General features: G+C 35.0%; 6 protein-coding genes across 13 annotated transcripts; 3 read left to right on the forward strand and 3 right to left on the reverse strand.

The window, feature by feature from the left end:
• The first annotated feature begins 7903 nt into the window (after positions 1-7903).
• LOC112038576 (uncharacterized) lies at positions 7904-9838 on the forward strand. Of its 2 annotated transcripts, none has more exons than XM_024071395.2 (3): positions 7904-8310; positions 8431-8626; positions 9204-9838. In XM_024071395.2, the coding sequence occupies exons 1-3, from the start codon at positions 8176-8178 to the stop codon at positions 9671-9673; spliced, it is 801 nt and encodes a 266-aa protein (XP_023927163.1). In that variant the 5' UTR covers positions 7904-8175; the 3' UTR covers positions 9674-9838. The 2 variants fall into 2 exon arrangements, with proteins under 2 accessions (XP_023927163.1, XP_023927164.1); XM_024071396.2 differs by having other exon boundaries at positions 8431-8620.
• Positions 9839-30084: 20246 nt separating this feature from the next.
• Positions 30085-34694, forward strand: LOC112008670 (uncharacterized). 2 transcript variants are annotated; one of them, XM_024040996.2, is made up of 6 exons: positions 30085-30241; positions 30339-30393; positions 30665-30728; positions 32281-32356; positions 32430-32507; positions 34236-34694. In XM_024040996.2, the coding sequence occupies exons 1-6, from the start codon at positions 30186-30188 to the stop codon at positions 34381-34383; spliced, it is 477 nt and encodes a 158-aa protein (XP_023896764.1). In that variant the 5' UTR covers positions 30085-30185; the 3' UTR covers positions 34384-34694. The 2 variants fall into 2 exon arrangements, with proteins under 2 accessions (XP_023896764.1, XP_023896763.1); XM_024040995.2 differs by having other exon boundaries at positions 30088-30241; positions 30665-30715; positions 32265-32356.
• A 3823-nt stretch (positions 34695-38517) lies between these two features.
• LOC112008671 (UDP-glucuronate:xylan alpha-glucuronosyltransferase 1) lies at positions 38518-43991 on the forward strand. Of its 6 annotated transcripts, none has more exons than XM_065764982.1 (5): positions 38518-38712; positions 38968-39068; positions 40850-41047; positions 41423-42051; positions 42661-43991. In XM_065764982.1, the coding sequence occupies exons 2-5, from the start codon at positions 39004-39006 to the stop codon at positions 43716-43718; spliced, it is 1950 nt and encodes a 649-aa protein (XP_065621054.1). In that variant the 5' UTR covers positions 38518-38712; positions 38968-39003; the 3' UTR covers positions 43719-43991. The 6 variants fall into 6 exon arrangements, with proteins under 6 accessions (XP_065621054.1, XP_065621056.1, XP_065621055.1 ...); XM_065764984.1 differs by having other exon boundaries at positions 38972-39068; XM_065764983.1 differs by having other exon boundaries at positions 38518-38645.
• Positions 43992-48062: 4071 nt separating this feature from the next.
• LOC112008683 (probable pectinesterase/pectinesterase inhibitor 51) lies at positions 48063-50021 on the reverse strand. Its single transcript, XM_024041017.2, has 2 exons — positions 49026-50021; positions 48063-48934 (listed from the first exon to the last, which is right to left on the reverse strand). The coding sequence occupies exons 1-2, from the start codon at positions 49972-49974 to the stop codon at positions 48234-48236; spliced, it is 1650 nt and encodes a 549-aa protein (XP_023896785.2). The 5' UTR covers positions 49975-50021; the 3' UTR covers positions 48063-48233.
• A 1835-nt stretch (positions 50022-51856) lies between these two features.
• On the reverse strand, positions 51857-52465 carry LOC136063933 (uncharacterized). Its single transcript, XM_065764981.1, has one exon. The coding sequence runs from the start codon at positions 52463-52465 to the stop codon at positions 51857-51859; it is 609 nt and encodes a 202-aa protein (XP_065621053.1).
• A 12725-nt stretch (positions 52466-65190) lies between these two features.
• LOC112008681 (probable pectinesterase/pectinesterase inhibitor 51) lies at positions 65191-68008 on the reverse strand. Its single transcript, XM_024041015.2, has 2 exons — positions 66975-68008; positions 65191-66001 (listed from the first exon to the last, which is right to left on the reverse strand). Exons 1-2 carry the CDS (start codon positions 67924-67926, stop codon positions 65316-65318), a joined length of 1638 nt encoding a protein of 545 aa, XP_023896783.2. The 5' UTR covers positions 67927-68008; the 3' UTR covers positions 65191-65315.
• Between the last annotated feature and the right edge of the window lie 1643 nt (positions 68009-69651).

Here is a 69651-nt window from a genome sequence, read left to right on the forward strand (position 1 = left end):
CATGTTAATTTTTTTTTTTTTTTGGAGATATATAACTATGATAATTACTCTTTATTATGAAACAAAAATCCAATTAATATTTTGAGCAAACAAAACTTAATCATTCATATTAGGATTATAGATTTTACCATTTAAACTAACTAGAACCGTTCTATAAATGTAATAATAAAAAAGATGAATATCTTTTCTAATTTATTTTTAGAGAGAAAAAAAAAGGAGAGAAAATTTTGAGAGAGAGAGAGAGAGAGAGGCTAGGGCCATGAATTGAATTCCATAAAGAACAAGTTTAACTACAAAATTGGTTGTAATTTAAGATTACAAACTTACTCAATAAAATAAATATTACAACATATTTTGAAAATCTAATCGTTGAATTATATGTTCTTTATGCTCTTAATATACATGTTAAATTTTGTGTCAATCGGATATTATTTATTATATGGTTTATAGGCCAAAATGGGCAAAATCCTTTTCATGTAAACAAAGTGGCATTTTGCTCTCTTTCCTAAACTAATTAGGAAAATGCCCTTCTTTTGTAACTTGAATTTCTAAAAATCGAGTTAAAAAAAAAATTATAGCTTTATAGTGGCATTTTTAAGGAGTCTATAGTGACGTTTTAAGGACCTATAATGACGTTTTGTAACTCGAACTCCATGAACTCGAGTTATAGGCAATTATTATTGTTTATTATTATTATTATTATTTTACTTTTACCTATAACTTGAGTTAATAGAGCTCGAGTTACAAAACACCACCATAGATCTTTAAAATGTCACTATAGACTCCTTAAAAATGCCACTATAGGGGTTAACTCGATTTTGAGAAAATCAATTTTCAAAAGAGGGATATTTTCCTAATTAGTTTGGGAAAGGAGGCAAAATGCTGCTTTATTTGTCCGAAAAGGGCATTTGCCCATTTTCTCCATGATTTGTAAGATTATATTTTGTGCATAATTTTAAATTTCAAAAACTTGAAATTTAAAAAATTTATTGATGACATAACTATTGATCTTTAATTTTCTTGAAATTTTGCAAGTATGGAGGATATAAGAAGAAGATATAACCCAATGGTGGATTTGTCAAAATTCACTTCCAATAAAAAGATATTAAGTAAATTTGCAACATAAGGTTATAACTAAATTTTGTCCTCTCATAAATCCATATGACCTCTTCAAGAGGTATCGATCTATTATCCACATTCATTCAATTAATTCCTTAATCATTCATAACAAAGTCCACTGATTACACACAGAATTATATAAATATGTAAACAGGTTACTTATTCAAGCATCAAAACAAATACCGACAGCGATCAAGTCGTTGGAAAAAAAATCTGCAGCGTGGTGAGTGCTGAGAGTGAGATCATCCGACATAAAAAAGGAGTCGTGCTGACCATACAACAAATCTTTGGCGCAGACAGATAGTCATAGTGCTTCATCCTTTTTAAAACGATCGATCAGGGCGTTAAGCGCAAGAACGTAGGGTACGCAAAGGAATTGATTGAAGCCCTTATTAAGGGTCTATGACAAGGACCATCTACCCTTATATATTAAGTAGTTAAAAGTAAAAGTCTCAAGAGGAAAGTATCATTTGCGGTCAAAAAAGAAGAAGAGGAAAGTATCATTTGATTATCATTTAAAATCCATGGGTCAATTTTTTCTCTCTAGACTTCGGTGAAGTCTAGAGGTGAAACTTCTTTGCCTTCTGGCAACTCTTTCTCCGTTCTTGCAGTGGAACTTTGTATTTATGCAAGAATGGAAGCAATCACAAACAAGTGGGCGAACTTTAAACTTTCGGAAAAGGAAGGAAGCGAAGTAGATTTAGCCTTACCTGGGATAGAACAAGGCTTGGTGCTGGCTGGGAAGTTCTGTACCAAACGGAGAGTGAACCTAGAAGCTATAGGGAGAGCTCTAAGATCAGTGTGGAGAACTAAGAGAGACTTTGAGGTTAGTGACATGGGAGAAAGTAGAGTGCTACTATTGTTTAAGGAGAAGGAAGATTTGGACAGGGTGTTTCTGCAAGGACCGTGGTCCTTAGACAAGTACATCCTCTTGCTGCATAAGCTGGAGGTGGGCGAGTCAATAACTACTCTAACCTTCCATGAAGCTGCTTTTTGGGTTCAGATTCATGGCTTACCAACATTGAGCTAGACAAGAGAGGCGGGATTACGTATTGGAGGAAGTTTGGGCAAGGTAGAAAAGGTGGACATAGGGGATAATGGATTTAGCCTGGGCTGTTATCTGAGGATTAGAGTAACATTAGATATCTTGCAAACGTTAAGCCGGGGAAGGATAGTGCGCTTGGGTGATTCGAACTCTCGATGGGTCGAGTTTAAGTACGAATGTCTACCTATTTTTTGCTACCTGTGTGGAAGATTGGACCATGATGAGAAGGAGTGCTTAGTTTGGCTTTGCAGTGCAGGGTCGATTAACACCGAGGACAAGCAATATGGTCCTTGGCTGCGCGCTACCCATGACAGGCTACAGAAAGCGCATGTGGTGTTTGGGTAGCGAAACGGGGAAAGCGCTTGCCCACGGCAGTTGGGGTTGAGGCTGATGCAACGAGACCTGCAACCGAGATAGCCATCAGTTGTCTCCGATGAGCACTGCCAACCCCATGAAGCAGCAGAGTTTGACCATGAAAGAGATGTCGTGCAAAGTGGGGAAATGGAAGGTGAGGGAATCATGGAAAAGTTGACTGGGGAAAAGCGAAACTCAGACTTCGAGGAGCAGCTGAGAGAGCTTGATGCAGAAATTGCAGGCAAAGCTGACACAGGATGTAACATGGAAAAGGTTTTCAAGACACGGGTTCTGGAATCCGAGGTAAAAGAGTCAGCAAAACAGAAGGAAGAAAAAGGTGGTAAAGTTGCCTTAGGATGTAACGTGGAGAAGCTTCTCCAGGAAAGGGGTATGGTACCCGAGGTGAAGGTGTCAGAGAACAAAAAGGAAGAAAAGGAAGGTGAAGACTTAATGTTAGGCCTTGGGAGTGGGCCAAGTTGTTGTGGGCCGAATGGTGACTTGGGCCGAACTGAAGCCAATTATGGACCTGCAGAACTTAAAAACCCACGTGCTCAAGTGCTGGAGCCAAAAGTTTTCCAAGTTGGGCCTAAGTTACCAGGTATAACTGAAATCGAAAATACAAAAAAAAGAAAAAAAGAGCCCAAGGCAGAAAAAGACTCATGCACATGCAGGTAGAAGCGGGAAAGATAATGTGGGGGTGGGTACGTCCGAGCTACCGAAAGTGAATGCCATGAAGGAGATAACCCATATGGAGGTGGAGGAGGTAAATGCAGGTCCAAAACGAAAGTCACGGGTGCCATTGGAAGAAATTATGGAGATTGCTGAGGTTGGGAAAAGACTCAAACTAGAAGCGGAAGTGGTTGCTTTTGGTAAGTTGTTGGCCATACAAATGAGATCGGCGGTGGCGGCTGCGGTGTAGCCTTGCCGGGAACAATGAGTGCTTTAGTTTGGAACTGTCGAGGGCTTGGGAACCCTCGGACAGTTGGCACTCTCCAAAAAGCAGTTTTGGAGGAAGATCCCACTTTGGTTTTTCTCATGGAAACCAAATTTAATGTAGAGGAAATGGTGAGCATTAAGCGTAAATTGGAGAGAAGACAAGGCATGATAGTTCCTAGTATTCGTCGGAGTGGGGGTCTGGCCCTTTTATGGAAAGATTTGATGGTTGTGGATGTGTAAACTTTCTCTCCTAGGCACATAGATGCTATTATTATGGAGGAAGGAGGGAATAAGAAATGGCATTTTACGGGGTTTTATGGCCACCCTGAGACTAGCAAAAGAGATGAGTCTTGGGCGTTACTAGTGAATTTGAGTACAAGGAGTGTGCTTCCTTGGGTCTGCATGGGAGACTTTAATGAAATATGCCACAGGGGGGAAAAAGAAGGAGGAGGGGAGAGACCGGAATGGTAGATGAGAGCTTTCTCTTTAGCTATCAACAAAAACAATCTTAGAGATATGGGCTTTGTGGGGCCATAATTCACCTGGAGTAGGCGGTTAGGGGCACGTGGGTGGGTCTGTGAGAGATTAGACCGGGCTTTGGTCTCAACAAATTGGTCCTCATCGTTCCCTCGGGTAAGGCTTTAAAATGTGGCCACTTGTTCCTCAGACCACAATATGCTGATACTTAAAGCTCTCCCTCCAACGAGCAGGAATAAAAGAAGGTAGTGGTTGTTCAGGTTTGAGGCCATGTGGATTAAGGAGGAAGAATGTGATGGGGTAGTTAAAGAGGCTTGGGAGAGAGGCCGAAATCTGGGAAGCCAAAACCAATTTGGACAGTGTATGAATGAATGTCGTTCCTCTTTGTAAAGCTGGAATAGTACTAACTTTGGACATGTAGGCTGAAAAATAGCCTCTCTTAACAAGAAGCTTCAATGGCTTGAATGCTTACCAGGGGGTGGGGACAACATGGAAGAGAGTCATGCGACAAAAATGGAGCTAAACAGACTGTTCTCTGCAGAGGAAGTGATGTGGAAGCAGCGATCTAGGAATTGCTGGTTATAGTCAGGGGATTGCAACACTTCCTTCTTTCATGAGAAAGCCTCTAAAAGGCATCAACGAAACACCATTATTAGGCTTCTGGATTCTTGTGGTATCTGGCAGGAGGAGGAAGAGGTGATGGGTCATATTCTGGTAGAGTATTTCCAAGAACTATTTACTTCTTCTTGTCCAACGATTAGTGAAGAATTGGTGGAAGCCATACACCCTAAAGTTACTAACAGAATGAATGAGGTTCTAGTGCAGGATTTTCGGGCGGCTGAGGTTGAGAAAGCTCTCAAGAAGATGCACCTGCTAAAGGCGCTAGGTCCTGATGGTATGCCTCCTTTATTTTTTCAACATTATTGGCCTACTATAAATTCTGTTGTCATACAAACGGTAGTTAACTTTCTCAATCATGGTATTGCCCCCCCTAAGTTTCATGAAACCCACATTGTGCTTATTCCTAAGACAAAAAATCCCTTTAGAGTTACTGACTATAGGCCTATTAGTTTGTGTAATGTGGCTTATAAGATTGCTTACAAGGTGGTGGCCAACCGAATGAAGGTTGTCTTAAAGGATATAGTATGTGAAAACCAGAGCGCATTTGTGTTAAAGTGGCTCATCACAGACAATGTGCTAGTGGCCCATAAATTAATGAATCATATTAATAAGAAAAGGAAGGGTAAGTATGGTGAAATGGCCTTAAAGTTGGACATGAGCAAGGCTTATAACAGGGTGGAATGAGGGTGTTTGCAAAAAATTATGGAGAGGTTGGGGTTTCATGAGCGGTGGATTTGTATAGTAATGGCATGTGTGTCTTCTGTTACATGTGCTATTAGACTCAATGGCCAATCCTATGGGATGATCACACCAACCCGTGGCCTTCGACAAGGAGACCCTCTCTTTCCATATCTCTTTATTCTTTGCGCGGAGGGCTTGTCGGCTCTGTTACACAAGGCATCTCGGAGAAATGAATTGAAAGGAGTGGCTGCCTCGGCTAGGGGACCACGAATTTCATACTTATTTTTTGCAGATGATAGCTTGATTTTTTGTAAGGCAATGGAGAAGGAAGGGGCTGAAGTTCAGAGAATTTTGCAAGTCTATGAGTCCTCTTCGGGTCAACAATTGAATAGAAATAAGACGGCTCTCTTCTTTAGCCGAAATACTCCCACTCGCACACAGGCTGCCATTAAGTCCAAGTTTGGTGCCCAGGTTATCAAACCCTATGAATCCTATCTTGGACTACCCTTGTTGATTGGTAGGTTAAAGAAGAACACATTTGCTCAGTTGAAACATAAACTTGCATCCAAACTTGCGGGTTGGAAGGAAAAGCTTTTGTCGAATGTGGGAAAGGACGTTTTGATTAAGGCAGTCGCCCAGGCCATTCCTTCGTATACCATGAGCTGCTTCAAGCTTCCTAACGGACTCTGTGAGGAGATGGCGGGAATGGTGAGACAATTTTGGTGGGGACAGGTGCAAAACGAGAAAAAGGTGGCTTGGATGAGTTGGGAACGAATGTGCCTTCCAAAAGAAAAATGGGGGTTGGGTTTTAGAGACTTGAAGTCCTTTAATCTGGCTCTATTAGCTAAATAGGGATAGCGACTCCAAACTAATTCCTCTTCCCTTTTCTTGCGGGTTTATAAGGCTAAATACTTCCCTAATGGTGATTTTATGGATGCTGAGATAGGGAAGAAAGCGTCCTTTGCCTGGAGGAGCATAATGGCTGCACAACATTTGGTCAAATGGGGGTTGAGATGGCAGGTAGGCGACGATCGAAGCATAAAGATATGGAAGGACCAGTGGCTCACTACCAGGAGCACGTATAGGGTAGTCACTAGGGAGAGGCCTGGAAATCAAATTAAAATGGTTAGGGACTTGTTGCATGAGGAAGGATTGGAGTGGGATAGTGAACTGGTAAGGGGTCTTTTTTTACCCCAGGACGCAGAGGCAATCCTCAGTATCCCCATTAGTGAATCGGTTGCAAAGGATAGAATGGTATGGGCTGAAGATAAAAAAGGCAATTTTATAGTTAGGAGTGCATATAAGTTGGCTCGGGACATTGAGGCAGAGGGGAGTAATATAGGTTGCTCGGACCCGTCGACAATGTAAGGAATTTGGAGGGGGGTGTGGAGCATGAATTTGCCAAACAAAATTAAACACTTTGTTTGGAAGGCTTGCAACGGTATCTTGCCCACCAAAGAATCTCTTTTCCGTAGAAAGATCACGGACACCAATATATGTGAGGGATGTGGGAGACAGATAGAAACAGCCATGCACATGCTCTATTTTTGTAGTCATGGAACAAAGGTTTGGAGTGCATGCAAACTCTCTCTGCCTTGCATGGTTCTTAAGTCATGGAGTTTTATGGACACGTTTTGTAGACTCTGAACTAGCTGGGAAGCCTAGCCGAGACAGTTGGAGAGGTAGGTCTCGATTTGTTGGGGCATCTGGAAGAGCAGAAATGAGGTCTGGCATGGAGGGAAGAGGCGACCTGGCCCGGTAATTGTGAGGTGCTCGCTAAAATTGCTGGAGGATTTTCAGTCAGCTAATGAGAGGCCGTGCAAACCGAGAATTGAAGACCAACCCAGCGTCGCTTGGAAGCCACCACCACTGGGTTCTTTCAAGGTCAACATTAATGGGGCTCTATTCTCAAAAACAAAACAGTCTGGCGTGGGAGTCATGGTGTGTGACGAGAAGGGTAATGTGATCGCTGCCATGTCTAGAAAGTTGGACTTACCCCTCGGAGCACTAGAAACGAAGGCGAAGGCACTGGAGATTGGGGTGAAATTTGCCAAGGAGGTAGGGCTTAGGGACGTCGTTTTTGAAGGTAATTCACAGCTAATTATCAATGCCGTCCAAGGTATCGGTGAGGCTGCTGCTTCGGTGCAAAACATCATCCACGGTGTGCTTCAGAAGGCCTAGTGTTTTAGAACTTTTGACTTTTTATATATTAAAAGGTAAGGGAATACCCCTGTCCACTTGTTAGCTCAGCATGCCTAATATGTTGAGAATGTGGTGGTTTGGCTGGAGGACTGTCCTAGTCAAGTGGCACATGTGTGTGCATGATGTATTTGTTTTTCCACTGAATGAAGTTTAAGCATTTCCCAAAATTAAAAAAAAAAAAAAAAAAATCCAGTTAAAAGTGAAAAAATTGGAATAATCTTTGTAGTAGCTTCTGGATCAGATACCAAATTACCAATACCATGCCACCTTTTTTTTTGTGTCATTTTCACCTTATATATTTTTATACATATGGAATATTCTCCATTAATATTCCCTAGCTACTAGAGCTACCCACATACATTTTTACTCTCTTTTAATTTATGGATTATATTTACCATTTCTTCTATTTTTATTTACTATGTCTATTATATATATATATATATATATACATGCAATATGAAAGTGCTCCATCTCTTTTCATGACCTCATCTGTCAACATATCAATATGGATGTAATTTCCACCGCCCTATGCCCCAGTCTGAGTCTGCCATATATATATAAAGAAACAATTGAACACCATCTTCAAGAACCCCACAATAAAACCATATATGTTCTACTTATTAGTCTTCTACAACACCCAACAACTTATCAAACTTTATCTCTACTTTCTTTTTTCTAGTCCCCAATATTAAAGAATACATCAATCAAAGCTCCATCTGCACACAGAGAGAGAGACAGAGATGAGCAGCTCAGAAGAGGAAAGACTGGTTCAGATGATAGAGGATTTTATAGAATCAGAATCACCATCTCCCATTTTTTCTGCTTCCTCAACCTGCCTTCCTCTTAAGTATCATACCCAATATCTCACTTTACAGGTATACGTGTTTTTTCTTGTATTTATTTTATGTTTGTTTTGTTGGTTTTCTTTGTGCGTGTGAGAGAGAGAGAGAGAGAGAGAGAGATCATATATTTTGCTGATTTTTGTGTGGTTTCAGGAGATTGTTGGGAGTGGGACACAGGCTGAGGCTGAGGTCCTAGAGTGTGTGTTGAGGCACATGAGAAACAAAAGGGACGCTAAGAAAACGACTAGTCTGAAAAAGTGGCTTGTAATGAAGCACAAAATAGATGGCTATAATGCTTCTCTATGTCAAACATCTTGGCTCACTTCCTTGGGATGCCCTGCTGGTGTGTGTGTGTGTCTCTCTCTCTCTCTCTCTATATATATATATATATATCCCTCTTTTGTGGCTCACTCAATTTGTCAATTTCTTATTTTTTGCATCAAATTCCTTATATATGTCCCTTCTATTCCACAACCCTAATAATAATGTTTCCACTTTGGTTAAAAGAAATTAGAGTTGTATTCGATTTTGGCACAAACAAAACATTTTTGTATAATAAGTACTATAATACGGCTTATGGAAGTTGATATGCAATTTGTCATTTATGGTTCAGTTCCCAAAAAGAGGAAAATGCCCAGAAAGACATCATGAAGTTTTTTTTAAAAAAAAAAACTTTTATATGGTAAACCTCTGAAAAGAATAGTTGTTCTTGAGAATATGTATATGTCTCACTACATGCATATCTGTTCGAACGTCCTTATCTACCTGAGGAAATTCTAATAAGTTGTTACCAAGTGCACCTTTGAATCGTTTTAGTCACCCAAATTTGAAGCGCGTGGGTGATACGCGCTTGAGTTCAGGTGTTTTTGGTGTGGATCCCACTTGGGTTAACTTAACACTCTTGTTGGGTTTTTTATTTTTAACAGGTGATTATGACTACATTGATATCACAATGAAAAATGAAAATGGTGATCCAATGAGGCTTATAGTAGATATAGACTTCAGGTCACAGTTTGAGCTAGCAAGGCCCACACCAACCTACAAGGAGCTCACAAATATACTCCCACACATCTTTGTAGGGACTGAGGACAAGCTCAACAAGATAATCTCAATTCTATGCTCAGCTGCCAAACAGTCCCTTAGAGAGAGAGGCCTCCACATACCCCCTTGGAGGACTATCACTTACATGCAGTCTAAATGGCTCTCTGCCTGTCACAAAGTCCCTAATGCAGTAGGATCATCAGAGAACAGTAATAGAGAAACAAAAGGTGATGCACAAAATTACAGCAAGTGGGCACCTTCACCTCCAATGGTGAACAAGTCCAAGAGAAGCAATTTGGCTGGTGGCTCTGGCTTGTCTAGTCAGTTTTCTAACATGAGCATAAATTGTTGCTGATTTTTATTTTTGGTTCTTGGGTTCTAATTTTGGCATGCGCCAGGGATGCCCAATTTTGGTCCTTTTTTTTTTTTTTTGGTCTTTTTGTCCAAGTATTTGGGTATTACTTAGATCCTTTTTGTACCGAGGCATGAGAGCAATTCAATTTGTCTGCCATTTCTTTTCTTTCTCTCTCATTTTTGTTACGTTTATTTTTATCTATTTGTCAAAATTCTAGGTTCTTGGGTCCATTTTTTGCTGAGATATGAGAAATGGCACCAACATCTCAATTCTCAATCATGGTTCTTTGCTTTGGATTAGTTAGTTATTTAATGTATTTATTATCATTTTTGTTTCAATTAAAAGGGATAATTTCTAAAAACTCACAGAAAAAAAATGATCTAATCTAGTTTGTCCCTTGCACCATGGAGACCTGCCTCACTTCACTTATGCAGGCGCATGGTAACGGCATTATTACACATTTACAACACGTATAGCCTAATTCCTTAGGCGTGCATCACTGTCATAAAAGGCTCCAGTGTGACTTTTGGATACAGAAATTTGAAACCAAAATGAATATGATTTGGCCACAGAATCTCTCCTTTGAATGATATTTTCAAAGTTTTTATTTTTATTTTTTAAAATGCCTGTAAAAAATAATTTGGATACGCTTTTATTTTCAAATCTTAATTGTTTGATGACATTCATGGATGGGCTCTAAGCTTTGCATTTTGTGCTGGAGAGGTCATGAGTCATGACAATAAACGAGGGTGACCTAACAGGAAATTTTCATTTCCTAGCTAGTTTGGTTGTATAGTCACGTTTTGACATTTAAGGTACTACCCATATTAATGTGAATTCCAGTAGTATGGCTTAAAGCTTAAATTTCCAATAGGTAAGAGAGAGAGGGAGAGAGAGAAAAAGAAAGATTTGTTTTGAATGATTACCTCAAAAGAATAGTTTGGGATTTGAGTAAAGCTTTTCTAGGATTCCAAAATTTATATTATTATAAAGGTTGATGATAAGGAAGTCGATTAGCCTTATCCCATGGTTTTGATCCTTTCATTGAATTTCTTAGTCCATTTCATGTACTATCGTTGATAGGATAATACAAGTATACAGTCTTCTAGAAACATGTAATTGAAGTTATCAACAAAAGAGTAGGCAATAATTATACAAAAAGTTTTTTTTTTTTTTTGGTTAAATTGGATTTCATTCAAAGACTAACAGAGTTCCAATATTACAAACGCCTCACAAAACAAGTCAAAGTTGTCTAAAAATAACAAAAGCAATAAGATGGGGGGTTATCAAAAGTTACAAAGTCATATTACAACCAACAAAGTTCCCCTCCTTGCTAAAATATAAGTACAACGGTTAGCTTCATTGTAAGAAAACATTCCCAAACAACATCCTACATTCATCAATATTCAAACAATATCTTACATTCATCAAGCTCTACTACTAGATTCTGAATATTCAAATAAACACTCAATATTAACCCATCTTTAACTCTAAGAACCCACAGTTAAGCATCTACATTTTTTTTTTAAAACCCAACAGCTCTAGAATACCTCTAAATCTAAATCTAATAATTGAAGGGGAGTGGATCAAGGGGTATTTTAGAGTTGTTGGGTTTGTAACCAGTGTAGCTACTTAATTGCAAGTTTTTTTTACTTCACATAATGCATGAGAGGGTAATAATAAAAAGTCTAACACTTCATTTTCACCTCAATTTAAATAAATAATAAAAAAACTTCATTCATTTTATATATATTAATAAATTTTTAAGACAAAATAAATCATTAAAATTTTACCAAAACACACTCTAATTATATTAAAATTTTATAAATTGAGAAATGATATGTTCACAACATTTTTACAACAAATCTTAAGTGGCAAGTTGTTACTGGTTGTTATTATTGGGGCAAAAAAGTAATCTTAGTGTTAAGTTCAAATTTGAACCAGTAACAACTAACCACTTATGATTTGTTGTGAAAATATTGTAAAAATGTTGTGGACATAGCATCTCTCTTATAAATTTGATCACTTTTATGATTTGCTTAAATATGTATATTATTATATTTATTTTTTATAATTTAATAATAAGGATAGAAGATTTAAATCCTAACTGTCTCCATTAAGTTGAACTACAAAAACTGTCGCAATAGTATAATATTTATAGATAACTGCATCCCTATTTGGCACGAAAAGGAGATTAGGAGAGGAGCCTAAAAGCATCTATGAACTGATTTTTCCACTCTTACTAAATTTATATTTATGTGAAATACAGGATATTTAAAAATCACATAAACGAATTTATTTTGTTTGTGGACTTGCAATTAAATGCTTAAAAGGTACCCTTTCATGCAGTATGTAGACTTGCATGATTTTTTTTATAGAAAATAATTTTTGCATTAGTTTCTCATAATTAAAGTGACAAAGACAATATTTTTTTTATATTATATTTTGAAAAAAAAAAAATAGCCATTTGTTATATGATACATGTAGAATTACTATTTAAAATCTTATACCGATCCATTGGTCACCATAATTTTTCATGATTTGACGAGAAGGATTGTTAATAATGAACAATTATTTATACATGGAATAACTATTTTTTTTTCTACCTATAAATTGACAAAAATTATGTTCCTAACCTTTTTTGATAGTACTTTCTTCCATGCATGGGATAAATTAAAAAATTTCAACATTTCTTTTAACTTGATTCATTTAGAAGAAGTGCTTGCCGAAAGCACCTCTCTGAAATCAAATAACACTCTGAGATTATAACAGTGCGAGATTTTGTCATTATAGTAATGATTCCTTTCTTTTATATTAATTGTTTTTTAGACTTTAGCTAAAAATAATAATAATAATTGTATATTTTAGACCCCTTCTTAATTATAAATATAATGGTTCATAAACATATTCCACCAGTTCCTATATTTCATTCTTTATTTCTCAAAAAAAAAAAAAAAAATCGTTCTTTGATTTAAAAACGCAACTCTTCCTGATGTTGCTAGCCGCAATTTCATGTCTTGTCTTGTCTTGTCCCCAACCCATTAATTAATATAATTTTTTTTCCCTTCCAATTGACACTTCTCATGTGTGCCACAAACGTTTTTTCATTTATTTTATTTTATTTTATGAAAAGTGTGTTACAAATGTTGAAATGACAACAAATTAGGGCGGCTCATTTTAACCCAAAAATTGGAATAGCTCTATTATTATTATTTTGGGATGGATAATGACCTCTATAAGTTATAAATTATTTTCCTTCTCCCAAAAATAAAAAGCTATTAGTATTAGTGATTAATTTTCTATAATTATTATTTTTCCTTTTTTATATAGTTTATAAAAGGTTGTATTAAGTACACAAAATTTATACTATTTGTAAGTTTTGAGAGAGATTATAGTAAGTAACCTTTTACTCTTAATTTATTTTGGAGAGTTTGATTTTTGGACTTAAACTTGCAAACCATCACTTTTAATGAAAGACACTTGCTATCTTGTGGACCTCTCTTTTACTTAGTATATAGAAAAATAATAAATTTCTCTTAGTGATTTACTTTCTATATAATTTTTTTTTTTGTTGCTAAATTACTTTCTATATAATATGATCTAAAGTACCGGATGCAATAGCATCTTAGCTGAGATATATACTGATTGATGTTTTCCTTTACAAGAAGAGAAATGCTAACGAGTATCCTTAAAATATTGGTTAAAAATTTATTTAAAGAAAGTTTTTATGAGAAATAAAAATAATTAATATTTTGACAATTTTTTTTATTTTTCATAAAGATAATATAAAATTTTTTTTAAAATAAATTATTAATAAGTGTACACTTGTTAACATAACCCTTAAAAGAAAAAAGGATAGTGGTCGATGAGCAGTTCAAGGTAGATTCTTTGTCTGATCGAGAGAGAGAGAGAGAGAGAGAGAGAGAAATAAATTAAGAAAGAACAAATGATAATGTCATGGTTAATATGTTTGAACCCCATCCTTATCCAAAAATGACGTAGGGCTAAAAGCAACAAGTCAAAAAAACCGAGACGTGAAATAGAATTTTGAAGAAGAATTGAGGAAACCACTGGCACTTCGAAAACAAGTGGCACAAAACAATGGGGGAAGCGAGGGGTCTCTACTGGTACAATTAGTAAAACAACCATGCCTTTGTCGGATCAGATGCATGTATTTGTTCTCTTTTCCCACCTTTCCTGAGTGAAACTACTCCTCGTATTTCCATACCCTGCTATTTTATTCTTTCTTACGAAGAACATGATAGCATACATCCAGAAACCGAACCAAGCAGAAAGCAATTCAATTGATCATTTATTCAATCCAGAAAAAGATGCAATTTATTTATTGATTAGAGTTTGTTTATGTTAGCTCAATTGGTAAAGTTTATTTTGCTCTTAAGCAAGAGATCTAGGTTTCAAAAAATTAATTAGTGTCTTAGTCTAGTAATAAAGAGCAGTAATCATAGTGTGAACATCATAAATTGAATATATATTCTACAGTCTAGACTCTAGTGTCTACGAATCTGCTAGCCGGTTTGCATCAAATTGTATTGATTATTAAATATTGAATTGAACTCAATTTTTCTTTTTGAGAAAGCATGCTCTTATCCTTTAAAATTATTCCAATTGCAATGCTAAAAAGTTAAATCACTCTAAAAATATTCACATCACATTTGCAAGATATGATTGATCTAATATCACTTTTATATGAATCTATTGCTAATACTGTTTTCATTATTTTACATCAATCACAATATGTCAATTCAATAAATGTGAAATTTTTAATAACTAAGTGCTTTCACAAAAAATCACTTCATTTTTGATAATATCTTGGTAGCTTTTGAATCTCCTCACAGTATACAGAGATATAATCTGGCAAAAGATAGTTTTATGGTCTTCAAGGTAGATATAAGTAAAGCCTATGATAGAGTTGATTGGTCTTTTTTGGAGGCAATCATGCATAAATTGGGATTTAATGAGAAGTGGATTGCCTTGATGATGCTATGTGTTTCCACTATTTCTTATTCAATTTTTGTCAATGGTAAACCGAAAGGCTTGATTAATCCAACCAGAAGTATTAGGCAAGTAAATCAATTATCTCCTTTCCTCTCTCTTTAATGCACAGAAGGTCTCCATGGTCATATTACAACAAGGCTTCCCTCCTTGCTAAAATATAAGTACAACGGTTAGCTTCAATTCCCTGTAAGAAAACATTCCCAAAAGCATCCTACATTCATCAATATTCAAAAAACATCCTACATTCATCGAGCTCTACTACTAGATTCTGAATATTCAAATAAATACTCAATATTAACCCATTTCTAAGTACCCACAGTTAAATAACTACATTGTTCTTAAAGCCAGCAGCTTCAGAATACCTCTAAATCTAAATCTAATGAGTGAAGGGGTGTGGATTTGGGGGTATTTTAGATTTGGGGGTATTTTAGAGTTAATGGGTTTGTAACCAGTGTAGCTATTCAATTGCAAAATTTTTTTACTTTACATAATGCATGAGATGGTAATAATAGAAAGTCCAACACTTCATTTTCACCTCAATTTTTTTAAAAACTTCATTCATTTTATATATATTAATAACTTTTATAAGACAGAATAATTCATTAAAAGTTTACCAAAACACACTAATTATATTAAAATATTATAAATTTGATCACTTTTATGATTTGCATAAGTATGGATATTATTAAATTTATTTTTTATAATTTAATAATAAGGATGGAGGATTTGAATCCTAAATACTTTCGTTAAGTTGAACCACAAATCCTCTCACAATAGTATTATATTTATAGATATTTAATTGCATCCATGTTTGGCATGAAATGAATTTTCCACTCTTAATAAATTTATATTTTGGTGAATTAAAGGATATTTTAAAATCACATAAATGAGTTTATTTTGTTTGTAGACTTGCAATTAAATGTTCAGAAGCTACCCTTTCATGCAGTATAAAAAGTCACTTAACTTGATTGCACTTGATTGCACTTGATTGCATTTTTGTTGTAAGGGCATGTTTTGCTCCCAGAGCCCAAATGAAATGGTCTAAGGCCCAAAGAGCCCAAAACAATGAATTTGTAGAGAGTGAGCTTGAAACTAAACTTTCAATGAATTAGGTTGACAATAATCACAGTAGGCTAAGTGTTACTAGAAAGCATAAACAAGTGATTTTGGGCAAGGAAAGTCCTCCACGGCAAAGTCTGAGGAAGGTTGTTCTTATGTATTTCTCTTAGACTTAACCACAATTACAATTCTTGAGTGTATAGTGATTTTTCTACAGATTATCTGATGTTCCCACTATAGTGGGTAAAAACTTCATTCATTTTATATATATTAATAACTTTTATAAGACAGAATAATTCATTAAAAGTTTACCAAAACACACTAATTATATTAAAATATTATAAATTTGATCACTTTTATGATTTGCATAAGTATGGATATTATTAAATTTATTTTTTATAATTTAATAATAAGGATGGAGGATTTGAATCCTAAATACTTTCGTTAAGTTGAACCACAAATCCTCTCACAATAGTATTATATTTATAGATATTTAATTGCATCCATGTTTGGCATGAAATGAATTTTCCACTCTTAATAAATTTATATTTTGGTGAATTAAAGGATATTTTAAAATCACATAAATGAGTTTATTTTGTTTGTAGACTTGCAATTAAATGTTCAGAAGCTACCCTTTCATGCAGTATAAAAAGTCACTTAACTTGATTGCACTTGATTGCACTTGATTGCATTTTTGTTGTAAGGGCATGTTTTGCTCCCAGAGCCCAAATGAAATGGTCTAAGGCCCAAAGAGCCCAAAACAATGAATTTGTAGAGAGTGAGCTTGAAACTAAACTTTCAATGAATTAGGTTGACAATAATCACAGTAGGCTAAGTGTTACTAGAAAGCATAAACAAGTGATTTTGGGCAAGAAAAGTCCTCCACGGCAAAGTCTGAGGAAGGTTGTTCTTATGTATTTCTCTTAGACTTAACCACAATTACAATTCTTGAGTGTATAGTGATTTTTCTACAGATTATCTGATGTTCCCACTATAGTGGGGTTTTTCTTCTTTATATTCCCCTTCCTTACTTAATCTTAGTCCTCCATGTGTAGATCAGATTGCTGGCTTTAATACTTGTTCCATCATCACTTTTCTGAAGTTTTTGTGGGTAGCTGTAAGGCTGAAGATTACTATTCAGGTATCACCTCCACTTAATACAACCAAAGGGGTAGCTACAGAGCATTTAATGCGGTGGTAGCAGCTTTCTTCTCAGATATTTCCCAACTCTCTTTTGTCTTATCCTTATTTGACGTTTACCCTTGCTAGCATGATTGCCCGTTGCCTGGTTCTTGACGTAAGGTCGGACCTATGACCTCTACTTTACTTAGCCGAGGAGGTACTTCTCCTTAGATAACACTTCTAGTCCCTCATGATCAGACTTCTTCCACGGACCCTTAATTTGTAGGCTTCCAATAGAATTTACTTGTCCTCGAACTATTTGATGCCCTTGGACATGGCCCACGACCCAATACCCATACTCGGGCCCTTCATCCCTACAATCGTTTTGTAGAAAAATCATTTTTACATTAGTTTCTCATAAATAAAGAGACAAAGACAATATTTTTACATTATATTTTTTCTTAAAAAAGTCATTTTTTTTTATATGAAACATATAGAATTACTATTTATAATCGTATACCTATCCATTGGTCACAAATTTTTTACTCATGATTTGATGAGAAGGATTGTTAGTGATGAACAATCATTTAATCATTTATACATGGATTTATTACTTTTCCTCCGCATATAAATTGACAAAAATTGTGTTCCTAGACTTTTTTTGGTAATATTTTCTTGCATGCATGGGGTAAATTAAAAAATTGCAACATTTCTTTAAATTAATTCATTTAGAAGAGCTTACGGAAAGCACCTGTGAAATCAAATAACAGTTTGAGACTTTGTTATTATACTAACTAGCTTGTAACTTATGTTTACGTACAGAAATGATGATAATAATAATAATAATAATAATAATAATAATAATTGAAGAATTTTGCTAACATTGTAACCTGTGCATATTATATTTAATTTTGAACAGATTTACTTATTATTAATAATAGATAATATATATTTTTTGTTAATATTTGTATATCGAATACGATATTATGAAACTATATGGTTAACAACATTCATTTTATTTTTAGTAAATAAATTAAAGATTTTTTGCATAGAAAAAAAAACTATACAATAGAGTTAGCCATGCTAAGACTGTTATTGCCGAGGGACCAATTCCTTAAACAAAATAACTTGGAAAAGAGTTTGACAAAGGCCACTTTGCCAAGACATGTGCAACTTTGTTAGTATTCTTGTACATCCAATTAAACTCCTACTATCTTGCACATATAGTGCGTATAAGATCTCTGACGAAAACCCAGTATACAACTAGAGAACTCAATATCAAACCACCAAATTTGAAATCAAACAAATCCCAACAAAAAAGAGAGAACAAACCAACAAATAGGGGAAAAATAACAAATTGCCACTGAAACCAGAATAAACAGATTGAATTGCATCGTCTCCCTCTCTCGCAAGTCATGGATGATTGGAAAAACAAGGAGCAAAAAAACAAGAACAAAAAGAAGAAGAAGTAGAAGAAGAAGAAGAATACCAATGGCAAGACAATGATGGTAATCATGGAGGCCATTGGCGGTGGTTCTTCTGGTTTTAACTGTGCCTCTCTTTCTCTGTTAAGCCCTAAGTTTCTCTCTCCTCTCATCCGTTCAGCCCTTGGTAATTTGTTATTTTAAAGCTCAAGTGAGATCCACAAGAGTATTACATTTTGAGTTTTTAACGGGAGAGTAATAGATGTGTTGATTTGACCAAGGGCGTAGTCAGGAATTTTTGCTTGGGGAGCTAAAATAAAACAATCATATTGATTTGCAATTCAAGAAAAATTCAAAATATGACATTCATACATATGTACATGTCTTGGCACATTAGTTTAGAAAAACAAACATTAAATCCAAAGTAAGTCTTAACTATATATGTATCATATATATATATATATATTGTGGAGGGTGGAAACCCAAACTTATGTATTGGGCCTAAGACCCTATTTGAAGGTTACTGTGTATCTGAAGAGCTGAAAGCTGTTGAGAAGGAGTCTGCATGAAAGAAAGATACCTGAAAATGAAGGGGATCAGTCCGAAGAGAGCACCAGTGGTCTGAAGAGACCATTCTCCTCAGATGTAAAGATTTTTGGTCAAGCAAATATCTGAAGGGTTCGAGTGATCTTCCTAACGACTTCAGTGATAAGGATAAGTTTTAGGCATGCCTAGAGATAAGAAGAATGGAGAAATATCTAAAAGGAAAAGCTGCCACCACCACATTAAATACACTGCATCTACTTTTCTGGCCGCATTAATGTGGAGAAGACCCCTGAACAGTGTTATCTCAGCTACTACCACTCACAGAGAGTTAAAGGGGAGACTTGAAGTGACATATACTCAAGTGGACACTTAGATAAAGAACAAGTGGACGATGAAGATGATGAGGAAGGAGGCTATATAAAGGAAAAAAGCCTCTGATAAAAGGGAGGAGAAACAAGAAGTGGACGGGAGCTCTAAGAGTTGTACTCATCTTTCATTCAATAATATACCTCTTCGGACATCAATTTGAAAAGTTTGGAAGTGTGTTTTTATATCAGTTTATTCTTTAATACCATAGCTAACTATTGTTTAGTTCACAATCAGCCTAGCTCTTTCGCCCGCTCTCTACAAATTCATTGTTCTGGGTTCATTGGGCTCATAATCCAAACCTCTTGGGCTTGTGATACAAAAATAGACCCTACATATATATATATATATATATAGTGTTTTACTTATGTATGCTCTTAGGGCATAAGTTAGTAATTTTAAGAAACTTTTTATGGAAAAATGAAAAAGTAACTAATTGATTTGATAGCTTTTTCAAATTTCCATAAGAAAGTTTCCTAAAATAAATGCTAAGATTACTGCTAGCATTTTTTTATCAGTGTAATTCATATTAGCACTCAAAATACTAACAAGCTAATCGACCAATTGAGCATCATAAGGAAGAATTAATGAAAGAGAGAGCACTTGGTAATGGTGATAAGTAGGGTCTTTTGGGTGGCTATAAAGTGCAAGGGGATATTGTAATAGTTTTGGGAAATTGCAAAACTTAAGTACAGTATTTAAAGTGTAATACATTAGGTTTCTCAATTAAATTCAAATACATGTTTACCATGACAAATAAAATATAAACAATATTATCATTTTTAAGGACAATTAAATTCAATACAAAGTTTAATTGGGAAATATAATGTACTACACCTTAGATTTATGACTTTGTCTTCTTAGGAAAATTGAATGACTAAAATGTGGTAAAACTGAGGGGTAAAACTGTAGTAAAGGACATGGACATCAAGACATAAGATATGGTCTTAGGCTCTTAGCAAAAAAATAATTAAATAAATGAAGAAGGGATCTGCCAGTGGCTGTGCTTTTAATGGAGAATGGAAAAAAAAAATGAATGAATCTTTATGGCTGAAAAATGGGGATTTGAGTTGAGGGAAAGGGAATTATTATGGCTAATGTGTAGGAGGGGGGACCAATTTTTTTATCATGTGGGGGCTAGCTCTTAAATCAAAGGGATTGAGAACTAGTTTTACCTACAATTAGAGAGGATTTAAAAAATTTTGGAGGGGCCATGGCCCCCAATGCATTACTTAGCTCCACCACTGGATTTGACAGTTGTGTGAAGTTTATGAAATAAATTGGCTATAATTAAAGTTTAAGGAGTGTTATGATCACTAGTTTAGAGTTTAGGGGTGTTTGGACATTTTTTCCCATGTAATCTATGAAATACAAAATTTTTAATACAACGGTTACACTAATTGCAAATCTCCCCATTCACGTCTTATTAAAATGTTGTAGGGGGGTAGATCAAGGGGTATTGTATAGTTGTTGGAGACTTGGAGTTGCAACTAATATAGTTGTTGAATTGTGACTCTTAGGTTGTATTTGGTTGGAGGTGAAATAGAAATGAGAGTAAACAGGTTTTTGGGTTGATTGGTATGGAGAGAAAAATAGAATGATTTTTGGTGGGGCCCAAACATTTTCTCCTCGAGCCCAGCAAAAAATAAGTCTCTCTAAATTAGAGAGAAAACAAGGTGGAAAACTTGGTTGTTGGGTGCCAATTGTTTTTACAAAATTAACCCATTCTTTAACGTTGGTTACCTTGCAAGCTTCATCTTGCTTTCATCAATCTTTGTCTTCTTTTTGATTTATTTTTGTCTTTATTAGTTTCTATCACTGTGCAGTAAGGTGCTAACTCTTTTCTTTTCTTTTTTTCTTTTTTTTTTCCTGGTTCTTTTCTTTTTATTATTATTTTTTAAAAATTGGGCATGATTTTTGTTTTAATGAACTTGGTGGAAGTTTTTATATTGATTGTTTGTTTATTTTTTAATGGAGCACAATTTTTTTTAATAATGGCATATAAGTCAATTTATACCAATTTCATTTTAAATCCTCTCATTTTTCTTATCAACCAAATAAATAAGTTTTTCATCTCTCCACTTTTCCATCCTCCCAATCTAACTTGTTAATATTGAAGGTTCATTTGAATATTCAAAATTTAGTAGTAGAGCTTGATGCTAGTTTAGTAGTCTCTTTTATGAATAGTATTGGTGTAGCTAATGGTGAGCTTATTGCACTTATTGATGGTTTCAGGATGTCATTGAGAATGTTTCCTTAAGTCGGAATTAAGCATTGCTACAGGGAAACCAAAGTTGTGTTGATGCTTTAACAAGGAGGGAAGCTTGTTGCAAATCTATTTTGTAATTTTTTATTATTTCCCATCTTATTTGTTTTCTAGATTATTTTTAGACAACTTTGATATATTTTGTTACTGTGTTTTTTACTATTGGAATTCATGTTTCTTGGTCTTTGAATGTAATCTGATTTACCAAAGAAAAAAAGAGAGAGAGGATATTTTGTTGTGTAGTTATTGCCTACTCTTTTGTAGGTAATCTCTATGATGTGTTTCTAGAAGGTTGGAAATTTATATTATTCAATCAATGATAATATAAAAATGGATTAAGAAATTAATTGAAAGTGACAAAACCATTAGACAAGGCTAATTGACTTCCTTAATCAACTTCAAAATTTATAATAGTATGAATTTTGGGGATCCTAGAAAAGCTTTGCTTAAATCCCAAGCTATTCAAGTCACTACTAAACGTCAAGAGTAGTGCTCTCATGCTCTTTGCATGTAGAGGCAGTGGAGAGTCTTGCACGTAGCTTGTAGGAGTAAAGTGACCTCCCCCTTGTGGTGAGGCTAGTCATAGTAATCCCCCCCCCCCCCCCCCAGACCCAACAGAGGGTGGAGATGTGTTCACAAAAATGGTAAGGTCAACCTTTTAGAAACAAAGGTTGAAAATGCTCAAACCAAAAAGGGGAGGCACCTCTGATGGGCACACTGCTTAGAACAGACAAGGAGGATGGCATGCAATGAGAAAAAGTGCGGAGATTATGCTAGTGATAAAGCTCGAAGTAAAGAAAAAAATACGCCACAAACAATAAGTATAGGGCTTGGGGAAAAAGAAAACCAAAATTGGGCCAACAATGACTTAAGCACATTAGCAATGAGCTATGACCAGGAAAAAGGATGGAATGTAGAGGTATTGGGCTCGAAAAGTGGGCATTGGAAGCACCTAGCCAAACAAGTTAAAGCTAAAAGCCCAGAGAAGAATCTGATCTAGCAAATTAGAAAAGAAAAGGAGACACCCTTCTAACAAAGCTGGATCAAATACTAATTGTAAACAGAAGCGAAGGGAAAGCTTCAAGTAGAGAATAACCTTGAGGATGATGGGAAAATGGTTGGAGGTGTGGCGGTGGCTGCAGGGCAGCATCGCCCAGTCCAATAAGTGTCCTCACCTAGAATTGTAGTTTGGGGCTTAGCCAGCAGTTCGCACCCTCACCGAATAGGTGAAACAAAAAACCCATNGGCATAGGAACCCCCCCCCCCCCCCCGGCGGGGAATAAGAGAGTGGGGTTTGAAGGTCTAATGGCAGAAGAATTGGAAGAACTCTGGAAAAAAATAACTTTTATAGAAGATGAGGATGAAAATATTGTGTTGGGGAGTAATAGCACGAGGGTTGCAAAGGAGATTGGGAAAAACTGTGTGGTCATGGAGATACTCACACAATGCACTATCATTCTAGACGCCCTAAGGAAGAATATGAAAATGCTTTGAAGGCCAAACAAAGGAATACAAATCTCTAAAAAAGGTCATGGAGATGTGTCCTTAGAGCTATGAGAAGCAGCTGATACTATTGTAGGAGTTTGAAGGTGAGATGGTCCCAAAAGAGATTAAACTTCAGTGGGTCCTATTCTGGGTGCAAATGTTCAATCTTCCCTTGAAAAGTATGACAAGAGAGTTCAAATATGAAATAGGGTTGAAGCTCGAGAAGGTCCTAGATGTTGATGTCCTGGAGAAAGGAGTTCAGTGGGGAAATTTTCTAAGAGTAAGGATACGCATCGATGCTACAAAGAAGCTTATAAGGGGAAAGAAGGTCTCGTTTGAAGGGGGGGAAGCAGATGAATTTCTTCAAGTACGAACGTTTGCCTAATTTCTGCTATCGATATGGAATGCTAGACCATGGGGAGAAAGACTGCCTAGAAAAAAGGATGGGGAAATCATTGAAAGTGGTCTTCTTAGTAGAAATGAAGGCAAGCACAGATAGGATGAAAGGTTTTCAGAATAAATTGGGCTTCAGCCAGGGAATCATTGTTCCGAGTGATGGTAGGAGTGGTGGATTGGCTTTAATGTGAAGGGAAGGAACAGATATCAAATTCAAGAGCTGCTCTCACTCCCACATCGATGTGGTTGTTCATGGGGAAGGCAACAGAGGTCCTTGGAGAGTAACTAGCTTTTACGGACATCTTGACACCAGAAAAAGGTACACTTCTTGGCAGTTACTTGGAACACTCAATGCATAATGTAGTTTGCTATGGTTGGTTTGTGGAGACTTTAATGAGATTGTTCACCCTGATGAGAAGCTGGGCTGGAAGGATAGAGATGCTGAACAAATAGGTGCATTCAGAGAAACACTTAGTAGATGCGGCCTATTAGACTTGGGGTTTGTAGGGCTGAAGTTCACTTGGTGTAATGGTAGATTTGGCGAACAACGCACTCTTATCTGATTGGACAAAATGGTAGCCAACGAAGATTGGTCATAGGTCTTTCCGGATGCGAAAGTCCACCTTGTCTCTATGTCTTCTTTGGATCATTGTCTCCTTGCCCTATTTTTGAAGAAGGCCTAGCACAGAATAAGGGGGAAGAAATGCTTCTTCTTCGAAGCTATGTGGATTTGGGAGAAGGAGTGCAAGGAGATTGTCGAATTAGCCTGGGATCCATATAGAGATAATTCGGTCTTGCCCATCCAAAAAAGATTAGAAAGGTGCCAAAAGCAACTTCAGAACTAGAATACGAATAGATTTGGAAATATTTATAAAGACGACGAAAGAATACTGCATCTTAATATTTATAAAGCAACTTTAGACTCGACTTCAACAGCTTGAGTCTTTGAACCTGCTCCATGAAACAACAGAGGAAGTTCAGGTACTAAGAAGGGAGATTAATGATTTGCACACCAAGGAAGAGATTATGTGGAATCAGAGATTAAGGGTCTTGTGGCTTCAACATGGTGATAAAAATGCCAAATTTTTCCACACTGCAGCTAGTCAAAGACGATGAAAGAATAGAATTGGGGGACTGTTTGACGATACAGGCACTTGGCATGAAGACAACGAGACAATAGAGAAAATAACGCTAGATTATTTTAAGTCCTTATTCAGCTCTAATCAACCGTCCAATTTTGATGAAAGCTCGAATGCTATGGAAGAAAGAGTGTCACTCGAGATGAATGAGAAGCTTTAGAAGGATTTCAAGGTAGAGGAAGTGTGGACTGCTCTTAAGCAAATTTAAAATAACAAATTACCAAGGGCTGAACGGATCAAGTTGGGAGGAAGATAGCAAGTTGGAAAGGAAACCTTTTGTCTAATGTAGGAAGGGAAGTCTTAATTAAAGCAATTACACAGGCCACTCCTATATACACCATGAATGTTTGTAAGCTTCCAAACTCATTATGCTCAGAACTTAATTCAATGATGGGTGGTTTTTGGTGGGTTAATGTGGAAGAGAGAAGAAGGTAGCCTGGGTTTCTTGGAAAAAATTATACAGACCTAAGGCAGAAGGCAGGATGGGGTTTAGAGACCTTGCCCTCCTCGCTAAGCAAGGATGGAGACTACAACAAAACCTTAACTCATTGGCTCATAGGGTCATGAAGGCTAAATATTTCTTAGGTACATCCTTCTTGGAGGCTCACCTCAGGAAGAAGCCACTATACATATGGAGGAGCATCATGGCGGCAAGAAACATCATCAATGAGGGGGCTCAGTGGGTTGTTGGTAATGGAAGAAGTATTGAAACATGGAAGGCGAGGCGGTTGCCTTCATCATCATTAGGCAAGGTGATTACCCCAAAGTCTGCAATGGGGTAGTGTGAAATGGTAGCAAATCTCATTAACGCAGTGAAAGGGGAATGGAGAACCTTGCTGCTTAAACACACATTCTTACCCCACGAAGCCGAGACCATACTGAGCATCCCCTTTAGTCCTTTGAACCAGGCAGACTCTCTAGTATGGGCAAAAACTTCTAATGGATGCTTGTTTGTGAAAAGTGCTTATAAGGTAGCAGTGAAATGCCTTGTAGAAATGGAAAGAGTTAAGGAAGTTGTTGACACCCCATTTTGCAACCCCCATTTAACCTCATTTGGAGGGTAAAAGGGTAATTTTGCCTTGGGAATATGCATCTTGATTCTAGTCATTAGATCCTTAATCTCATTTAATCAAAATGATCTTGATGTTATAACGATAAAATCAACTGGTCATAAGCCCTAATCGGACTACCAGATTGAAAGTTATCATCAAATCAAGTTTTAATGGCTGAGATGCACTATCACAAATTGAGTCCAACTATATGTGATTATGGACAATTGATTTCAATTGGTTATAAGTGTAATCAATTGGAGATCAATGATGTGTCATAATTTAATTGGTTAGGACTACATTTTATGGTGAGGTTGCATACACCTAATTAATTAGATAGTTAAACATTAATTATTCAATGAGTAATTTGTGTAATTATCTTTTAATTAGAGTAAATTTGGAACCAATTAATTCTGAAATGGGAGTGATTGGAGCCATTTAATGTTAATTGGGAGCTAATTTGGGACCTATTAATGTTAATTGTGCTGAAACCATTTTCTAACAAATGACCTCTGCTCACTATTTCATCAATATCTCTCAGAATATTTTGAATCTGTGAATGAGGTTAATTTTCCCAGAAACTAGACATCCGGGGCTTCAATTTGAGCACAAGAACGAGACAATTCCGATCAGAATTGGGTCAGATATGATTTTTCGAAGTTGGCTCTACAAGCTGTTACAGCAGCTACGGGAAAACCGAATTTTGGCTTGCTCCCCACTCCCACCAATCTCTCCATTTAATGCACCAGATTTTCCCCAAGGCTAAAATGAGGTCTAGGTTCATAATCCTTGTCAACCCTCATTAAATGGTCTTCCATTCATATTCCCTCCACTACTACTATATAAACCCTCCCCCTCCTTCATTCCAAAGCACCAAAAAAAACCCCCTCTCTTCTCCTCTCTTGAGTTCTAGTGAAGTTGAGTAGTCTTGTCATATCTTGGTCTTCCTGAGACTCAAGGTATTGAGTGAGACTCACTCTCCCTCTCCTAGCTCTTCTTTTCCTCCACCCTTAGGATCTCCCTCAAAAGTCTCCTCCTCCACCATATGGATCTTGCATGAAGGTATAACCTCTTTCCCTAATTGTGTTTTGTGTTACCATGATAAGGGTTTAAGATTAAAGCATGATAGTAATCATTTGAATATGTTTGAATGTTCTTAATTGTTCTTATATGTTCTTCACATGTTCTTGGTTGTTCATCACATGTTCATGCATAAACACTAGTTTTAATCTTAAATCTACATCAAAAATATGAAAAACATGTTTCTTTCATAATTCTTTCAAGTCCTTGAATCTAGGATATCACCATACACACACATTCACTAGAATTTATTTGTCAATCCAAATGCAATGTTTAATAAATTGAATTAGGGTTTATCACATGCACACACATTAAATTCAACATGTAAATTGATTGACATATTGGATGATATGATATGATTGTTGGCCATTATAGTCTAGAAGACCGGTTTCACCGGGAAGGTGGGTGCCTAACACCTTCCCACCTTGTAACATAGCCTCCGAACTTAGATCAAGGGTTAGTAGATCAAGTGCTTATCCTTGTAATTTTCAATTTTTAGATTGTAACTAGGAAACAAAGCCATGTATTTATCTTAGATTGTATCTAGGACCAAAGCCGTGTAATTTCCTATGTTCAATGTAAATTCAATTTCAAATTAAAAAATGATGAATTTTTCAATTATGGTTTTCTTATTTATTCCAAAAATTAAATAAGTGGCGACTCCATTGTAAAACCCTTAATCTAAAGGGGAAAATATAACTAGTCGAACTTCCATTTTGAGGGGCAATAACACGACTCCACCCATTCACGTGGGTTTGGCCCAACATTCATCAAAATGGGCCGGGGGCGCGTCTCTCACAGAAGTTCCTGGGTGCTCGAACAACTCTAGGATGATCACAATTTGGAAGACCATATGGACCTCCAATGCCTGAACAAAATAAAGCATTTCTTATAGAGAGCAAGTAGAAACATACTCCCTACAAAGTAGTGTTTGATGCACAGGAAGATCTTAAAGGAGGACTGCTGTGATTTTTGTGGAGAGAGTGAATCTTCGGGCTACATACTTTGGAGCTGCAAGATTGAGAAAGAAACATGGAGTGAAGTGGGGCTTAATTGTAATATCTCACCCTCAGCTCTTGGGGAATTCTTAGATGTACTGTGGATTGTGATGGATTCCCAAAGGGAAAAATACTAGGAGCTCTTTGTTATTGTGGCATGGTGTCTATGGAATAACATGAATAAGGTGTAGCATGGAGAGGTTGGGAAACTAGGTAAATCCATTGCAAAAGAGGCAAGGAAATATCGGGCAAAGGTTCGGATTGCGTTGCCTTCTAATGGCAGACCCTCCAGGCCTAAAATCATACACAAACAATGGTCCCCTCCACCACAGGGTTGGTATAAAGTGAATGTAGATGCTGCTGTTTTTAAGGAACAAGGAACGTGTGGTATCGGTGTGGTCATCAGAAACCATCAGAGGCAGATCATGGGGGCTTTGTGTAAAAAATTGGAGTTCCCACTGGGGGCCTTAGAAGCAGAAGCCAAAGCAATGGAAGCTGACATCCTTCTCGCGTAGGACTTGGGGCTAAAGGATGTCATCGTAGAAGGTGACGCTCAGTTGATAATTCAATCCTTGAATGGCTCTACTGCACTTGCAATATCGATTTTCAATATAATTGAAGGTTCAAGGAAATATTTACAGCTTTTTAGCTCCTGGAAGGTAGCCCACATGAATAGAATTAACAATTTGCCTGCTTATGTATTGGCTAGAGAGGCAAAGAATGTAAATGAGTGTGTGATCTAGGTCGAGGATTCCTCACCTTGTATTGAGATCCAGCTTATGAGTGATGTAATTGCAATGGACTTTAGTTCTCATCAATGAAAGTTCTTATACAAGTTGACAATAAAAAAAAGAAAAGAAAAATCCCAAGCTATTCTTTTGGTTTAATCATTCTTAACTCTTTCTTCTCTATTAGTGATATAATTTTTATCTACTCAAGGTTTAAGTAACACTACTAGGATTTAGATCAATATAGGTAGTACCTTAAATGTCAAAAGGTGGCAATCACCATCAACAACATTAGCATTGAGAGTTCTAATACTTTAAAAAAGCTATTCTAAAGCTCATACCACAAAAACCAAGCATTCCTAGTGGCTAATTGATAAAAATTTTGCAAACATAAGTTATGCTTACCAACTTGCTATAGCAAGTTTTAATATTTATTTTAATGATTTTTATTCTCTCAATTATCTCTCTCTGAGTCTCTCTTTCTCAATCATCCCTCACTCCCTCTTACACACACACACACACACACACACACACTCTCTCTCTCTCTCTCTCTCTCTCTCTCTCGGTATGTGTGGTAGTTGGTTTGCCGATGGAGATTGACGTGATCACTAGTTTGTTGGTGAAGATAGCATGGGTTCGTTGGTTTGCTAATGGATGTTGGTTGGGTTTTTTTGGTTTTGATAGTTGTGATTGTGAATGATATAGGTTTGTTATGGTTTTTGAATGGGTTTGGTGTCCCTTTTGGTGGGTTGTGGGGATGGTGAGTTTTGTTGTGGTAATTTTTATTTGTTATTTTTTTGGAGAATGTGGTGGTTTATTGCTTTTTTTTTTTCTCGAGTGGTAGTGAAGCTATAGATTTAGATGGAGAGGAAGAGAGATAGGGAGAAGAAAGAGTTTCAGAGATAGAGAGAATAGGAATGGCAATGGGGTTGGTTTCTTATTTCCCGCCCCACCCCACTTTCACTTCAGCCATCTCCTTCTAGCAAGTACCCATCCTATCACACCCAAATATTATATATATATATATATAATATTAAAAGTTTATTTTTAACGTATTAAATTAAAACATTAAAAAAAAGGTTCTAACATTTTGAAACCTTATAACCCTAGGCTACTACTACAAAAGTTAGGTAATTTTGTAGTGATACTCTAGTTATGTAATATATTATAAGTTTGTTTAAAAAACTCTATATACTACTTTTGTGTTTGTGTGTTTTAATAAGTATTACTGTTTTCACAAAAAAAAAAGTAATAAAAAATACAAAAATAATTCAAAACATAACAATACAACAATTAAAAAAATATAAACAACGGTAAATACTAAAACATAAAAGTATAAATTCAATAATACAATATAAAAAATCATCATAAATTTAAAGTTAGTAGGCTAAAAACATATATATAGCTCTTATAAAAAAACTTATAAAAATATTTTTTAATTATTTAAATATAAACAGAGCAGGTGCAGAAAAAAATATTAACCCCCCTTCCCTCTCCTATTTGTTATGCAGGGTGGTTAAAACTTGTCCATCAAGGGTGGGTGAGGAGATATCTGCAGGTGTGGGTTTAAAATACCACTCTTTTAGAGAGAGAGAGAGAGAGAGAGATTAATAAATAAATGAATAGTGTTGTGACTTGTGCGTGTTATGAAAAAAGAAGAAATGAGCTATGTTGTCAAATATTGAACGGCCCAAGTGCAATTAAAAGCCCAAATAAGGTGAACTGAAAAGCCGGCCCTAGTCCCCTAAGCCTAACTCTATTTGCTTCGTCTTCATTTTCACCCAAAATCGTAGGGTTTTTTAATTTTTCATTTCCTCTCTTGTTCTCTGTGAAAAAGAATGACGAAGTTCAGGAAGCTAAATCGGCCCACGGGGCACCGAATTTCCATGCTCAGGTTCTCATTTCATTTCCCTTTTCTTTTCTTTTTTCTCAGGTTCTCAATTATCGCAATTTTTTTAATAAAAAATTTGCTATTTATATTTATTGTTTAGAACAATGGTGTCCCAGTTGGTGAAGCATGAGCGTATCGAAACCACTGTTGCCAAGGTACGAGTTTTTTTTTGGTTGTGTGGCTGTTTTTACCATTTCAGGGTTTTTGCAGTGTTTAATGTTTTAATTTGATATATCAATCTGGTTCTGATTTTTGTGTTCTTTTAAATGATTAATGAAGCCTGTTTGTTTATTTTGTAGTGAAATTTGTTATTTACAGCAAGTTTTTTTACCCTGCTAACTGGGGTTATGGATTCGGGAAATCTGAATTTGTTTTTTGTTTTTAATAATTAATTGAAGGATTTTTTTTTCTTTCTAAAATTTGCAGGCAAAAGAAATTCGGCGGCTTGCTGATAACATGGTGCAGCTTGGAAAAGAGGTATGTGTAACAGGTCGGTTTGTGCTAATTTAGTGTTCTTTAAATGGTTTAGTGTTTTTTTTTCTTGATGCAATTTACCTGGGCATGTTGTTTGGTAACTGAAAGTTATCCAAGAAATTGAAGTTAGCTGAGTGTATTTATGTGCATATTATGATGTATGTTAGTTTACTATTTGGATGGTATGGAATTGAATCTATAAAGCAAGAAATCAATATGATGTTTATTTGGGTACGTACATTGCAAGATCCTTGGAAGTAAAAGGGGAAAAAAGAGAGTGGCTGCCCTGTTGAAGTTTTATTAATTGTTTATTGAAAAGAGATTATATCATATGGTATTTTCCCCCAGCTTTCATTTGGGTGTTGTGTTGTGGAATAGGCATGCATGTTGATCGATATTTTTTTTAGGAATTAGGATGAGACCAAATTGCTTTTTTCCCCCTTTCTCTGAAATCTGTGCACATTTCCCCCTCTTTGTAAATCATTCTATATAATGTTTAATGCAAAGACTCAATAGGATATGGTGAAAATTTTATTTCGAAGTGAAGAAATGCAGCCAAGTTTGGAGGCATAAAGGCCAAAAATATGAGAATGTAGAAGCAATTATATGAATGCACAAAGGACAAATAGAAAGATGAAACAATTAATTAAGATGTTCTGAAGAAAAATGGCTTGTCATCTCTGTAATCAGTTCATCTTAAAATAGTAAGTATGGGGCCCAAGTTTCACATGTTTGAACCTCATATAAAAGAGCAATAAGAAGATCCGTGAAGGCTTGATTTGAGTGCTCAATAACTTTGTATGAGGAGCTAGCTGCATCAGCACCTCGTCTCTTAGCCTAACCTAATGTAAAATTCATGAGCAACAGAATAGTTTTTCTAATAATGTAGTAGTGTGGGCCACATTCTTAAGATTACAAGTATGACTCTTTAGGTGGCATTGTATGGATCCAAAATCAGTGATATCTAGAGTAGCATAGAGTGACATGTAGTTCTTTATATACTCTTAATTTACTAGTCTTTGGCTCTTCTTAAAAGTTATTTAAAAATTAGAAGTTAGAGTAGTATGATCATTAATGTCTTTTTTATAAAACGAGCTCCTTGAGGATCCTAAACTCTTATATTTTGAAATGTAGTGTTTTGGGGGTGCAACTTCATGAAGTGAAGGTTTGAGTTTGAAAATTTATATTATAGTATTGCGAATGGCCTAATAAATTTTGGAGTGGAGGGCCTTGCAATTTGTGATTCCTTCTCTCTCTCTTTCTCTCTAGGTGCTTTCATGTTGCATTTTCTAAATAACATATTCTGTCCCAAAATTTTTTACATGCAATCTACTGGTATCTTAATCTGAAGAAATAACATAAAATTTTAATTTAAAGAAGCAGATTATGTCTTTCAATCTGTTAATCAACCTGGGTTTTACTGTGCTGACTATTTTTGTGAACTAGGAACTGAAATCCTGAAAATTGGCAATCCATCACTTCAATTGGAAAGTACATCTTTATTTGAATATGTTCATGCCTATTAATATATTTAGTTCCTTTCTTATCACAGGGTTCCCTTTGTGCAGCTAGGCGTGCTGCAGCCTTTGTGCGAGGAGATGATGTCATTCACAAGCTATTTACAGAACTGGCATATCGATACAAGTGAATCTCAAACCTGTTACTTTTTCAGTTATTATTCTTATATTTATTACATTGGGCAAATGTTTTGTTCCAGAGATAGAACAGGTGGATACACAAGACTACTGCGGACTCGTATTCGAGTTGGTGATGCTGCTCCAATGGCCTATATTGAGTAAGCTGTAATTTATTTCTTGACTGGTAATTTTTGTTTGACTAGGAGACTGGTTTTCCATCTGGTTGAACTATAGGTATATATTTTTAATAGATGGATGGAGATAATAGTAATTATTTGGATAAATTTCACTAACCTACCCTAAGGTTTGGACTAATACCAACCAGGTCTAACAAATTTTAAAACTGACCCATTTGGTCCCTAAAACCAATTTGGTCCTAATTAAATACTGTTATGCCCATCCCAATTCGTCAGTCATTGAAGCTCAGATCTATTCTCTTTCTTCTCTCTCTGATTCTCTTGTCTACCTATCTTCTCTCATCTTTCCCTAACCCTAAACTCAGATCCTCCAAAACCTCATGGCTACCACATTAAGCCACAGTCACCGCGAGCCTTTACCACAGTGGCTCTCTCTCTCTCTCTCTCTCTCTCTCTCTCTGTCTCTCTCGGTTCTTTCTCTCAAGTTCAGCCATGGCCAAACACCATGAAGCCCATGCCACCACAAATGGCAGCTGAGCTCAACAGCACCACCACAACTGCTGGCCACTGCCTCTTACTCTTTATTTCTCTCTTATTCTCTTCTTTTTTTTTTTTCCCATAAACAAACCCCCTTTTGTGTTTGGTTTTGTGATTGGTTTTTGGTTTGGTTAATTTAGGGATTGAGTATTCTGTTGGCTGTATGGATTTAGTAATTTTGTTTTGGATTTGTAAAATGGAGTACTAGGTGTTTTGAGCTTTGGCTATTAGGGTTTTGAAAATGGGATTTTGGGGTTGATTTCAAAAGGGTTTGGATGTACTGAGTATATGTGCCTGAATCAGTGATGGGTAAGATTGTTTGTGGTGGTGAGGCAGTGATTTTGTTTGGTTTTGTACAGGAGAAGAGTTTGACGGATTCATTAGTCAAAATTTGTGTATATATTTTCTGTGTTTATGTCTCGCCAATTTTGTATTGGTTTGGCTGGGTTTGGTGTACAAACTGAAAGAAAAGAGAGGGGTATGGGTTTGGCTAGGTTTGGTGTACAAACAGGGAGAGAAGAGAGGGACAATAGAGAAAATAGAGGGATGAGTTAGAATCAGAGAGAGGAGAGAGAGAAGCGAGGGACTAATGGCATTAATGGTGTTTAGGGACTACATTGGTTTAAGGGACAAAATTGGTCAATTTTAAAATGTCTTGGACCAAGTTAGCATTAGCCCAAATATCAGGGTAGGTTAGTGAAATTTACCATAATTATTTGTGTCTTGTTTGTGGCAATGTTGACTGTCCACTAAATAATATGTTACAGTAAGGATTTTTTAACAATTGAAATTTTCAGTTTCAAATTTGTGATTCTATTAAGTTAGCTTGTTGGGGGCAGAGAAAACATTTGCGATTCTCGTAAAAGCTTCGTTTGAATTTTTTTTTAGCAAGTTCCTAGGATAAGCTTCTTTTGAATGGATATCCAAAAGAATCTTTTTTTTTTTTTGATAGGTAATATCCAAAAGAATCCTTATTCTATTGAATGGTTTATTTTTTCTTTTCATAGTTAGATGCATCCTTGACACTTCTCAATATTTTTCTAAAGTTAAAAAAAAAAAAAAGAAAAAAGAAAAAGAAAACTATAATGTTGATGCAATGCAGTAGGAAATTCACTCATTTGCCTGAAACAGACTCATTAACTTATTTGAGTTTTTGCTGAATCTTCTGTGAGTTTGGTCTTGTTACTTAAATTGTTAGTCAATATCAAACAGGTTTATCGACCGTGAAAATGAACTTAGACAGTCGAAGCCCCCAACTCCTCAGCCACCACAAAAAGCTCCCCTTGATCCTTGGACAAGATCCAGGCTCCAAAAGCAGTTCGCTCCACCTAAAGAGGAGAAATCAGAGCCTGAGATATGAATCCTTATATTGTGAACATGAGATTTTGTTTCATAGTTAGCTTGGAGCCATTGGAACATCCTAATTTCTTCTAGGCTATATTTCATTTTAGCTGAAGAGTGCTGAATCATGTAAAATAAATCATGTGTAAACCTTTTCACACAGTTTAAAAAAATTTCATCATCTGTTTTGTTTGGTTTTCATAGAAATATCAGGAGTCCAAAAGGGAATTGGAAGGTAGTTTGAATTCATGTTATAAGTACTGAATTAGTGAATTGTTGGTTATTATTCTTATCAGCACCTAAGGAATTGTACCTACATATTTCTCATTACTCACGTACAAATATGTATATTTTAGAGAGGTGTGGTAGAGGGCACACATACACATTATAATTGGTATATAGCAAAATTTGATACTCACCCATAGCCATGGTTGTCAAAATCACGATCTGAATCATAGGATCTTACAATTTTACGATCTTACCTTACCAAAACATTTAGATTCGCACAAGGATCGTAAAAATTGTAGGATTGTAGGAGATCCTACCGATTCTATCAAAACCTAAAAATCATTTTTTTTCCCTTAACATATAGTTCTTCTGGTTGTGAAAGAAATTGGAGTATATTTACAATAATAAGACCAGATGACTTTGGTATATTATCCTCCAATTGAGAATTCTCTATTAAATTGTTATAACTTCAAGTACACTCAAAAATGAGAAAATTGTTTAAACCAAAAAAAAAAAAAAGAAAGAAGAAGAATGAGTTGGTATTTGCTATGTAAAATTTGAAGATAAAAGAGAAAATACCTAAACCATCAAGTGTAAAAGAAGAAATTGGTTTGAAAGAACTTGTCTTCGGATGATGAGTGGTTAGCAAAGGGTGTCGTTCAGAAGATAATGACATAGATTTTAATGAAGATAATGAAGTAACAATTTTAATGCCTTCCTTTATAGATTTAAAAAATAAAAAATAAAAGTTACATGTGTATAGTGTGAACGTGAGATTACTGTTATATCATTTGGTTATCAATGTTAGGCACTGATGAGGGTCAAGAGCTGCTGTTGAAGAAAAAAATGTGCTAGTATTTTGGTACTTGGTTGGTTTCTAATTAAACATTTACTGAATTTTTTAAATACATTGCGTTAAAACTTAAATATATTTGTTTAATTAGTATAGACGTAGCAATGTAAGACATACAAATTACATCATATGATCAAAATCTTTATTTATTTTTATGAAAGATTATAATTTAATTTTTTTTTTTTTTTTTTTTTTCAGATTTGAAAATAGTTAGGATCTTACGATCCACGATCCTACCTACCTCTTGCAATCTTATGTAAGATCTCAATTTTGACAATCTTGCTCATAGCAATGGCAATGTATGATATCACTTGAAATGCTAGGCATGTCTAATCAACCGGAGTTCACATCAAAAGAGAGTTGAGGATTGGAAACAAAGGCAACTTTTTAGCATGCTAGTTATAAACTACTACAAAGTTGAGGATTCACGCAACAAGCATAAATATATGGCCCATAGTCTCCTTATTACTTTGTAGACGTCCTTTAAACTCGGCCATTTGTAGAGATGTTATAGTATATCTAACGTATCAATATTACAGAGGCTACACGGTTTTGCTAGTAATCGAAACAAGCTTTGCATTTTTTATATACTATTCTACCATAAAGACAAATGCAATAAGACGAATCTGGTCAATATATGTTACAGTTTAACCACACTTGACACTACATAACATAACTCAAATCGATCTTTTTCTTGTTGATACTCAGTTATCAAAAGCGCTGAGAAACCCACATCAAAATCAATTTGGTAATGGTGCCCACATCTTATAGAAAGTAAAATAGTCAAAATCCAACACGTCAGTAGGAATATGGATGATACCAAAAATAAAAAATAAAAAATAAAAAAAATAAAAAAAGCCAGACTAGACTGCCTTTTCGGTTGCTTTGCTTCCAATACAATACAACATACGAACTGTGTTACGTCTCTATATTCCCATAACCTCTTTCCTATCTTAGTATTAGATTGGTATACTTCCTCTACCTTAAGCAAAAAGGGAAAATATATTGTACTCTTTTAAAATCTTTATATAAATATAAATATAAATATAAATAGTGTATTATTGTGAACACAGTGCATGGAATGGAGATGAAGTAACAAAGAGATACGTAGCGATGGGTGCACGGCTTCCATCATAAAACAAATGGTCCCTACTCTTTATCACATAAACGTGTCCATTTCTAGAACTCTCAGCTGTGTTGCTCCAAACATTGCTTTCTTAGGCTTTGTACAATGTACATCATTGTTTTAACTTTTAATACACTGTAACTTTTTTTTGGTTTTTTGTTTTTGTGGATTGGCTAGAAGAAGTTTCTCTTTACGTGAATGCAAAGATTATAATAAGAGTTGGACCAGAAATGGGCGGTTCATCTCACATTTAAAGCAATCTTACTTTTTCCTAATCTCTCTCATTTTTGCCTATTTATTGTGGCTTTGACATACTTAATTATTTCTGATGCCTTGTGTCTGGCGGCACAGTTGTTTGAAAAAGACCCTAAACCTATATCACATATCGAAAATTAATATAACTTATGTGATAAGAAAATTGTCATCTGTAATTATCTGCTTGATTGTCAGTTAGGTGTTGCATTGCATTGTCACTCCTATTTCTTGTAAAACCATTCAACGTTCATTACCTTTAAAACATATGACAGAAACTAAATTAATTTGAACTGAAAATCAGTAGTAAAAAAATAGCAATAATCATATCACCTGCTACTTAACCAATGCAATTGAGAGAGAGAGAGAGAGAGAGAGATGAAGGAATTGATCTAATCGGGTAATTTAAAACTGGAAATTCATGGATTGTATTAGCAATCAGACTCATTTTGGGGAATGTTCTCAAAATGACTTCAAAATAATCATTACTTTCTCTCTTTGTTTAGTAAGACGGGGACATATTACACCTTTACTCCAAATCTAATTCAATATCAACTAAAACAATTGTTTTCATCAACCTAATCTGCCTAGTTGCAACTACTCTCAAAATAATGACATTTTTTATTGCCTTCTTTTAAAAATATAAGAAATTAAAAAAAAAAAAAAAAAAGACACTTAACTATAAAATAACTGTTTTATGGTGGTACTTGGTAACCGCACCATTTGATAGATTGGTGGCAACTTCTCTTTTGGTTTTTTCCCTCTCTCATATTCAAAGTAAAGAAAGTACTAATGAGTAGTAACTAGTATAAAATTTTTGCTGTCTTTTCTTGATAAGTTTACTCTGTCGATTCTTAAATGTTCTAATTAAGGAATTTTAATGTAGTTGTATACCTTATAAGGCTACCACCAATAATTGATTTAATTCCAAAACCAACAAGCTTAGGTCTAACGAGTCCAAATCCTCTGTCTCATCAATTTGTGCTCCACTTCATGCTCCACCAATAAAATTTAGACAACTAACCTTTTTCATTAAATAAGATATCTCATTAAATGAGACAACTAGCCTCTCTTATTAAAGTCAGAGTTATCTCATTTAATGAGACAGACTAGTTGTCCAAGTTTTATTGGTGGAGTATGAAGTGGAGCACAATTGATGAGACAGAAGATTTGGACTCAGGTCTAACATATAATGTTTGTCTAACTTGTCATGTTGCATACTAAATAAATCTGTCAACACTGCAGAAACATTAAAATGGATTAATCAACCAGGAAAAAAAAATTTTGTCATGATTAATGAGTAACAAGTAACACAGATGAACTCAAGGTGTAACACAATCAGATGGAGACCACCATATCTCAAGAATTGGAGATCACTAATTCTAACTCACTCTTCTTTATTTGACCAAAATACCTTATTCAAAATATGGGTGGAGGATTTTGTGCCTAATTGATGTCATTATTGCTTTTACATAAAAATTCCAACACAATTTGTGGTAAATTACTTATTTCCTAGAGACTGAAATTGCTAAAAAAAAAAATGCCCTTTAATTTCCTCAGTCCAAACTGTACTTCTAGGTAAAAGGTGAAGAAAAGGTGCATAACTAAAAAAAATGTCAAGCCCAAAAAAAAAAAAAAAAAAAAAAAAAAGGATAAGAAAAAAGTAGGTGACAGACAAAAACTAAACAGAAATAAAAATTCTGAAGTGGAAAGACATTTCAAATAGACGTTACTTTGTCTACATTGTCTCTGCTACCTTACTGTGCTCTCAACCTCCCTCCCTTAACCATCCTCTTATTTAGCAAAGCTCCAAACGTCACAGGTCTGCCATGATCTCTCTCTTTCTCTCAAATGCATGCTGCCTCTTTGTTGCATAGATTGACTCATAGGTTTGACATCTGAGTTTTAGAATTTGGTTTCTAAGTTCCTTGAGTTAAAATATGGTAGCTGCTCGCATGCTATTTTTCTAAAAGAGTTGTCTTTCTTTCTTATTCTATATATATATGTATATATACTTAGTTGCTTGTTGACTTCTGTTTAATTAAACCTCAACAACTTGTATAACCAATTCTTGAAGTTTGTATTAATTTTGACATCTTTCTTAAATCTTAAATTTATGTTTTTATTTTCTCACTTACTTCTAGGCAGATGTTGCAATCTTCTGTTTCTGATAAATCGGTATGAGAGGAGCAATGGGTACATCCCCTCATGCTGTTGAGGCTAGACATCGGTTGTCTGCATCAATGTGAGTTTATTCTTCCTTTCTTTGCATTATTTATAATATAATAATTATTAAAAAAAGCAACTTTAACCATGAAATTTCCTATTTTTATGAAGTATTATTTCTGGTTAGATCACTACTTAGGCTCGCTGTCCATATGTTTTGATTCAATGCTTACAGAAATCACGACAACTATAAAATGCTTACATTAAAGGGCATGCCATTTTTCTTTTTATCTTGAATCTTTTTGTAATTATTAATGATTGAAGCTATTAACATGATATGATATGAAATATGTCTCACATTTTGTCATAATTTTTAATTGAGATCTTAAAGTTAGCACTTCTTACAAGCTCCTTTATTTTAATGGTTCCTTTATTATTGAGAAACAGTTTATGCTTCAAAATAATTATTGCATTAGTTTTGCAGTTTCAAAATTTTCTGAGATACACTGTCATTTAATCAGATAAGTATTAAACCGCGTTATTAAGTTGATTGTATATTGGGAACTGATTTGAACAATGTGAAGATTCAATCACATTGCCTAGGTAGGAAATAAACATTCTGAGTCTTGAGTTTGATGTATCATAATTGTGCAAGTTGTGAATTCTTGAAAAGATCTTTGGGTATATCTAATCTTAGTGCCAGCTTTCTCCAGATAGATTCCTGGTATAGCATTGATTCAACAGATCTGCATTCTGATCTTGACAAGTTTTTCCTTTGTCTGGATCTAAATCTTCTTTAAATTTTCAAAAATTGAACAAAGATTGGACTTCTAGTTTTAGGTTGGGATTATATCTGAAAATTATGAACTAACAGATGTTCTTCACCACGTCTGATTTAATATGCATACATGATGTGTGCTGATAACAACAATGAATTAGTGAGTATTAACAGTTCCAATCAGGCTAGCAATAGGAAATTTACAAATTTCTTCCAGAAATCACATATTTGAAGAAATTATATAGGTGTAAATATCACACAAGTACTATTTATAATGCTAGTGAAGAAATGGAAGTGAGAAGCTTCTAGATGTGTTTGTGACAAAAGCACAAAAGCTAGGCCAATACAACAGAAAAAAAATAATATAAAGGAAACTACTGGATCTTGGAAACCTGACCCATATTAACTAAATGTAGGCTATACTGGAAACATATGAGAGAAATTGTTCCAGGAAAAATAATATTTACTTTTAAAGAAAAAGGTAAGAACTAGGAAAAAAGGAGCATTTGAGATAGGGACTATATATTTTTGGAAGGAGAATATTATGAAGAGTAGGAACTCTGTGCCAAAGGAATTAAAATGATCATTTGAGAGGTGAAATTGTACTATCTTTGAAAAGGTTTTGTGAACAGTATAAACTCAAAAGAGAATGACCAAAGTGATTATTTGAATTGTTAACATAATTGATTCTAACTCCATGCCAAAGCATTTGAATTCATGCATGAGTTAAGTAGGTTAAGTTCAGTATGTTTACCTTTTTTTGTTACCCTAATCTGGACATTGACATTTTATAAAATTCTCACTTATGGGAGAAACAAAGAAAATTAAGTAAAAGTAGCATCAATTTAATGTTTGTTCTAAAGTAGTTGTCAATTCCCTGTCTTCCATGTTTTCTTCTATTTGTTTGTTCTTTGGTAATACAGCCACTTGAAGCTTTCTACCATCTCAAGTTTCAGCATGAATGTCATGAAGTGCCTTCATCATTTCAGTTACCCAGAATGTCATCAATTACACAAAACTTGTATTAATTTTTTTTTCTTATTTATTTACTAATTTGTTATTGAATTTACAACTTGGAACAGTGAAGACATCTATAAAAGAAGAACAAACAAAAGCAAAGCTAAGCCTTTCCATATTTCCTTTCAAGAAAAAAGTTCAAGATGCAAGCTTCCTCTTCTGAAATTTGTCTTACTAATTATAGTATCTGGCACTTTTGTAACACTCCTATACTCTCCAGAGGTTTACAATAACAATCAGCCAGCACATGCTGGTTCTACTAGGTATGTACTGTTCTATTCTTGAACGTGATTCTACTGATATCTGAATTTTTGCAATGTCCCATTTCTTCCCCTTGGGAAAAGACTAGAGCCAAGGTATACACACAAGAATAATATTGTAGTGTGGTGCAGTAGGGTGAATTACATGTTGGAATCAAGATTGTCAGTAAAATTCTTGATGTATTTGTAAAATCATGCTATGCAATTCCACTATTTTTTGTTCACTCTTTAATCACTTGCTGGCCTGATTTTCAATTGCAAAACTACATTGCACCAATGAAATCAAATATTACTAACTGGGTTATAGGTATAATAAGTTGGCACTTGTAGTGAAGAAAAAAATTAGCTACTGACTAAAGCAAAATTTTAATAATGCAGGCCTAGTTTTGTGAACAGCTGGATATGGGGTGGATCAGATCCTCGTTATATATCAAATCTTGATATTGACTGGGATGATATTATGGAAGTTCTTGAGAAGTCGACTGATAATAATGAAAATCAGGGAATTGGACTTTTAAACTTCAATGAGAATGAAATCAATCACTGGAAGCAGCTTATTCCTGATGTCAAAACCGTTGTTCTGCACCTGGACTATGCTGCAAAAAATGTGACTTGGGATTCCTTATACCCAGAATGGATTGATGAGGAAGAAGAATCTGAAGTTCCCATTTGCCCATCTTTACCAAGGCTTAAAGCTCCCGGAATACGGCTTGATCTCATAGCTGTTAAACTTCCTTGTCGAAATGAGGGGAATTGGTCAAGAGATGTGGCTCGTTTGCACCTGCAGCTTGCAGCTGCAGGTTTAGCAGCCTCTGCCAAAGGCTTTTATCCTGTGCATTTGCTTTTTGTTACCAGTTGTTTTCCAATACCAAATCTTTTTACTTGCAAGGACCTTGTTGCACGTGAAGGAAATGCATGGTTATACAAACCACACTTGAATGCATTGAGAGAAAAAGTACAGCTCCCAGTAGGTTCTTGCGAACTTGCACTTCCTCTCAGGGGCAATGGTCAGTACAAATCTTGCATTTATATAGTATCCTTAATACTCTCTCTCTCTCTCTCTCTCAATTTTTAATAGTACCATGGAAGTATTAGCTCCTTGGCATGACAGTCTCAAGTACACACCATAGCCACACTTGACTGGGGTTCTGTGTCATTGCTTACTAGTCATCCCTCAACATGTTAACGATATGCATGATTGTTGCCAGCATCTCTCTGAATCATAACCTGGTAATTTTAGTTTTTAGAGGCCTTTTATCCTGCACTATGAAAAAAAAAAACACTACAGCGATGCATGATGTAAGAACTCATGAACCACCAAGGCACACAGCTAAAGAAAACACAATTGAATTTGAGTCTCACAGCACTATAGCAATTTGTGTTAGAACTTAGAATATTGATAGAGTAATTTATTATTCTATGTGTTTTGGTTGAATTTTGCTAATAAATAATTAAACTAGACATGCTACACACTCACTTGATAGGTATTGACTTGGTCATATGGTTTTCCATCTTCATTTTAATGTTATTAATGCACAAAAAGTTTTATCACTGGAATTAAAAAGATATATATATATATATATATAAATATTTCCTTCAAACATTTATTTAAATAGAAATCTACTGCAATCCTGGAAATACAGAGATGGTTTACACAGGACAAGTGCACCGAGAAGCATATGCAACAATTCTCCATTCAGCTCATGTTTATGTTTGTGGAGCTATTGCTGCTGCCCAGAGCATCCGCATGTCTGGGTCCACCCGAGACCTTGTAATACTTGTAGATAAGACAATCAGTAGATACCACAGAAGTGGACTTGAGGCTGCAGGATGGAAGATTAGGATAATCCAAAGGATAAGGAACCCCAAAGCTGAGAAAGATGCATATAATGAATGGAATTACAGCAAGTTCCGGTTATGGCAGTTAACAGATTATGACAGGATCATTTTCATTGATGCTGATTTGCTTATACTCAGAAACATTGATTTCTTATTTAAGATGCCACAGATTTCTGCAACAGGGAACAATGGTACACTTTTTAACTCTGGTGTAATGGTTATTGAGCCATCAAATTGCACTTTCCAGCTTTTGATGGATCACATTAATGAGTTTGAGTCCTACAACGGAGGGGACCAAGGATACTTGAATGAAGTTTTTACATGGTGGCATAGGATTCCTAAACACATGAATTTCTTGAAGAATTTCTGGATTGGTGATGAAGAAGAGGTAAAGCAAATGAAAACTAGGCTCTTCGGTGCTGAGCCTCCAGTTCTGTATGTCCTTCACTATCTGGGTGTGAAGCCATGGCTGTGCTTCCGTGACTATGATTGTAATTGGAATGTTGATATATTCCAAGAGTTTGCCAGCGATGTAGCTCATGAAAAGTGGTGGAAAGTACATGATGCAATGCCAATGCTGTTGCAGCAGTTTTGCCTGTTGCAATCAAAGCAAAAGGCACAACTAGAATGGGACCGTAGGCAAGCTGAGATAGCAAACTACACAGATGGTCATTGGAGGATTAAAGTTAAGGATCAACGTTTAAAGAAATGCATAGACACTTACTGCTCCTGGAAGAGCATGTTAAAGCACTGGGGTGAGACAAATTGGACAGATGAGGACCCTTTTACTCTAACGCCTCCTGCAATTTCAAGAGCATCTCTCTCTAGAATGTGAGTTATAGATTCTATTCTTCTCATCAAACCTTTGCCTTCAGTATCTGTGTCCTCACTATGCTCATGCCTTCATCATGTAAATCGCATAGTTCCAAGAAGGACTTCATTTTTTTTTTTTCCCATCTTTTTAATTCCTGTAAGTGTTTTTGACCCATTCTTTACTCTGGGTATAATAGATTTCATCACCTTCGATAAGGTTGATATATTTACAGTTACAGATTGTTACCAGAATTACTAGTCATCTCATAAGAGAAAACTGCCTGATTTTCCACTATTTTATATCATTTCTCACCGTTCCATTTAGGCAACCTTATTTTCAGTTACCAATTCATGACATTGAGATTCAAAATTGACATGAACTTTCATGTCCACTTGATTACAAGTATCAGAAGAGCCACTGTCAGAATGCTATAAACTAGAACATAGGTATTGCAGAATTCAAGGCTGATGTTCTTAATGGTAAACAGACTTTCTATAAAAGTCCGTAAGTCCTCCCACCCAAACTTGACGAGCAAACTTGTGAAGTTTATGCAGTGAGCCAATGATTGTTGGAATACTTTATCCATTCATAACCTTGTTCCATTTTAATATCATTCATTATTACAAGCTACTCTGCTTTTAAAAAAGGACCAGACAACTTGGAAATTGATTACCAATTTCACCATCACACCAAATAGCGGAACAGCCCATTATTGCTTTCGTTAGTGGGTAAGTATACTTGTTTCATCTTGAGAAAAGTAAGCTACAAAGCCCTACATAATACAAACTCAAGATTTCTGAATTGATTCGTAGGATCAACGACTTCTACTATGCCTTAGACTATAGCAGTTTCTTAGGGAGTTATAGGATCACTAGTACCTAAGAATTTCATTCAAAAGTGTGTGCGTACCCTTCAACTAACTAGTTTGCATATAGCATATCAAAAAACTTATTTGCATATAGGATACACTTTCCCAAGGAAATACCATGAAAACTGGCAAAAGCTCAGTCATAGAGTAAATGAAAAGGATTGGAGTTATATGTTGACAAATGTATTTATATTATAATATAAAACAAACTGGCAAAAGCTCAAGTCATAGAGGAAATGCAAAGGATTGGAGTTATATGTTGACAAATGTATCTATATTAAAAAATAAAACAAAGAAAGAAGAAGGGAAACATGCTCCAACAACTTAAATGTAGCGTTGGAATTTTTACAGGTCATGAGTGAGGCCGTAGTCCGTGAGCATATAGAGATGATTTCCAGGTCATGACTAACATAAAATTTCTGCTAGGTTTGCAGCAATAAACTAAAGCAATTGTGTTTGAAGTCATTTTAACAAGGAAGCAGGTCCACCTGCATTTCATACAAAATTGAGTTTGAAATCTTTGAGGTTCAAAGAGTTCTGATCATTTAAAAATGATGAAATGCTGTGACTATATTGTGTGTACTCTATTTTGAAAACTGAGATTGCCTATTATAACGTTTTAATGGCCATCAGCAGTAATGCAACTTATCAATTCTTCCTAACACATCATAAAGAAAATGTTTGAATTTAAATAGTTGAGAATGAATCAAATTATTATATTTTTTCTATATCAAATCAGCTCACTAATTTTCTTAGGCAAAAAGTCTACTACTACAACTATTTCCACAACTTTTGCCATAACTTGCTCAAGCGGTGAGTCCATATAGGTTCACAATTTTATCACTCACAACTCAGTCAAAAGTTGTGGCACCGTATTTATTGATTTCATAGGTCAAATTCAAAATTGCTCCTTCCAAGGAGTTTATTTGACTGTTCTATAATATGAATCCTGATAAACAATGTCATCAAAAACCATTGTTCTCTACTTTATTTTATTTTATTTTTTATTTTTTATTTTTTTTTCTCTAGTAAATAGACACATATATGGTACCATGCACATATATACACACATGCATGCGCGCACACACATATATATAAAGATAATCCACAGGAATATGTAGCCAAAGGTATTTTATTTTCATAACTTTTTTCTCTACCCTTTACGATGTATATTTTTCTATTGTTAAATTGTTTACAAGTACTATGTTGGGGGATCACAATTTAACTCTCTACAACTACACTAAAAACAAGCTCACGTGGTGTGATATCGAGGACCATAAAAGATTTGAGTATGTCTTTCTTATCATCAATTGGCTTTTGAGGTGAAATAGCATAGTTCACAGTCCAACAAATGGTATCAGAGCCATGATCAAGGGTTTGAGTCATGGGAGCTACAACAACTTTAAAAATAGGCTTGCATGATGTGATGTCGAAGATTATAAAAGATTTGAGCGTGTCTTCCTTATTATCAATTAGTTTTGAGGTAGAAGGGCATAACTCATGGTCCGACATACTCCGCGTTCACATTCAAATTCAAATTAAATGACAATTTTAGTATTTGACATTGCCGCAGCCAGCCTCGCCATCATTGTAGCTTTCTCATAACTTGATTGGCTAATAAAGATCGCAACCACCACCACCCCTTGAATACCCTTCCACACATCAAGCAGCCTTTGATCCAAAGAACTAATATTCTTATATAAACCCTCCTGCTTTTAGCCATATATGAAATCAGCACTGCATGTATCCCAATCTTCAAATAAACCGCATAGCTCAGCTCAGTAGGTAACCATGGAGGTTATTGCACTAGCTCCAAACAACTTGATCGATCTCAAAGTTGTATGCACACCATGTTTGCCTCAATCTCTTCATCTTTTAAAAAAAATATTGAGCATAACTAATAACAGAAGGATAATATTTAGTTAATTTACAATACTATATTTAGGTTAGATAAAAGGATCAATGTACTTACTAAGATACATGCTGAGCAATTGAATTTCCAAGATCCACTTTACGATATTTGACTAATAATTCACCAATTTTCACAAAGAAAGACGGAAGACATTGCAAGGCTGCCAAAGATAGTTCAACAATTAAATACAACGAGAACACCTTTTTCAATAATAACTAATTACTCCCATGGATCTAATTCAAATTCATGATCCCATCCAAAAAAAAAAATCAAATTCATGAATCTTCCCAAGAATTTTTCTTTTTGATTGTATAATTTATACTTATTATGTAATGCACACAAAATAGATGATTATTCTATTTTCATATCAATTAAATCCTAAAGTACTGTACCTAAGTGTGTGTATATAGATATTGTCCATTTCGGTAATTAACACCCCAAATTACAATTTTCATAAGTGCAAGTCAAATATTCAGTTTTTTCAAAAAATATTTTTTATCGGCTTTACCAAACCTTCTACTAAAAAAAAAAAAAAAAAAAAAAACTAATTTCATATCGCACTTCATAAAACCGCTATTTTTGAAATTGAATTTTAAAAAGCTGCATCAAACTTACCTTAAGTCTTCTTTTCTTTAAATGGACCCATTCCTATAGATTGACTTGTCTTGGTAGAAGAAAATGCCCTAGATGCTTTTCCATGACCATTGCCATTATATTTCTCAATACACCAAATACAATATACTCACTGGGTCACTCTTAGTCTCAATTCCGTTAAAGCCATAGTCTTGAGTTTAAGGATGCTGAGAATGGCAAGCTCAAACAAAGATGAACTCAACCTAGTTTGAAACCACACTTAAATAAAATAAATAAAGTTTTTTTTTTTTTTTTGGGGGGGGGGGGGGTGGGGATACACAAAATCCAATGTGATTTCTTATGAAACACAAAATTAAGTTTTGAATTTAACCCTTGATCCCTTGCCGCATTTGTCATAAAAATAATAATAAATAGCTCATATGAGAACACGTGCCTATATTTAGATTTTTTTTTTCTTTGAAACCCTATAATTAGAGTGTAGATTAGAGTAATTTTAGCATATTAATATGGTATTTTTGTAAGTATGTATAAATCTTAAGATAGTTATATGCTAAGGTGGGGCTCACCAATAAAATCCTAAAACTCGTTTTCTTTCTTCTCTCTCGTCTCTCTTATTTTTCTCTCTTCTCACCTCTCTCTTAACCCTAATTCTCATAGTTTACAATTAACCTTCACCAAACTAAACTAAACCAAACCAGTACCAAATTTCACAGGAATCCACCTAAACCTGTGCCAAATTTCCCTTCGATTGTGTATTTTCTACACAAAGTAGAAACTACATCCCTCCAATCCTCATTAAATTCCAAATATCAAATTTCTGATAAGTAGTTAGTGGCCACATAATAGAGTTCACGAAAAAAACAAAAGACTAAAATTACACAATTAATGAACATACATACAAAGACCCAAAACAATTAATGAACATACACCAGAAGAGTTACCTGTATGAGGACAATATGTTTCAAAGAATGCCCCAAACTTAGAGACAAAATTTCAGAATATTAATTCCAATATTATTTAGTTCCAAGGGACAAATTTTGGATAAAAATACAGCTTAAGAGTTGAAATTACTCTCTTTTATGAGTTATGATGACTAATTACTTTTTGATGATGGGTTTCTCACCAAAAAAAAAAAAAATTATATATGTATATATATATATTATTAGGATGATGGAATCCACTGATCTCCTTGAATGAAATTCTCCACTGAATATGTGTCAATGTGTTGTGCAGGAATTTGAGTACTCCAAGTTACCCTTTGGGACGGAGTTGAACCTGGTCCGGTATTCCCAGATTCCCCATAATAAAGCGTTTTCAACCCAAAATCCGAATCGGCACTCCATGGCAGCCAGCCTTGTGGTGAAAGAAGAGCTCCTAAGTTGGACTGTATGAAAACTGTCCTGGAGTACTCCTTCCAGGGCCTCCCCAAGTAATTGTTGTGTACTTTGGGATTGCTATTGTACAATTTCAAATATTCCTCGGTGCCATTAATCAAACAATTATGAAAAACAAAACCTGTTGATTGGCCAGGATCTGTTCTGCCATGTGCAGTGACGGTATTATGCTCCCCTTTTTCTGGATCTCCTTGCCGAGGAACGACTAAGAGCTGGCAGTCTTGGAAAAAAGACGCTGAGTTTCCAAAAATAAAATCCACATTGCCTTGAATGCGGCATGATTTGTAGAATTGGCGGAGTGCCTGAGCAAAGAGAGTATCTTGATTGCCTAGGAATTCACAATTTTCAACGACAGAGAAATCACTGCTTGATTTGAAGGCTACTGCTTGGTGGGATTGGTTGTCTTTATCAGGACCGGCTGTGTTCTGGAATGTGAGACCACTGGCCATGAATCCATCGCCAAGAACGGCTGCCCCAACCAGCAAGATGATTAATTAATTATTTTTATAATCAAAACAATATTAATTAGAATCATCAAATTATTTATATAAGAGACTTACAAACTGTAGCACTAGAAGAGGTAGAAATCCCTGGCTGGCCCACACTCAAAGAGCCTGTAATGACCGTTTTACCTATCCCATCTCCCAAAAACACGACATTCTTCTTCTCCAACGGAACTCTTACTATCTCCTCATAAACCCCTGCTTTAATTCTTATCACAAACCTCTTTCCATCAACAGTGTTGTTGGGCGCTGCGTTCACCGCATCCTGCACCGTCTTATAAGACCCACTACTTCCGTCCTTACTCACCGTCGCGTCCACCTTCAAGTTTGCTGGAACCCCGCCTTTAAACCCTGCAATACCACTACCAGACTTCTTCACTGCCCCCCAAAACCCGTCACGCTCGGTCGTCGGCGGAATCCACGAAGCGGTGTTGTTTCCGAAATGCTCGTACGAAAACAACAGGCTCAGCGCGTTGCTCGTAATGTTTACTAACGTGTTCACCAGCGAAAGCGTCTCGGTCGCCAACTTCGTGTCGTTTATTCTGGTGAGAGCTGAGCCGCAGTCGGTATGGTGAAGAAGAGAAGCGCTCATCCAAGTTCTAGCGTTTTTAAGGTTGCCGTGTGGGAGAGCGTCATTGGTGGTAATAGAGATCCGGTAAAATGAACTTTTGAGAGCTTCAAGACAGTTGTTCGCGGCTCTTGTGCGGTTTTGGTCCCCTGCGGCGGTGTTTAGGATGTCGTTCACCTTTGATTGGACTGTACGGGCATTTTCAGCGGTGACAGAGAGTGATGAATAGATGAGCTGGAGAGGAGTTGGGTTTGGAGGGAGTTGTTTGGAATTGGATAACGTGCTCACGCATAGGTCAGGGAACCGAGTAGCTGCTTTACAGAGTTTTTGGATGGAAGAGGTAGGTGTAGGTGTAGCATTTGTGTTGGAGGCAGAGGAGAGAGAGAGGAGGGAAAGGAAGAAGAAGAAGAGAGTAGTGGACCTCATGGTCATGGTCATGTTTAATTAATTAAGGTTTTCTTTGATGATGAATGAATGTTGATTGTCATGGTGAATTATATATAGATCATGCAGTATTTAACAGTTGAATAATTCTATTCAACTGAGAAATTAGAGGAAAATAGTAAAATTAGAAAACTGGCTTCTCGGGGTTAGTGTGTGTTTGTGTGTCTGACTGTCTCTGTGTTGTCGTCGGTGAAGGACGAATTCGAAATAGAAGGAAACTATTTGGGGTTTAATTTGGGTGTTTGGGAGAGATACAAGGAAGGACAGACTCATTTTATTGGGTGGGTCAGCCGTGTAATTCGTTGGTAAGTTGAAACTGTCTTTTTTTTTTTAAATCATTACCATTTCTAAAGTATTGTGTCTCCAGCTTTTTTTTACTTCACTTTTAGCTATTTTTTATTGGGTTCCGTTTTTTAGAATCTTATTTTTAGCAAGTGTTATTTGTCTCCAGATTTTTTTTTTTGGTTAGAAAAGTCATATGACTAAAATTATACATAAATAATCTCTTCAGTTACAACATAATAGGTTGAAACAAGATAGTTTCAACTGTATTTGGAGTCAAACTTGTTCCAAATAAAAATCAAGACAATTGAATAATTTGAAAAATTAAATTTCTTTAATAAAATAATTGCATATCTGCAAAAACATCTTCTAGGTTTTATATTGGTTGTCAAAGCACTCATTGAAGTTTCAATTTTCATATTCTTTAAATTGACCTTTAGGACTTACTTTTATTAGCATTTATGGACGGAAAAATCATATGACTATCGTATAACGTAAATCATGAGTTTTCTTATTAAAGTGGTCATGTGATGATCACATGTTTTTTTTTTTTTCCCAAAGAAGTTGACAAAAATTACTCTCAATGTCGATTTAGTGGACATGGAAACCTTAGGAAGTTATAAGAAAGAATTGAAATTCTAAAGGGGTATTTTTGCATTTTAACTTAAAATAATTATTTGAATTAGCATGATTATGAAGCTGTTTGGGATCTAATATTTTTCTTTAAGTTATGTTTTTGAACCACAATTCCAACACTAAAAATGTCACTATTTTACATCTCAAAAGGACACTATTTTAACTCTTAAAATTTCAAAACACAGTTTTAACAAAAATTTTAGATTCCTAAATAATATCAATATAGTACTAATTAAATTATTATTATAATATTATTTCCCAAATTTTGCAATCGGTAACTTAAAAAAGAAAAAATAGAAAGGTGATATCCTATCTTAGTATTTATGTGGTAAATTTTCTAAAATTTATCTCAAGAACATTAACCATTTTTGGTCGAATACATATACATTTTTGTGTTTTTATGGTAACTTTTTTAGAATTTTAAAATATCTTAAATTACCTACAATAAAAGAAAATTAAATATTTTTCTTTGAGAAACTTTTATTTATAAATCATAATCGGAGGTTGGGGGATTAAAACGTGAATATTTCCATTAAAAATATCGGGAGATCCCAACTAATTGAGTTACAAAATTCTCGGCTTTTTTGAGAAACCTAACCATTTAATAGTTGAATATGTTTTATTAAGTGCATTTTTAGCAGGAATCCACTGCGGATGAACGGACAACTGACATCACCTTCGATGGCAAGGATCCTGTTCTTCCCGATGCGGCAAAGACGACGTTAATAGTTCCCAACGGAGGCTTGGACAGGTCGTTTCCTCAGGGTTCTGAGCTCATCTGACTTCCTCAACCGCTAGAGTGGTACAGGAGGTGTCTTAATTTACCATCCCGGACCAGTTGGTCCAAGTGGTCCCATAGGCTCCTGCAATCCTCCGTGGTATGTCCATGGTCTTTATGGTACTGGCAGAAGAGATTATGATTACGGCTTTGGGGGTTCCTCACCATCTTATTCGGCCATCAGAAGAATGGTTCACTCTTAATCTTTTCCAAAACTTGGTGTATTGGCTCTTTGAATACGGTGTTGATTGCTTGAGGGTTTGTTGATCCTGTTTGCGCTGAAAAATCTCTTCGCAGTTTATTGCTGTTGTATCGATCCGACCTGAAATCCCTCATCTCTTGAGGGATAGCCTTTTCCTTGCCCTTCCCTTGTTGCTGATCTTCTTCAACTCTTTTATACTTTTCAATACAGTCCATCAGTTGACGCATGCTAGTGACTGACTTTCCAGACAAGGATGTCTTTAAGCCATGGTCGGTAGGGAGGCCGAGCTTGAACGTGTCGAGGGCCATCGCGTCAAAGTTTCCCTCCATATCGTTAAACATCTCCCAGTACCTGTCCGAATACACGTTCAGAGTTTCACCCTCTTGCATGCTCAAGGATAGCAGAGAGGACAAGGGCCTGGACACTCTTCGGCAGGTGACAAAACGTGAACCAAAGGCTTGAGTGAGCTCTTTGAAGGAACTGATGGAGTCTGCCTTCATGCTGTCAAACCACCTTATCGCAACCGGTCCAAGACTGGAGGGGAAGACCTTGCACATCAAAGCTCCGTCCCTAGAGTAGACTGCCATTCGTTGATTAAAATGACTGACATGTTCTACCGGGTCTGTTTTACCATTGTAGATGGTGAATGTAGGCTGGTTAAAACGCTAGGGGAGTCTCGCTTCTTCGATCCTGCGTGTGAAGGGTGATCTGGAGATTTGGCTCAAGGCCCTACTCATGGCATCGTTCCCTACACCTCCGCGTGGTGGGCTCTGAGGTTACCTCTCATGATGACGCTCCTCCTAGTAGGAAAAGGACTCACTGACTGGCGTTCGCGATCTTTGTTGGTAAGTGAAATCCTGTTGGTCGTCAGACTCCTCATCGTAATATGAAGGAACCTGTTTCCGCTTTGCATGATGCAACTCTCTTTTTAGCTTTTCAACCTCCAGTTGCAAATCCCGGTTCTTCTGTGCATGGGATACATGACTCCCATCACGTGACTGGCTTTGCCCAGTGTGCACAGTGTGCGCACTGCCTTTACGATCCTGTCTCTACTCCAAATTAAGGAAAGGGTCCACATGTTGGGATGTCCTAGACTTTGCTCGTTGTTGACTTCGTTCAGCCATCGTTAACTGTTGTTTTCACCCCTGCACAAGCTCTTCCCATAGACGGTGCCAATTGTAGGGTTAGTTTTTGTAGCTTAAGCCTAAGAGGGATGGGTTATGAGCCCAATGAACCCAAGACAATGAATTTGTAGAAAGTGGGCGAAAGAGCTGGGCTGGTGGCAAATTAGACAATGATTAATTATGGTATTTAAGGATGCATTGGCACAAAATCATGGTTGTCTAACTGGACGAGTGTATGTCCGAAGAGGTGCATTACTGAATGAAAGATGATTACAACTCTTGGAGTTACAGTAAAATTATTTCCTACTTCTCTTTCTCCTCCCTCCCCCTTTTATCAGAGGACTCTTCTCCTTATATAGCGCCCTCTCCCCTCATCTTCATCGTACACTTGTTCTTCATCTAGGCATCCACTTGAGTGCATGTCCTATCAGGCGTCCTCTTTAACTCTCTATGAGTGGTGGTAGCTAAGATTACACTGTTCAGGGGTCTTCTCCACATTAATGCGGCCAGAAAAGCAGCTGCAGTGCATTTAATGTGGTGGTAGCAGCTTTTCCTTGAGATATTCCCTCGTCCTTATCATCCCCAGGTATGCCCAGAGTTCATCTTTGTCGTTGGGATTGCCAAGAAGGCTATTCGGACCTTCCATTTGTTCGCTTGATCAAGACTATTCATATCCGAGGAGTAGAAACTCTTCGGAAGAAAGGTGACCTCTTCGGATGATACTCTTCCTCCATTCCTGGGCTGGTTACGTTCAGATGAACTCTACCCCGACCCATTATTCCTTTTCGGATGCACAATAATGCTCAAAACAGGGCCCCCGGCCCAATAGATATGTCTGGGCTTTTACCCCCCCACATATATTTTTAGTTTGAGTTGTTGTTTTTTATTTTGTGTGTAAGTCTCATACTAAGTGCAAGATAATTGTATACAACTTGCCTAGAAACTAATGAGAGATGAAATAATAATAATTTTTGAAGATAGGTGGTAGATTTTCTACCAATGAAGGGAAAACACATGGGGAAAAATCTTAAACATTATTACTTTGCCTAAAAATTGGTGGGAGTTGAAATAAATTTAATTGTTGACGATAAGATGGTAGATTTTCTACCAATGAGAGGAAGATATATGGGGGAGAGAGAAATTTAGAACACTTTTCAATATACTTCGAGCAGGTTAGTTTATGCGGGACTGAATTCCTTTTACTTGCCATCCTAACCAAAGTTTGGGTTTTTAAAGGAAAAAGACCCTTATCCGATTGACTAGGCCATTCAGATCCACCTGTTAGGCTTCAGTTCGGTTAGATTCGATTGGTTTGGTAGGGTCCCTAGCCCACTGGACAGCCTTTATGGTGGGCGTGATATCCTTATATATATATATATATATAAAGAAAATTTTATTCTCTATAAATATAGAAATAAATTTTTAAAAAATAATATTTATTTTAATATTAATGATATTATAAAATTTAAAAATAATTAAATTAACTATAAATCAATCAAGATAGTCTAGAATCTCATAACTCAACTAGCACATTTTTAGTGTTTCCATAAAAAAAATATTTAGATTTTAAATCCTCCATCCCTAAGTATCAAATTATTGAATAAATAAGTAATTTGATTAAGATTTGACCATTAGTTATCATGAGCTATGTGAAAGTGTCCTTGACATCAATATAATTAGTGAATATACTTTAGGTGTTGCAGTTTCCTCATCCTAGCTTATGTGGATTTTCTTGTCCTGAAGCATTAGGTGGGGATTGATTTAATCATCTTCCTGCCTCATCCCATTTCGCCTTACCCACCCAAAATATATGCGTGTGTGAACACACATACATGCGCATGCGTGTACGCACACACACATAACCTCCAAAACACTTCTCTCTTAATACTCCCATTGCTATTACTTCTCATTCTCTTTTATACATATTTTTAGGCAAAAATGGAAATTTTATGTTGATATCAAATTTTGTTTGCCTCAATTTGTGTGTCAAAATTGCATTTTTCATTAAAAAAAAATTTACAAAAAAAATACAATTTTAATGATGAGATTGTGGAAATATTTAAAACCATGGAATTTATCCCAATTGGATGGCGTGTTACCTAGTTTTTCATGTTTAATGTCAAAATGACCAAAATACCCACGTGACCTTTCTTGATCGAGTTGACTTGCAGTCAAATTAAGTCAAAATTTTACCCGAACACTAAACTACATCTTTTCATGTTAAAATTATTTTTTTTAACCAATGTTCAAAATTTTGACCAAGTTTAATCGTAGTCAACTCATTTTTTGACAAAGATCTGAACTTCTGATTGGAATAATTTCTAGCTCATGTCGTAGATAATTTGATTCCCTTCAATTTTATAGTTCATGGGCCCAAATCGAACTAAAAAGATAAACATATCATGATAAAAAGAAAAAAGTTCTTGTTGATTAATTTTTGACAACGCGTCATTTAAGTTTAATTAAAGTTCAATTAATTGAATTATAAGCAAATGACCCCTAACCCAAATAAGGTATTATTGGAAAGGTCTTGTGATGAATTTCAATTTGGTTAGATTGATTTAATAAAATCTCTTTCATATAAATGAATTTATCTAAAACTCAAAAAACTACTTTACTATAATTTTTTTTTTTTAATTTAAATCTTGTTTTCACCCATTTTTCCAAAGTATCAAGCTCGCTTTACTTGAAAGTTTGCGATAAAAATCAATGATTTTATGGAAGTATACATCATAAGATTTCCAATGAAACCTCATTTGATCAAAATGGAGGCTGAAGAGTCCAAAAATATTTAACAAAGAAAGGGTCATTCTACGATACCCCCTTCATTTTTTTGGGGGTACGGTACCCACTTAAATCTAAACCATTAATTCAATTGTGTTTTGATCTTAACCATTAATTTATTTTAAGTGGATACTAGTAACCGGTAAAACAGGTAACATATATAAACAAAAAATCACAAACAAAAAAACAAATCAGAGACTCTTCTCCTACGCTTCACTCTTCCCTCTTCTCTCTACTCTTCTTCTATGCTTCTGTCTCTTCTCTTGCTTATTTCATCTCACTTCTTCTTGTCTAAACCAACCACAAGAAACCCAGTGGCTACTAAACAAAACCCTTTGGAAGACCCACGAAAGAAGAAACAGAGTTATTCAATTCCTTCCTCGGCCAAACCAACCACAAGGTCCACAAGAACCCTGACGGCTAACCCACCAAAGAAGCTGGGTTCTTCAATTTCAACCGTTTAACTATCAACGCATGAGATATATGTAAGTTGTCTTAATTTTTATTCACCGTTACTAATCCAAGTTGTGCTTATTGATTGATTTAGGTTTTTTTTTTTTTTTTTAATTTTTTTTTAAAAGAGATTTGGGTGTTGTTTGCTAACTTTGTTTAGAAAGTTGATTTGGAATTTCCTCCTATTTGGTACTAACTGACACATAGTCACCAAACAAATTTGATTACTTACATGTAATTTATGTTTCACTCTAAGATGTCTCTCTCAACTCTTTGCATTCTCTTAAACCTCTGTATCTCCCTTTTCCTTTAGTACTAAATCTAATTTCACAAAATATCAATGGGGTTTTATGGGTTTGTCTATGGATTTCTGTATTTCTATGAGTTATTGTTTGTGGCTTTGTCTCCATTTTGTTTTGTTATGTTTTTTTTGTTTTTATTTTGTTTTTATGTTTGTATTTGGGTTGTGTGGGTTTAGTTTGGGTTTGTCTATTTGGGTCCGTATTTATTGGTAAAGCTGGGACTTGGGAATGGCAATGCTGTTGATTTTTTTTTTTTTGGGAGTTATATATGAGATTTAGAGAATTGGGTTGGTTTATTTGTGTTAAGGAATTGTTGGATTTTTTTTATGTATATAGAGTTCAATGTTGGATTAATTGAAAATGCAAATTAAGTGTTTGATGAAATGACTTTGTGAGCTATGTGTGATTTATTGACTGAGATGACTTTGATATCTTTCTCCATTTACAATGGTTACTGGGTTCTCAGAAGTATTTTGTTTGTCTAAGCTAGGTGGCTGCTTGTGTTTTGTCTGAGTTGTGCATGATTATTCTACTTCGATCATGTATTTTCTTTACAGGAAAATTTTACTTCTGTCAATTGAGTTTTTATTTTAGATTTTTTCTCCAAACCAAAATTAGGTTGAATATATATATATTTTCTGCGAATGTTTGTGACTTGTGAATGAATGAAAGTTAATTTTTAGTACTATATGTATTGGCTATAGCTTGTTAATAGCAGTAGATTTTCTTCTCTAGAAACAATCCTTAGCTAGACTCTAGGCAACTCAAATTTCTCCGACGCATGGCTTACCTTAATATTGGTATGGATTCCTCATTGTCTATTGTTTCCTCCCTGCACTCTCACTTTTCTCTGGCCACTTCATTGTGCAAACTCTAAGTGTGACCTTCTTGGTCTACGTGTTTATCATAACCATATGCCTTATCTCACTTGCCATCCTAGAGGTGAAATGGACTGGTATTGGATTAGAAGAGTGGTGGAGGAATGAAAAATTTTGGCTCATTTCTGGGACTAGTCTCACTTGGCTGTTGTGATACAAGGCCTACTCAAAGTGATTGCAGGGATTGATATATCTTTCACATTGAATTCTAAGTTAGCAGGAGAGGATGTTGAGGACATTTATGCAGACTTGTACCTCGTGAAGTAATTGCAGGATTAACATACTCTATCCAATGCATGTAATGTATTGATTTCTATAATTTTTAAAATTCATAGGGTATTATTGCTTAGACTTTTTTACCCTTCCTTTCCCATGATATTCATTTCCTAGTGAAAACTTTGCTTGAATGTGGATTATCTTACAAGTGAGAAGCCAATTGAAAATAGCATTACTCATTTTGTTTTATCTTTTTCATTATTCAGTCAAGTTTCATGATCTAGAATCTATTAAATATTTTTCAAAACTTGAGCGAATTGCATTGTAGCCTTCTATATTCAATTAGTGTAGCTTAATGGTTTAATAATGCTATTTGGTATATTTAACAGTTTACTGGTAGGATTAGCACCTTGCTATCTAGTTGCTAAAACTGAAGAAATCCAGTCTCTCCAAGTAACTTCAATGAAAAAACTATTATGCACACACTTATATATGAACTTGTCTTTAGATGTGCTTACCATTGTCTTTTGATGTGCTTACCATGTTGTGGGTATAGATTGTTAGCTATTAAATATAAGTTTATCACTAATACAATCATCACATAATTTCCTGCTTTTTATTTTATTTTTTCCCCTTTCATTTGTTTTATTGTCCAATTTATTTTATTTACTGGTAGGATTAGCACCTTGCTATCTAGTTGCTAAAACTGAAGAAATCCAGTCTCTCCAAGTAACTTCAATGAAAAAACTATTATGCACACACTTATATATGAACTTGTCTTTGATGTGCTTACCATTGTCTTTTGATGTGCTTACCATGTTGTGGGTATAGATTGTTAGCTATTAAATATAAGTTTATCACTAATACAATCATCACATAATTTCCTGCTTTTTATTTTATTTTTTCCCCTTTCATTTGTTTTATTGTCCAATTTATTTTATTTACTGGTAGGATTAGCACCTTGCTATCTAGTTGCTAAAATTGAAGAAATCCAGTCTCTCCAAGTAACTTCAATGAAAAACTATTATGCACACACTTATATATGAACTTGTCTTTTGATGTGCTTACCATTGTCTTTTGATGTGCTTTACCATTGTCTTTTGATGTGCTTACCATGTTGTGGGTATAGATTGTTAGCTATTAAATATAAGTTTATCACTAATACAATCATCACATAATGTCCTGCTTTTTATTTTATTTTTTCCCCTTTCATTTGTTTTATTGTCCAATTTATTTTATTTAAGTTAACTCATTGCTTCTTCTTTTTCTCCTTAGAAAAATAAAAAAGGATGTGATATAAAAACAAAGTTATTGACAATTGAAGGACATTGAGATCTTGTGTGGGAGGGATAGAGCTACTAGTATTGGTGCAAAATATATGGATGATGCAGTTGAAGTTATGAATGAGGAAGGAGAAAAGTGATGAATTCTTCTATTGCACAATAACATGTCAACATTTGTTATCAATAAGTTATGCAATTGAGCCTTGCCAAAGAAAAAAGAGTAGAAAAGATCCACTTCGAAATAGTTTTTTAGTTTGAGATTTTGAATGTTGTTAAAAAAAAATCCATGTATTTTGGGTACTCTCTCTCTCTAAAATATTTTAGTTGGCAAGAGTTAGCAATATATTTTTTTAGTTGGCTATGATGGAAGATATTTAGTCATTATCTTGTCAATTGGTGCATCAATGGCCTCTTTGTTTTGAATTTTGAGTAAAAAACACATATTTTGGATACTTTATCGTGTCTCTTGATATATAACTTTTTAGCAGTTAAGAACTTTAAAACAATTTTTTAGTTTGAGTTTTATATGTTGTAAAAAAACTCATGCATTTGGGTTCTCTCTTTATGTTGATATTGAACATTTTAGTTGTCAATAGTTGGCCAAAAAAATAAAAATAAAAAATTAGTTGGCTAAGATGATAGATTTTTAGTCATCATCTTGGCAATTGGATTATCAATGGCTTCTTTATTACCTCATGTATTGATTAAAAAATATGACTAAAATTAAAATGTAGAAAGTTTAAGAAAAATAATAATTGGAAAAATTATTTTATTGATCTTAAATCTAAATCAAAACCAAAATCCAATTTTAGGTATTCAAACAATGGAATTTCAAATCCTTCATTGTATTGAAAGACCCAAATAAGGAATTTAAAAATCAATGGATTTCAAATCAAAAATTTTTTAAATCTATTAATTTTAAAATCAATGGGTTTCAAATCAAGCAAATAGAAGGGTTGTATAACATTTTTATTGTCATTTTTAGGTTTTCGGAGCATTAGTCCTTTTTTAGGTTTTAATGGGCATAGAGCTCTACTATTGCTTCAAATATTTTATGGTCTCGAAATTAAAATTTTCACATTATATACTGTTGGCTAAATCAAGGCCAAGTAGGCCTCTCTGTAGTTTGTATTGCCAATTTGGGAAATTGTAACCAAAAGAACATGAAATAGAATAAGGTGGAGCCCATAAGAACATGAAATTGTAACCAAGAGCCAATTATGTTCAAATTACATGTTAAAATATTTTATAGGAACAAATACCAAATGGCTTTAGAATGACAAGTTTGTATAAATTTTGCGAAACCCAAAGAGAGAGAGAGAGAGAGAGAGAGAGAGAGAGATAAGTGCTTTGTGGCACCGATAAGTCTTCAACAACAAAAACATTTCATTGCTATTAGGACTCTCTCAGACTTAGCTAGTGGAGGCTCTGCTGACTCAAATGAGGCTCACACTTATCATTGTGGTCGATATGCTAAACTCTCAATGACAAAATTATTTGGATAATTTTTCTAAAAAGGACTAGGTTGTTCGTTTTTGGTAAAATTGGTCAATTGTGCTTAATTGTTTTTAGCTTTTCTATTGGTAATTTTTGTTATTGTGGAAATTTTTTTGGATGTTTATTTTGCTTTTGATGGGTCTAAATATAATAATAATTTTATGAAACAAAACTGCATAGACACTTTAATTGGGGTGGTTATACTCGTGTTGGACACAGTCATTTAAAACTTCCGCACACGTGGATCTAATGAATATGTCTAAAAAATATAAAACCTGGTGTAGTAGCCTTGATTGATGACTATTTCATACTGGATCTGTAGTTTCAATTCAAGTGTTTACTAAAAATTTTAAAATTGTCAACAATCTTTGTATTGGATTTTTTGCATAACTTGCTAATTGTATAGTCACCCTATTTCCAACTTAGACACCACAATAAACACAATGGATTTAGTTGCAGATGTTGCATAAGAACAATTAGAGAGCACATAAGGTTACCAAAATACCTCAAACCTAAAAAATGCCAAAATAACCCAAAGCCTAAAAAATAACCAAAATAACCCTGAAACTATAAAAAATGACCAAAACACCCCAAAACCTAAAAATGACCAAAATACCCCCAAACTATAAAATGGCCAAAATAACCTCGAAGCTAAAAATTGATCAAAATAACCTAGAAACCTAAAAATGACCAAAATAACCCTGGAACCTAAAATGACCAAAATCACCCAAAGTCTAAAAATTGACAAAAATAATCCCGAAACCTAAAAATGACCAAAATACCCCCTAAAACTATAAAATGACCAAAATACCCTTAAACCTAAAAGTGACCAAAATACTCCTAAACCTAAAAAATGACCAAAATACCCTCAAACCTCTAAAGTGATGAAAACACCCCTAAACCTTTGAAATGACCCAAATAAACCCAAAACCTCTAAATTAGCCACAAACAACGTGAAACCTCTAAAATTACAAAAATACCCAACTCAAAATACCTCTAAACTATGACAATACTCAATACAAATGACCAACATACAACTAATCCCGTAAGATGAACAAAATACACCTAAAGCCTTTAAAATTACCAAAATAGGGGTTTGGGGTATCTTAGTCATTTTTTAGGTTTATGGGGTATTTTGGTCAATTTTCATGTTTAGGGAGTATTTTGGTCATTTTTTATGTTTTACGGGGGATTTTGGAAATTTTTATGTTTAGGGTGTATTTTTATCGACTTACAGGTTTAAGGGGCTTTTTTGTCATTTTATAGGTTTCGGGTATTTTGGTCATTTTAAGGTTTCATTTTAAGGTTTAGGGGTTATTTTGGTCGTATTTAGGTCCAGGGGTATTTTGGTCATTTTTTAGGTTTCGAGGTTTTGTATTTTGGTCATTTTTAGGTTTTAGGTATTTTGGTTTGGTTATTTTGGTTTTTTTTGATTTTGGCATTTTAGGTTAGGTTATTTTTGGTATTTTATTTTTTAGGTTTTTTGGTAGTTATTTTGGTAATTTTTTAGGTTTCATGTTGTATTTTGGTCATTTTTTGAGGTTTAGGGGTATTTTGGTCATTTTTAGGTTTCGAGATTATTTTGGTAATTTTTAGGTTTTAGAGAGTATTTTGGTCATTTTTTGGGTTTTTGGTATGTTATTTTGGTCATTTTTGGGTTTCAAGGGTATTTTGGTCATTTTTTGGTTTTGGAGGTATTTTGGTAATTTTTAGGTTTGGGGTATTTTGGTCATTTTTTGGGTTTGGGGGTATTTTGGTTATTTTGTTAGGTTTCGTGGTTATTTTGGTAATTTTTGAGGTTTTGGGGTATTTTGGTCATTTTTTAAGATTTTAGAGTACTTTGGTTTTTTACACTTTAGGGGCATTTTGTAATTTTGATAATTGGGTAATTGGGTGGGTTGGGGTTTACCATAATAATTGGGTTGGGTTGGGTTGGGTTAGAAGCAATTAGTTAAATGGTTTTAATGGGAAATGGGTTTTATATACCCAACCAAATTATGTCCACCCCAAACACCCATTTGACATCCCTAATGCATAATTGAGGATGGAACCGTCAGTGTGAGGAAAAAAAATAAGGAACCACCTAATGTGACAAAAGAACTGTCATATGTGATTTGGAACGCAAATGTGAGAATGGAACTGTCAAGTGTGAGAAAAAGATAAGGAACACCAAATGTGACAAAAGAACTGTCATATGTGATGTTGGAAGCACAATGTGAGGATGAAACTGTAAATGTGAGAAAAAAAAAGTAGGGAACACTAAATGTGAGAAAAGAACTGTCACATGTGATGTGAAACTGCACAATGTGAGATGAAACCGTCAAATTGAGAAAAAAGTAAGGGATTCCTCAAATGTGAAGAAGAACTGTACATGTGATTTGAAACTACACAATTTGAGAATGGAACCGTCAAGTGTGAGAAAAAAGTAAGAGAACCACATAATTGAGAAAAAACTGTCATATGTGATGTTAGAACCGCACAATGTGAGGATGAAACTGTCAAGTGTGAGAAAAAAGTAAGGGAATCACCCAATGTGACAAAAGAACTGTCATATGTGATGTTGGAACCGCACAATATGAGAATGAAACGTCAAGTGTGAGAAAAAGGTAAGGGAACCACCCAATGTGAAAAAGAACTGTCATATGTGATGTTGGAACGCACACAATGTGAGGATGGAACCAGTCAAATATGAGAAAAAAAAGTAAGAGAACCACCAAATGTGAGAAAAGAACTGCCACATGTGATATTGAAACGCACAATGTGAGAATGAAACCGTCAAATGTGAAAAAAAAGTAAGGGATCCATCAAATGTGAGAAAAAAACTGTCACATGTGATGTTAGAACTGCACAATGTGAGGATGGAACCGTCAAGTGTGAGAAAAAAAGTAAGAGAACCACCCAATGTGAGAAAAGAACTGTCATATGTGATGTTGGAACCGCACAATGTGAGGATAGATCCTTCAGATGTGAGAAAAAAAAGTAAGAGAACCATCAAATGTGAGAAAAGAACTATTACATGTGATATTGGAACCGCACAATGTGAGAATGAAACCGTCAAATGTGAGAAATAAGTAAGAGAACAACCAAATGTGAGAAAAGAACTGTTACGTGTGATATTGGAACTGCACAATGTGAGGATAGAACCGTCAAATGTGAGTAAAAAGTAACCTGGTGTAGCAGGTTACCTACTAGTGGGTACCGTACCCCCTCCCCCTTTTTTTTGGGGAGGGGGGGGGGGTACCGTAGAATTACTCACAAAGAAATAGGCCAAAGTTAAGGAAAACAGACAAAAATGCATTTTTGGTACTAATTTGCATAAAGGGTTTTAATGGTCTAATTCACGCTTCCTTGTTAAAGCTTTAATCTTGGCATTGATTTTTGCTGTTTTCCTTTATTTATTTATGTTTTACATGTCATATGTTAATCTTTGTGTAGACATGCCTATGTTTAGTTTGGAAAGTTCAATCTTTACATTTATTCCTCTCTATTCGTTCAAACCTCAAATTTTCATTCTTCCCAAAATTGGGAGGAATTGGAGAGAATGGAATGAGGTTTGATAAAATTTACACTAATACTTCTAAAATGTAAAATGTCCATATACATACATACATATATATATATATTTATATTAAAACAAGGGTTTAACAGTAATATTATGATTAAATAATTTAAATCCTTTCCTTTTATATTACTCTCAAATATGGGTACTAACCTTCTATTATTTTCCCTTCTCAAAAAAAAAAGAAAACCTTCTATTATTTTCCATTTCTTTATTTTAAAACTTTCAAATATTCTATAGGTTCTAGTTAGTTCAACTGGTAAAGTATTTTGTTTTTGAATAAGATATCTGGAATTTGATTTTCGCTCACACTAAAAACCAATTGATGTCTTGGTCTGATGAAAAAGAGCAATCATCATGAGCGACCTCCATAAGTTGAAAATCTTAAAAAAAAAAAAAATCAATTAAGGTTACTTAATTTCTTCTCATCCCCTTTTCCATTTTCTTTCTATTACTTAAATGCATTTTATTCCATTTCATTCTTTTATGAGCTCCAAATGTGAGTATCATACAAAGATTTTTAACTTGGATACCATAGGCAAAGCCCTCAACCACGCACCATGAAGTTGGCCTTCCTACTCTTCTCATTAAATATTAGCCATTCATCGCATATTGTATCATTGTGGCCTAGGCGACCACAATAATATTAACAAAAATTCAATAGCTTTTTTATATTTAAAGTATACTCAAATTGATTCTTTCCTATCCAAACTCCAAAGTTTCTAAAAACATTTCATTTAAAACTTATTCGAATTTCATATAATGTATTAAACCCTTAGCGTTTTGTTAAGTTTCCTTAAACTTCAAAATTTTAAATAAATTTCATTGAAACCAATTTATCACATGACATTTAATGCAGTTAATGGAAAATTATAATATAAGGTTTAATGTTTAAATAAGAGTTTAGCTTATCTCAAGTATTTTTTTAACTGGATCAGTTTCAAGCTTGCAAGTTTATCCATGTGTGCCGAGGAGGGAATAAGTTAGCTCACGCCCTTGCTAGAAGAGCAGTTTCATCTGCAGATTTTAATATTTGGGTAGAAGAACTACCCTCTGTTTTGGAGTGTGTACTCCAAAACGATGTTTCTTAATTTTCTCTTTTATATGATCTTACCTTTTTCTCAAAAAAAAAAAAAAAATATATATATATATATAATGACAAGTTCTTCTAAAATAATAATAATAATAATAATATAATGACAAGCGGTAATAAGTCTTAATCACCATATTTTATTTAGTTAATGGGTAATGTGACAGTTTTTCAATAAAATAAAAGAATATTCCAGTTTAAAAAATACTGGAGGTAAGCTATACCCAATAAAACAATCTCAAAACTCTCTCTTATTTGGATGGTGGAATCCACTGATCTCCTTGAATGAAATTCTCAACTGAATATGTGTCAATGTGTTGTGCAGGGATCTGACTACTCCAAGTTACCCTTTGGGACGTAGTTGAAGCTGGTCCGGAATTCCCAGATTCCCCATAATAAAGCGTTTTCAACGCAAAATCGGCACTCCATGGCAGCCAGCCTTGTGGTGAAATAAGAGCTCCTAAGTTGCACTGTATGAAAACTGTCCTGGAGTACTCCTTCCAGGGCCTCCCCAAGAAATTATTGTGTGCTTTGGGATTGCTATGGTACAATTTCAAATATTCCTCGGTGCCATTAATCAAACAATTTTGAAAAACAAAACCTGTTGACTGGCCAGGATCTGTTCTGCCATGTGCGGTGACGGCATTAGTCTCGTTTGTTAGTGATTTATTTTGCCGAGAAGTAACTAAGATCTGGCAGTCTTGGAAAAAAGACGCCGAGTTTCCAAAAATAAAATCCACATTGCCTTGAATGCGGCATGATTTGTAGAATTGGCGGAGTGAGTGAGCATAGAGAGTATCTTGATTGCCTAGGAATTCACAGTTTTCGATGACAGATAAATCACTGCCTGATCTGAAGGCTACGGCTTGGGCGGCACCAGCACCGGCTGTGTTCTGGATTGTGAGACCACTAGCCATGAATCCATCACCAAGAACAGCTGCCCAGGAATGGATGATTAAAGCATTAGAACAAGAAGTAGTGATTAACAATGCAAACTCAATATAACTGCTTCCTCACATTTCCATTTTTTGGACTCAATTAATTCTTCCCCTTCAAAGAAGGATATTATTTGCATTTTTAGCTCTCACTAGTGTCTTGCAAGTAACCATTTAACTATAATCATTTCACAAATTTACTCCTTTATTTTACCGATCAAAAAAAAAAAAAAAAAAAAAATCATTTCACAAGCACTTTGGTTTCGTAATAAGCTTCACATGAATGGATGGATTTGTGTTTGTAAATGTCACTGAAAACATTATATAACATCGGGTTTTTCATTTATTCAGTTAAAATCAATGGTTAGAAAGACAACGGCTAAAAACTCAATAATATATTCATTAAAACAAAAACATAAGGCTGTAACTTACAAATTACAACTTGAAGTTTTGACATGTTTTCATTTCAATTATTTAGGTTTCATCTATTTCGTTTCAGCCATTTAAAAGACTTCCATTTGTTTTAGTAGAATTATTTCAACAACTTCTGTCTCAAACCATGCCGTTTTAGAAAATGAAACATACTAAAAACTAATTGCAAGATTGGACACAACTAAACGGAATGACTAAATTAAAAACAAGTTAAGTGAAAGGATTGAAATGAAAGGAAAAAAAAAAAAAAAGGTTTGAATGACTGAATTAATAACAAATCAAAGTTAAAAGGATTAATTTGTAATTTAGCAAAAGAAGAAGAAAAAAAAGGGTAAAATTTAGAGGGAGACAGACAATTCACAGTGGATTTAGGAGTAGGCACACTATAATTCCTTCATACAATAACATTAATTTTAAATTAACTTTAAAAACAAAAGCAAAATTCATTTGCATGTAGATGTAGTAGTATCATCAAAATAAGGACAACAGACTAGAAAAACCAAATTAAACAGGAAAATTAATGCACAGAAAAACAAAACTTACCAACTGTAGCCGTATTGTAGGTAGTCATCCCAAGAAGACCCACATTGGAAGAGCCGGTAATGATCGTTTTACCAATCCCATCTCCCAAAAACACGACATTCTTCTTCTCCAACGAAATTCTGACCGTCTCTTCATACACCCCTGCCTTTATTCTTATCACAAACCTCTTCCCACCACCGTTCTCCGGCGCTGCGTTCACCGCCTCCTGCACCGTCTGATGAGTCCCACTTCCGTCCTTACTCACCGTCACGTCCGCCTTCAAGTCCGTCGGAACCCCACCTTTAAACCCACCACCGCCACCGGACTTCTTCACCGCCTCCCAAAACCCATCACGCTCGGTCTTTGCTGGAACCCACGAAGCGGTGTTGTTTCCGAAATTATCGTACGAAAACAACAGGCTCAGCGCGTTGCTTGTCAAGTTTGTTAACGAGTTCAAAAACGACATTGTCTCGTTCGTCAATTTCGTGTCGTTTGCGTACTTGAGAGCTGACCAGCAGTCGTATTGGTTAAGAAGAGAAGCGCTCATCCAAGCCCTAGCGTTTTTTAGGTTGCCATTTGGGAGAGCGTCCTTGGCGGTGATAGAGATCCGGTACTGTGAACTTCGGAGAAATTCGATACAGTTGTCCGCGGCGTGTGTGCGGTTTTTATTACCTGCGGAGGAGGCTCGGATGGACTCCACCATTGAATGAGCTTTAAGGAGATTATCAGAGGAGACAGAGAGTGATGCGTGGACGACCTGGAGAGGAGTTGGGTTTGGAGGGAGTTTGGATTGGGATAAGGAGCTCACGCATTGGTCAGGGAAGCGAGTGGCTTTACAGACTTGTTCGATCGAAGTAGTGGTGGGTGTGGTGTTGGGGGAAGAATGGTCATGGGGGTGGTTAGAGGCGGAGGAGAGAGAGAGGAGGGAAATGAAGAAGAAGAGACTAGTGGTCATGGTCATGGTCATGGTCATATGAGAAGTAGTAATTAATTAAGGTTGATGATATATAAGAAAGTGAATATGGGTTTTCTGTGAAGAATGATTGTCATGGTGAATGTTTGTAGTGTGTATATATAGATCGTATGGGTGATGCTGGATCGATAAGGATTTGCGGTATATAGATATATGGTAAGGATTTAACAGTTGAATAATTCTCTTCTACACGTTATAGGCGCAGAAGGAAAAGGAGACTATTTGGAGTTTTAGGACAGAGATTAGAAGGAAGGACGGACAGACTCTATAGAAACTTCCTAAACAACTATTGAAACCTCTTAAAATATTATAGAGGTGAAGATAATGTTTTTGACTCCAAATATCTATTTGAAGAAGTTTGAAATTATCTTTTCTAATTCATTACAATTATTAAATTATATTTTCCAACAAATCATAGTCTCTCTAACTTTCTTAAAACTTCACTTTAGCCATATTTATTATGTTCAATTTTTTAAAACTTTACTTTTAGCTAGCGTCTAGTATTGTTTGTATCCATCTTTTATGTTAGAAAAATTATTTGACTAAAATTACACATGAATAGTCTATTTTATTGCTACGTAATAGGTTAAACCGTTAAAGTAAAATAGTTTGAAATGTATTTGAAGTCAAATTTGTTCCAACTAGAAATCAAGATAATCAATTAATTTGAAAATATAAATTTCTTAAATAAAATAATAGCATAATTGCAAAAAAAAAAAATTCTAAGTTTTGGGTCAGTTGCAAAAACACTCCTTGAAGTTTTAATTCTTCTTTTTAAATCATGGAGTTTTCATATCTGTCAAATTTACCTCTAGTACTTACTTCTAGGCCATTAGCATTTACGGACAGACAAATCATGTGACCATCACATAACGTAAATCAATCGATAAGTCTTTTTAAAGTGGTCATGTGATGGTCACATAATTTTGTCCATTGAAGTTAACAAAATTTAGTCTTAGGGTCAATTTAGTGGCTTTGGAGATCTTAAGAAGTTATAAAAAATAATTGAAATTCTAAAAGGGTGCTGTTGCATTCTAGCTTCAAAATATATTAATTAGCATGATTATGAAGCTATTTAAGATCTAATATTTTTCTTTAAATTATGTTTTTAAAACACAATTTCAACGCAAACATGTTACTGTTTTACATCTCAAGATGAGACTATTTTAACTCTAAAAATTTCGGTTTTCAATACACAATTTTAACAAAAAAGATTCCCAAATAATATCAATATAATGCTACTTAAATTATTATTATCATTATATTCCCAAATTTTGCAATTGGTAACTTAAAAAAATAAAAAATAAATAAAAGGTAGATATCCTATCTTAGAATTTATGGTATATTTTCTAAACTTTAACCCAATATAATTAAACATTTTTGGTCCAATATATATTCCTTTTCGTTTTTTTATGGTAACCTTTTTATTTTTAAAATCATATCTTACCTTCCTACGATTAAAAATAAATTATTTGAGAAACTTTTTATTTTTTTATTTTTTATAAATCATAGTTAGGGGTTGCGGAGATTTGAAATATGGATGTTTCCATTGAAAATAACGGGAGATGTCAACTACTTGAGATACAAAATTCTCAACTTTCTTGAAAAACCTTACTATTTAATAGTTGAATATATTTTATTCGGTGCATTTGAAATTAAAAATTTTATTTGTACCTATAGAGGTGTGTGTGTGTGTGTGTTTTTTTTTTTTTTTTTTTTTTTTTT

This window comes from Quercus suber, unplaced genomic scaffold (genome assembly GCF_002906115.3).
Source record: "Quercus suber isolate HL8 unplaced genomic scaffold, Cork oak 2.0 scaffold_598, whole genome shotgun sequence".
In the NCBI taxonomy this organism is placed as follows: domain Eukaryota; kingdom Viridiplantae; phylum Streptophyta; class Magnoliopsida; order Fagales; family Fagaceae; genus Quercus; species Quercus suber.

What these genes read in the sequence shown, in the direction of transcription:
- LOC112008683 (XM_024041017.2), bottom strand. Translation starts at nt 49,974, where the DNA reads ATGACCATGACCATGAGGTCCACTACTCTCTTCTTCTTCTTCCTTTCC. An exon ending in CTCTTCTAGTGCTACAGTTT is followed by an intron (nt 48,935 to 49,025) that starts GTAAGTCTCTTA and finishes TGGTTGGGGCAG; the next exon opens with CCGTTCTTGGCGATGGATTC.
- LOC112008681 (XM_024041015.2), bottom strand. Translation starts at nt 67,926, where the DNA reads ATGACCATGACCATGACCATGACCACTAGTCTCTTCTTCTTCATTTCC. An exon ending in CTACAATACGGCTACAGTTG is followed by an intron (nt 66,002 to 66,974) that starts GTAAGTTTTGTT and finishes ATTCCTGGGCAG; the next exon opens with CTGTTCTTGGTGATGGATTC.
- LOC136063933 (XM_065764981.1), bottom strand. Translation starts at nt 52,465, where the DNA reads ATGGCAGTCTACTCTAGGGACGGAGCTTTGATGTGCAAGGTCTTCCCC.
- LOC112038576 (XM_024071395.2), top strand. Translation starts at nt 8,176, where the DNA reads ATGAGCAGCTCAGAAGAGGAAAGACTGGTTCAGATGATAGAGGATTTT. An exon ending in CCCAATATCTCACTTTACAG is followed by an intron (nt 8,311 to 8,430) that starts GTATACGTGTTT and finishes GTGTGGTTTCAG; the next exon opens with GAGATTGTTGGGAGTGGGAC. An exon ending in GGGATGCCCTGCTGGTGTGT is followed by an intron (nt 8,627 to 9,203) that starts GTGTGTGTCTCT and finishes TATTTTTAACAG; the next exon opens with GTGATTATGACTACATTGAT.
- LOC112008670 (XM_024040995.2), top strand. Translation starts at nt 30,186, where the DNA reads ATGACGAAGTTCAGGAAGCTAAATCGGCCCACGGGGCACCGAATTTCC. An exon ending in TGGTGCAGCTTGGAAAAGAG is followed by an intron (nt 30,716 to 32,264) that starts GTATGTGTAACA and finishes TTCTTATCACAG; the next exon opens with GGTTCCCTTTGTGCAGCTAG. An exon ending in GAACTGGCATATCGATACAA is followed by an intron (nt 32,357 to 32,429) that starts GTGAATCTCAAA and finishes GTTTTGTTCCAG; the next exon opens with AGATAGAACAGGTGGATACA.
- LOC112008671 (XM_065764982.1), top strand. Translation starts at nt 39,004, where the DNA reads ATGAGAGGAGCAATGGGTACATCCCCTCATGCTGTTGAGGCTAGACAT. An exon ending in GCACATGCTGGTTCTACTAG is followed by an intron (nt 41,048 to 41,422) that starts GTATGTACTGTT and finishes TTAATAATGCAG; the next exon opens with GCCTAGTTTTGTGAACAGCT. An exon ending in ACTTCCTCTCAGGGGCAATG is followed by an intron (nt 42,052 to 42,660) that starts GTCAGTACAAAT and finishes TTATTTAAATAG; the next exon opens with AAATCTACTGCAATCCTGGA.